Source organism: Stenella coeruleoalba, assembly GCF_951394435.1.
Source record: "Stenella coeruleoalba genome assembly, chromosome: 6".
NCBI classification, from domain to species: Eukaryota; Metazoa; Chordata; class Mammalia; order Artiodactyla; family Delphinidae; genus Stenella; species Stenella coeruleoalba.
The window spans coordinates 99,019,337-99,091,425 of record NC_137151.1 but is presented as its reverse complement, the minus strand read 5'-3'; the positions used below and the strand labels follow the sequence as shown (position 1 = coordinate 99,091,425).

The 72,089-nt window shown below is 39.9% G+C and overlaps 1 protein-coding gene across 1 annotated transcript; it reads right to left on the bottom strand.

Moving 5' to 3' along the window:
- Positions 1-22,404: 22,404 nt before the first annotated feature.
- Positions 22,405-45,626, bottom strand: CPO (carboxypeptidase O; the record flags this gene model as incomplete). The annotated part of the gene is given in 13 exon segments (XM_079924363.1): positions 22,405-22,590; positions 22,593-22,648; positions 22,651-22,657; positions 23,484-23,597; positions 29,228-29,430; positions 30,612-30,696; positions 31,641-31,751; positions 32,810-32,905; positions 35,652-35,699; positions 35,703-35,753; positions 37,283-37,360; positions 37,362-37,377; positions 45,559-45,626. Coding segments are annotated over 13 exon segments (1,119 nt in total).
- Between the last annotated feature and the right edge of the window lie 26,463 nt (positions 45,627-72,089).

Below are 72,089 nucleotides of genomic sequence, written 5' to 3'. Positions count from 1 at the left end.
GCAGGCCAGACTCAGTAGAGGCCGTTCGCATTATCGGCCTCAGCTGCCCCTCTCCTCCTCTCTCTCATCTCTTCATCTGCTTCATTGTTTCCTTCTCTACTTCCCAGGCCACATGGGGGGATATCACAGTCATGCCAGAGCTCTGAATAGTTCTCTTTTGCACCTAAGATTGGACAGGACTCCACGGTCCCAATGTTTTTCTTCAAGAGAAGGAACTTTAATTGGCTCACTTGTATCATGTAAGCCCTGGACCAATCGAGGACTGGGGCCAGTGGAGGGTTGACCTGTCCCGTGCTGGTGTGATCACAGTGGCAGTGGGCAGAAAGTGTGGCAAATTGCGCACTGGTTCTTGGAACTTCTGCCTAGAAATGACACAGGTTCCTTCCACTCACATTTCTTTGGCCAACACATGTTCATACCCTACTTCAAAGAAAGTGATGAAATGCAATCACATAACAAGACCAGAGGTGGAAAGCCATACAGATTTGGGATTACACTAATGAGTTCCACAATAGGATTTTGAGAAAAGTAAATATTAACGGTTGATATTAAGTTGACATGAAGTAACTAGGATAATGAAGAATTCGTCAAGGAAACTGTGAAAAGATAGTGTAGAATTTATTCCCCCCAAATTTGGGGGATAATAAATTAAGTCTAATCATCTGAGATTGCCAGAAGATGAACCAAGTTGGTTGTTTTCTTCGTGTGCCGTGGATGGAATGCCTCTGCCTCTGATGCCTCCATGAGAGGTTAGGGATGGGGTTTTGGGTACCCCTCCCTTTCTCTCCTTAACTAGTTTCATCTGTTTTGTTTGGTGCGTGAGTGTGTGTGTGTGAGGAGGGTGTTTGATGGATTTTGCTTCTTAGCCTCCGTTCCTCCTCAGCACTCCAATTTCCATTTGGGAAATTACTTCCTCCATGCTGTATGCAGCCTCAAAATGTCCTGCCCATCAGCCACAGAGGCTACTGGCTCCTACCGGAAGCTCTCACCGCTTGGTACAGCCAAGCATGTTACCCAAGCTTAGTCAGACTCTCTCCTGGATTTTGACCCTTAGACCAGTAACTACAAAGGCAAAAGTAATGGTGAGAGTTTATCCAGCACCACTCCTGTTCCTGCTATTTTGTATATTCTCAGCCTCATTCTTCCATCCTCCCTTCAATCACATGAAAGCACTAATACCTTTCCAGTACATTTCCTTATGCTTTATTTAGCTCATTAGTTTCTGTTGCCTACAACAAAATAACCCTAGGTGGATAAAGTTTCATTGAGATTTGTTTTGGTTTGTTTATTTTTTTACAGAGTTCCACCGCTAAAATATTAGAGTTTGGACCAGATAATTTTCAATGTTGTTCCTAGTCCTGTGCGTTCAAGCTTGAAAAACAACAACAGAAGAAAATGCTTATTGTAGATCTGGCAGCTGACTCAATGCAAATGTTACCACCAACAGGAGCCACAAAGAAACCTAGGTCAGTAATAGCTGGTGTAAAACATTTCTCAATAGCTTTCCCACCAGTCTTCCTGTGCTGGCCTCTGATATTTAACCCTTGCTAACATCTAAATATTCAAAAGCTGCAGACTCGCACATCTGGCACTGTGTCATCTCAGTGTTGATTGTGAACCTCACTCTAAACTTCTCTATGTGACGGAGGACCAAGAACATTGTCTCACGCACTTGCTGAATTTGAATGAGGTTTGCGCCATTTCTGTAAAATAGAGACACCATTTTTGGTGAATGATTTGTATAATCCTGGCACCAACTCCTCAGTCTTCCTGGCTGATATTTACGAGTTTAAATATGGCTAATGATACAACATTCCTGCCAGATGGTCAATAGGAACTACATGGATTCAGATATTTGAGCATCAGACAAATGCTTGATACGTTTGATTGAGACTCAAACACAAAGTCTTTTTTTGGAAAATAATTTAAGTCTGAGAGTTCATAATCATTAGGAGAAGTAGACAGAAGTAGCCAGCCCAGATAAATGTAACAGGAATGAGTCTAGCATGGACCATGCATTTCTTTTCACCAGGGTTGGTAATTGATGTCTCATCGGGGCTGGTCCACGTCTTAGGACTCTATTTGTGTGTTCTGTCTAGAACACCTGTTATTACATAGATTGCAGGGAGTTAACATGCATTGCCTCTGTGATCTGCTCAGGGTTCACTGATTTTGTTTATAGGACTTTGCTGCCTCCCACTATAAACATTTATGGGTTTTCCCAATCATTTTCATTGCCTGCATGGCCTCCACCGCCTTCCTCCCGTAAAGCATTCTCTGGCCATAGTCTGAGCACTCTGTCTCATGCTGGCCAGGGGAGTCTCCACCTCACTCCATCCCTCTGCTGAGTCTCCACCCTGCATGTTGGCCTGTTCTGTAGCACTCCCAGCCTCCTTCTCCCTACCTCCCTCGCTTGATTATTGCTAATGCTCCTTGAACAGCCACCACCCACGCTAAACAGCCTGGCTGTGCACTCTGTGAACTTTTTCTCACTCTCTGCAAAATGAGCACTTCTTCCTCCTTACCCAGAAACCAGCCTGATTTCCCCCAGGAAAGACCGGCTTCTTGGAAGGACATCGCCTCAGCACTCAAAATGAAATTTTATCTGGGGATTTTTGTTTGTTTGTTTGCTTTGTTCTCTAACTTTTAAAGCACCACTTGGCTGTGGCAAAGGCAGACACATTTCAAGTGCGAGCAGCAAAGAGTAGAAGCACTACTGTGTATTTAGCGTCTACTCTTCACAGGCTCTAAGTGAGGATGACTCTTAGAATTAGGTAAGAGGGTGGAGTTTCATGGAGGAGAGGATCTGCAGAAAATATAGAACAGCGCTCCAGTGGAAGAGGGTTAAGGAAAACAGAAAGCAACTAGTTTTGTACAAAAATTAAAAGGAAGCCCCACACAGACTCTGGAGGTCGAAGCCGTTAAAGACTGGCCTCTTTTTCTTTAAGCGTCAATTTCCTTCACACAGATTACCCAAGCAGTCCACCTGGCTGACCTCACTGCTCTATCCTCCACATGGAGGTCTCTGGCACAGTCCTAGGAGCGATAAACAAAAATACAAATAAAAGCCCTGGAAATAGAGATTCACCCCTTAAGCTATGAACACAGCTAGTAAATTATGTGACATTACTGAAGAGTCACTGCAGTCCTTGTGGCCCTGATCTTATGGGGCCCATTCATTCCTATAGACGTGCCTGCGTAAGCCAGCACCTCAGCCAACAGCCTTTTGCAGAGGAAAGCTCTTTGCCTGCTCTGTCTTTCATTCCTCTGTCCCTAGGTCTGTCCTGAGATGTCATTGCCAGGTCCTGGGAATTACAGGATCTGCCTTATCAGTAATGCAGTCGGCTGTGAGTGCATTTCTTATGTGTGCGTCACACAGGGCAATTCTGTCAATGGCCAGTATTCTCCATTCGTTCCCCTGCCCGCCATCACCCCCGCATTGCCATTCCCCTAACTGTCTGGAATCTGGGCCAGCCTCGGGAACAGCCCTGCCTCTCCGGGGAGAGACTGATTTGCTATGCTCTTCACCCTGAACAAGGAGATCTTTCACTTCCAAAGGGAAGATGTTTTATTTCCACCCCCCAGAATTAGAATAATGAAACATTTCTTGTAAACCTGGAAATTAAAATGCAGACAGTACATGTCCTTCAATTTCCTTTTATCGGTCTTCAGAGGTGAACCCAGGAAGAATTGTAAATATGTATCAGGGTAGCTCCTGGCCTGGAGGTATTGAAACTCCACTGACAGCAATGCCAAGTGTCGCTGTCTGGCGTCTCCAAGGGCTCCCCTCCCATTTCTCCCCACCCTCCATCTCCCTTCCAACTCTCTACCCTGTTTACAGTGACTTTGAGGCTGGTAAGAAGCATTTTGAGGTGACACTCGAGCAGCTGTGTGGCCCAGAATGCATTATCATGTTATGTCTCAATTACAATATTCTTCGGTTGATGCGGAAGACAGGCACAGCCAGGATCCAGCCTTAGAGAGCACTGCCATCTCCTGGAAAACCCTCTATACTCGGGGCCTGCTCTCAAGGCTCCTTCAATGCCACCAGTAGGAAAACAAAGCCTTAGTCGTGGGCTTCTATCTTTAGAACCCAAGATCTGGGTGCACGGAGCTATCTTCTCCTGCCCCTTCCAACTGGAACGCTCCAGTTCCCTGAAGGACACGAAAAGGTGTTGTATTGTCATCTTAATTAAAAACAAGTAACTAGGCTGGGGAGGCCACTGGTGCCGAGACTGTGATCATTACTCCCACCTTCTGCTCCTGAGGCTGGTAACAGACGCTGCTTCCTGTAAATGAGTGCCTGGCACCAGTACAATCCTGCCCTTGGGGTCTTCGGAAGAAGCGCTAGCCTTATTTACACTGTTAAGGACAGCGCTGAGGACTTGGGACAGAAGTCACCTGCTCGGGCAGAGCTTCGGAGAGGAGACAGCCCCAAGTTCCGTGGCAACTGCTTATTGAGATTCCACCTTATAGGCATGTTGGGATAACTAATGAGATACTTTCAGGAAGCACTGAGGACACAGAAAAGCCCCTATGAGTTTCCATTTAAACTCACAGCATATGAAAGCCAGCACACATGACTGTGTCTTACAGGATCTTCTGAAACACAGCTTTATTGATTACAGCTGGCTCGTTGTCAGTTTTGAGCTAGAAGATCAAAATACATTTGGAAAGATATCAGCCTCATCACCACGAACAAGAATGGGGTAACGGATTCCTCCACAAACAGCTTTGCTTTGAAATAACAAGGAAACGATGATCTGCATAAAGACAAATAAGAAAATAGTCTCATTAACTGAATTAATTGATTTCAGATAATTAACAGAATTCTTTAAATTCAACTAGTGTCCCTCGGAATCAGTAGTTCTTATCTTTGGGAAGACCCTTTGAAACATGTGAAAATATTGGTATCCTTTCCCCAGAAAAATGCATACACATTCTGCATATGATTTAATAAACGTCATCACCACCTGGACAAAGCCAGAGTGATCTTAACAGCACTCAATTGAAAAATGCCCTTTGTAGCCAGACTTCTTTGCAAGCCCAGGTTTAAGTTTTGGGCTTCCTGATTATTTGGGGGAGAAATGGGGGCCACAGGAATGTTTGCAAATGAGCTGACCCGCGGGTTGCCACCTACAAGGAACGGCAAAGGGTATTCCCTTCTCTTCCATTGTCTGGCCTCATATTGAAAGTGGGTTTAAATGTTCATCCTTTGAAAATCCTGGGCTTGCAGAGGCACACATCTGAAAAGCTCCGATAATGACTTGCTTCAGCCTGGCTCCAGGAAAACAAAGCTCAGTCAAGGGTTCTGCCATGGTACCTGTTTAGACATGTCCTGGGTCCCCACCCCTGGAGAGAAACCCTAATGAAAGTGATTTGGGAACACAGCCTTCCACGTGGCAAGAAGGTACGACACCACCTCCTCTGACAAAATCATGGCTGTAGACCCGTGACCTACCAGGGGACTGTCGTGTATGAAACAAAGGGCAAATTTCACAGCACAAAGGTGAAATGAATTGTAAGAACTCTGTTGAAATAGCAATAAAATACGGACATACAGGATTTATTCCAGGGATCCAGGCTTCTAACCCAAGGCTTGTGTCCTTGACTCCTTGTTTTCATCTTTATCATCAGTTTCTGGAAGGAAGCCTTTTCTCTTCTCTTTCTGATCTGTTGGCAGAAGCTGTGTGGTCACATGGGTAGTTTCTGGATTGAGCTTCCAAAGAAGTTTCACCCTCCAGCTTCTCTTGGGCCTGGGCCACTTCAGCAGGTCACTGGGAACTCACTGTTTTTTCTGTCCCTGAAATTGATGGCAATGGCAGAGTCTCATACTAGTAGAGCACTTTCAAGTTTTTTGGAATTTCACCAATTTAAACCTGATCTCTCTCTACTTAGCAGATGGGAAAACTGAAGCACGCATAGATGAGGATAATGAATATAAACTCCTGGCACATAGTAACGGTAATAACAGGCAAGTACTGATTGGTTCTTGTGTATCAGACAGTTTATTTAGCACCTCATATGCATTCTCTCGTTTACTGTCCCCAGCAACCCTATAAAAAGTACAATTATGATCCCTTCTTTTCAAATTATTTGAGAAAAAACTCAAGACAATGAGAGAAGATTCAGTTAGCTATTATTGCAATAATGCCGTGTAACAAACAACTACAAATTCTCCATGTCAGACAGCAGTGAAGCACGTAGTTAGGCCATGCATCTCTGGGTTTATAGGAGGTTAGCTGCGCTAAGCTGGATTCAGCTGGGGTGGTTCTGTTTCTTGTGATTTTCATCCTTTCTGGACCAGTGGGCTGGCTGGGGCATGTTCTTCTCATAGTGATGGTAGAGATAAAAACAGCAGTGGGAGGCCACTGAAGTCTTAGTCTCAGAACTAACGCAGGGACACCTCTACCTACATAAAAATTAGCCAAAGCAAGTCATGTGGGTGAGTCTAAAGTCTAGCAATGGGAACTACACCCTTCCTAAGGTGAAACCATGGCAAAGTAGATGTAGAAGAAGGTAAAGAACTGGAATCCAAACTAGCTAAGGGGCAGGGTTGGAATTTGAACCAAGGTAGCCTGGCTTTAAAACCTAAGTTCTGAAACTAACACAACATTGTTAATCAACTATCCTCCGATATAAAATAAAAAGTTAAAAATAAATAAAAGAGAAAAAACCCAAAGTCTAATTTCTTAACTACTGTGCTATATCATGGGGACTTAACAAAAGGCCACTATTGCTTTCTTAAAAACTCAGCTTGTCCCTCCACAGACTGGTGGGATTCATGTAGACAAACAAGTGAGAATAGCAGAGGAAAGCTATTCATAAGAAGAAATGATGGAAGAATAAGAAATAGGACAGAGAGAGAGGTTGTAACTATCGCGTTAAATCACCATTACCAATATTCACTATTTACTGAACACTTGCTCATATTTCACATCATCGTTTCAGAGCAAACAAACAAACAAAATGTCCCATTTTGTCTCCTGAGTGTCTATACTGGCATGTGTCAAATGTTTTGAGACCCAAAGCCACTTTTCAGTAGTAATTTGGGAGATGTATCCCTTTGTAGTGTAGTAAACCCTTCCTTTGGACAGGTTGGGAACACTGTGCTCTTATGAAAAGGGTCCCAGGGCCAGAAACATCAGGATCTAAACTCACAAGGAGCAGCAAGAGAGCCACACCAGCATCAGGGAACAAGGCGAAGACAAATTGAAGGGACAATGCCTTAGGATGACTTTTGAGAACCAACAGGATTGGAATAAAATAAAGGCAGTGGATAAAGAGTAGATAACTGAACACATGAGAAACATTTGCCTACCAGGGGCAGGTGATCTCGTTTCTCTAAATTTGAACCTCAACTCACAGCTAGATTGCTGGTGGCAACTACAAATAATCTGACAAGGGAGAGCAACCTTGTCAAGACCAGGCATCAAAATCCCACCCTCTAGCATGAAGCCAGTGAAGCCTGGAGAAGAGGTCATTGTGAAGAGAAGTGACCTGCTCCCCAGCCATCCAGCATCTTCCCACTGGGTTTATGACATTCTCCTCTTCCTCCCTTTGTGGGAAGCAATCTATGTGGATAACCTCAGACACTGATCCTATACCATCCATTTCCTTATTCTCCTAACCTGAAATATTTAAAAAATTGATATAGAGCTTCAAGGTGGCGGAAGAGTAAGACGCGGAGATCACCTTCATCTCCACAAATACATCAGAAATACATCTACACGTGCAACAGTTCCTACTGAACGCTGGCAGAAGACCTCAGACCTCCCAAAAGGCAAGAAAGAGATTAACAGCGCCACTTAAAGGAGCTCCAGAGATGGGTGCGAGCTGCGGCTAACAGCGCAGACCCCAGAGACAGGCGTGGGATGCTAAGGCCGCTGCTGCCGCCATCAAGAAGCTTGTGTGCGAGCACAGGTCACTATCCACACCTCCCCTCCCGGGAGCCTGTGCAGCCCGCCACTGCCAGGGTCCCGGGATCCAGGGACAACTTCCCCGGGAGAATGCACGGCGCGCCTAAGTTTGGTGCAACATCACGCTGGCCTCTGCCGCCGCAGGCTCGCCCCGCACTCCGTGCTCCTCCCTACCCCCTCCCCGCGCCCCCCGCCCCCGGTCTGAGCGAACAACAGATGCCCTCAGGCGACCTGCAGGCAGAGGCGGGGCCAAATCCAAAGCTGAGCCCCTGGGAGCTGTGAGAACAAAGAAGAGGAAGGGAAATCTCTCCCAGCAGCCTCAGGAGCAGCGGATTAAATCTCCACAATCAACTTGATGTACCCTGCATCTGTAGAATACATGAATAGATAACGAATCATCCCAAATTGAGGAGATGGACTTTGGGAGCAACGATATGTATATGTTTTCCCCTTTTTCTCTTTTTGTGAGTGTGTATGTGTATGCTTCTGTGTGTGATTTTGTCTGTACAGCTTTGCTTTTACCATTTGTCCTAAGGTTCTGTCTGTCCTTTTTTTTTCTTTTTTAATTACTTTAAATAATTTTTTTCTTAATAATTACTTTTATTTTAATAACTTTATTTTATCTTCTTTCTTTCTCTTTCTTTCTTTCTTTCTTTTTCTTTCTTCCTTCCTCCCTCCTTCCCTCCCTCTCTCTCTCTCTCTTTCTTTTTCCTTTCTTTCTTTCTTTCTAATTTTTCTCCCTTTTATTCTGAGCCGTGTGGAAGAAAGGCTCTTGGTGCTCCAGCCAGGTGTCAGGGCAGTGCCTCTGAGGTGGGAGAGCCAAGTTCAGGACACTGGTCCACAAGAGACCTCCCAGCTCCACATAATATCAAATGGCAAAAATCTCCCAGAGATCTCATCTGAATGCCAAGACCTAGCTTCACTCAACGACCAGCAAGCTACAGTGCTGGACACCCTATGCCAAACAACTAGCAAGATAGGAACAAAACCCCATCCATTAGCAGAGAGGCTGCCTAAAATCATAATAAGGCCACAGACACCACAAAACACACCACCAGACGTGGACGTGACCACCAGAAAGACAAGATCCAGCCTCATCCACCAGAGCACAGGCACTACTCCCCTCCACCAGGAAGCCTACACAACCCACTGAACCAACCTTAGGCACTGGGGACAGACACCAAAAACAATGGGAACTATGAACCTGCAGCCTGAGAAAAGGAGACCCCAAACACAGTAAGTTAAGCAAAATGAGAAGACAGAAAAACACACAGCAGATGAAGGAGCAAGGCAAAAACCCACCAGACCTAACAAATGAAGAGGAATTAGGCAGTCTACCTGAAAAAGAATTTAGAATAATGATTGTAAAGATGATCCAAAATCTTGGAAATAGAATAGAGAAAATACAAGAAACGTTCAAGAAAGACCTAGAAGAAGTAAAGAACAAACAAACAGTGATGAACAACACAATAAATGAAATTAAAAATTCTCTAGAAGGGATCAATAAAAGAATAACTGAGGCAGAAGAACAGATAAGTGACCTGGAAGATAAAATAGTGGAAATAACTACTGCAGAGCAGAATAAAGGAAAAAGAATGAAAAGAATTGAGGACAGTCTCAGAGACCTCTAGGACAACATTCAATGCACCAATATTTGGGGTCCCAGAAGAAGAAGAGAAAAAGAAAGGGACTGAGAAAATATTTAAAGAGCTTATAGTTGAAAACTTCCCTACTATGGGAAAAGAAATAGTTCATCAAGTCCAGGAAGCACAGAGAGTCTCATACAGGATAAATCAAAGGAGACACATGCCAAGACACATGTTAATCAAACTATCAAAAGTTAAATACAAAGAAAAAATATTAAAAGCAGCATGGGAAAAACAACAAATAACACAAAAGGGAATCCCCATAAGGTTAACAGCTGATCTTTCAGCAGAAGCTCTGCAAGACAGAAGGGAGTGGCAGGACATATTTAAAGTGATGAAGGAGAAAAACCTACAACCAAGATTACTCTACCTAGCAAGGATCTCATTCAGATTTGATGGAGAAATTAAAACCTTTACAGACAAGCAAAAGCTAAGAGAATTCAGCACCAGGAAACCAGCTTTACAACAAATACTAAAGGAAATTCTCTAGGCAGGAAACACAAGAGAAGGAAAAGACCTAAAATAACAAACCCAAAACAACTAAGAAAATGGTAATAGGAACATATATATCGATAATTACTTTAAGTGTAAATGGATTAAATGCTCCAACCAAAAGACATAGAATGGATACAAAAACAAGACCCATATATATGCAGTCTACAAGAGACCCATTTCAGACCTAGGGAAACATACAGACTGAAAGTGAAGGGATGGAAAAAGACAATCCATGCAAATGGAAATCAAAAGAAAGCTGGAGTAGCAATTCTCCTATCAGACAAAATAGACTTTAAAATAAAGACTATTACAAGAGACAAAGAAGGACACTACATAATGATCAAGGGATCGATCCAAGAAGAAGATATAACAATTGTAAATATTTATGCACCTCAATACATAAAGCAAATGCTAACAGCCATAAAAGGGGAAATCAACAGTAACACAATCAGAGTAGGGGACTTTAATACCTCACTTTCACCAATGGACAGATCATCCAAAATGAAAATAAATAAGGAAACACAAGCTTTAAATGATACATTAAACAACATGGATTTAACTGATATTTATAGGACATTCCATCCAAAAACAACAGAATACACATTCTTCTCAAGTGCTCATGGAACATTCTCCAGGATAGATCATATCTTGGGTCACAAATGAAGCCTTGGTAAATTTAAGAAAATTGAAATCGTATCAAGTATCTTTTCCGACCACAACACTATGAGACTAGGTATCAATTAAAGGAAAAAATCTGTGAAAAATATAAGCACATGGAGGCTAAACACTACACTACTTAATAACCAAGAGATCACTGAAGAGATCAAAGAGGAAATCAAAAATTACCTAGAAACAAATGACAATGAAAACACGAAGACCCAAAACCTATGGGATGCAGCAAAAGCAGTTCTAAGAGGGAAGTTTATAGCAATACAATCCTACCTCAAGAAACAAGAAACATCTCAAATAAACAAACTAACTTTACACCTAAAGCAATTAGAGAAAGAAGAACAAAAAAACCCCAAAGTTAGCAGAAGGAAAGAAATCATAAAAATCAGATCAGAAATAAATGAAAAAGAAATGAAGGAAATGATAGCACAGACCAATAAAACTAAAAGCAGGTTCTTTGAGAAGATAAACAAAATTGATAAACCATTAGGCAGACTCATCAAGAAAAAAGGGAGAAGACTCAAATCAATAGAATTAGAAATGAAAAAGGAGAAGTAACAACTGACAGTGCAGAAATACAAAGGATCATGAGAGATTACTACAAGCAACTCTATGCCAATAAAGTGGACAACCTGGAAGAAATGGACAAATTCTTAGAAATGCACAAACTTCCAAGACTGAACCAGGAAGAAAGAGAAAATATGAACAGACCAATCACAAGCACTGAAATTGAATCTGTGAGTAAAAATCTTCCAACAAACAAAAGCCCAGGACCAGATGGCTTCACAGTCAAATTCTATCAAACATTTAGAAAAGAACTAACACCTATCCTTCTCAAACTCTTCCAAAATATAGCAGAGGTAGGAACACTCCCAAACGCATTCTACAAGGACACCATCACCCTGATGCCAAAACCAGACAAAGATGTCACAAAGAAAGAAAACTATAGGCCAATATCACTGATGAACATAGATGCAAAAATCCTCAACAAAATATTAGCAAACAGAAACCAACAACACATTAAAAGGATCATACACCATGATCAAGTGGGGTTTATCCCAGGATGCAAGGATTCTTTTTTTTTTTTCTTTTTTTGCAGTACGTGGGCCTCTCACTGTTGTGGCCTCTCCCATTGTGGAGCACAGGCTCTGGACGCACAGGCTCAGTGGCCATGGCTCATGGGCCCAGCCTCTCCGCGACATGTGGGATCTTCCTGGACCGGGGCATGAACCGTGTCCCCTGCATCGGCAGGCGGACTCTTAACCACTGCGCCACCAGGGAAGCCCCAAGGAGTCTTTAGTATATGCAAATCGGTCAATGTGATACACCATATTAACAAATTGAAGGAGAAAAACCATACGATCATCTCAATAGATGCAGAAAAAGCTTTCGACAAAATTCAACACCCATTTATGATAAAAACTCTGCAGAAGGTAGACATAGAGAGAACTTTCCTCAATGTAATAAAGGCCATATATGACAAACCCACAGTCAATATCATCCTCAGTGGTGAAAAACTGAAACCATTTCCACTAAGATCAGGAAAAAGACAAGGTTGCCCACTCTCACCACTATTATTCAACATAGTTTTGGAAGTTTTAGCCACAGCAATCAGAGAAGAAAAAGAAGTAAAAGGAATCCAAATCGGAAAAGAAGTAAAGCTGTCACTCTTTGCAGATGACATGATACTATACATAGAGAATCCTAAAGATGCTACCAGAAAACTACTAGAGCTAATCAATGAATTTGGTAAGGTAGCAGGATACAAAATTAATGCACAAAAATCTCTAGCATTCCTATACACTAATGATGAAAAATCTGAAAGTGAAATAAAGAAAACATTCCCATTTACCAACAAAAAGTATAAAATGTCTAGGAATAAATGTACCTAAGGAGACAAAAGACCTGTATGCAGAATATTATAAGAAACTGATGAAAGAAATTAAAGATGATACAAACACATGGAGAGATATACCATGTTCTTGGATTGGAAGAATCAACATTGTGAAAATGACTCTACTACCCAAAGCAATCTACAGATTCAATGCAATCCCTATCAAACTTCCACTGGCATTTTTCAGAGACCTAGAACAAAAAATTTCACAATTTGTATGGAAACACAAAAGACCCCGAATAGCAAAGCAATCTTGAGAAAGAAAAACGAAGCTGGAGGAATCAGTCTCCCTGACTTCAGACTATACTACAAAGGTACAGTAATCAAGACAGTATGGTACTGGCACAGAAACAGAAATATAGATCAGTGGAACAGGATAGAAAGCCCAGAGATAAACCCATGCACATATGGTCACCTTATCTTTGATAAAGGAGGCAAGAATATACAATGGAGAAAAGACAGCCTCTTCAATAAGTGGTGCTGGGAAAACTGGACAGCTACATGTAAAAGAATGAAATTAGAACACTCCTTAACACCATACACAAAAAAACCTCAAATTGGATTAAAGACCTAAATGTAAGGCCAGACACTAAAAACTCTTAGAGGAAAACACAGGCAGAATTCTCTATGACATACATCACAGCAAGGTCCTTTTTGACCCACCTCCTAGAGAAATGGAAATAAAAACAAAAATAAACAAATGGGGCCTAAAGAAACTTAAAAGCTTTTGCACAGCAAAGGAAACCATAAACAAGACCAAAAGACAACACTCAGAATGGAAGAAAATATTTGCGAATGAAGCAACTGACAAAGGATTAATCTCCAAAATTTACAAGCAGCTCACGCAGCTTAATATCAAAGAAACAAACAACCCAATCCAAAAATGGGCAGAAGACCTAAATAGACATTTCTCCAAAGAAGATATGCAGATTGCCAACAAACACATGAAAGAATGCTCAACATCACTAATCATTAGAGAAATGCAAATCAAAACTACAAAGAGGTATCACCTCACACCGGTCAGAATGGCCATCACCAAAAAATCTACAAACAATATATGCTGGAGAGGGTGTGGAGAAAAGGGAACCCTGTTGCACTGTTGGTGGGAATGTACATTGATACAGCCACTATGGAGAACAGTATGGAGGTTCCTTAAAAAACTAAAAATAGAACTACCATATGACCCAGCAATCCCACTACTGGGCATATACCCTGAGAAAACCATAATTCAAAAAGAGTCATGTACCAAAATGTTCATTGCAGCTCTATTTACTATAACCAGGACATGGAAGCACTAAGTGTCCATCAACAGATGAATGGATAAAGAAGATGTGGCACATATATACAATGGAATATTACTCAGCCATAAAAAGAGACGAAATTGAGTTATTTGTAGTGAGGTGGCTGGACCTAGTGTCTGTCATACAGAGTGAAGTAAGTCAGAAAGAGAAAAACAAATACCGTATGCTAATACGTATATATGGAATCTAAGAAAAAAAAATGGTCATGAAGAACCTAGGGGCATGACAGGAATAAAGACACAGACCTAGTAGAGAATGGACTTGAGGATATGGGGAGGGGGAAGCGTAAGCTGGGACAAAGTGAGAGAGTGCATGGACATATATACACTACCAAACGTAAAATAGATAGCTAGTGGGAAGTAGCCGCATAGCACAGGGAGATCAGCTCGGTGCTTTGTGACCACCTAGAGGGGTGGGATAGGGAGGGTGGGAGGGAGGGAGACTCAATAGGGAAGAGATATGGGAACATATGTATATGTATAACTGATTCACTTTGTTATAAAGCAGAAAGTAACACACCATTATTAAGCAATTATACTACAATAAAGATGTCAAAAAAAACACAAAACAAAACTACTGATGCAGCCGCTCTTTGTTCCTCACTGGACATATGTGCGCCTCATCTCCATGATACAGAAATCCATCTTATAGAGGGAAGGGGAAGAGAACCCAGAGGGCCCACAGAGGACCAGAAGTGACTCAGATCAGCCCAAGAAAAAGGCAATAGGAGGGAGAGGTACACTTGAAGGTTCTTAGAAGAGAAAAGAGACCAACTCTTTCTTCTGGTGATATTAGTGCAGCTTGGATTTCCGAGTCAGTGTGGAGGCCCAGCAGGCATCCAAGAAGTGGGGAAAGCCTAGGGTGCATTTAGAGAGTCACTCATCTGTACTCTGCCCCCCTCCCTTTTCCACCTCAACCTTCCAGGCCAAGTGTCTTTCTTAAGGGGCAAATGTCTCTTCAGTAATGCCCCTGGGAGACATCTTACTGATCCCAGAATGGCAGTATGCTAAGAAACCAAGAGCTAAAAGAGAGAGTATTGGGAATCACATCGACATTGACAATCACATCGACATACCCTAAGCATATGTTAGCTGCTTAATATACTCACTAGTGCTTTACCTTTTATCATTACTCTATGGTAACCAGAGCTCCTTTACTGTGTTTTGGAATTTCCCATGAGAGCTGGGGCTGGGATAGTAAGAATAATTGTCTTAACTCCTAACATTCACTGAGCACTTACTCTGTGGTTGGAGGAGGTTGTCTAGGGTGGACAAATGACTTTGTCCTGGAAAACCAACATTGTCCAAAGCGCTTTACCAGTCGCTAATTTATTTAATGTTCCTAACAACTGTACAAGGTAGGTCCCCTTCTTATTCCCATTTTATCAATAAGGCAGTTGAAACAGAAACACATTCAGTAACTTGCCCCAGATATGCAGCCACGAAGTGATTGAGCTGAGCTTTGAACCTGGGCAACAAGCCTTCAGAATTTTGGCCATTAACACCATCCCATAGTGTCTGTCTCATACGTGAATCCTGGGAATGGTTCCAGGAAATTGTTACCTGAAGAATTTGTGTAAGGGCCCAGAGACACTGTTGCTATCATGAAATAGACACTGGGAGTAGAATGACTTTGGCTTTGCTTTGGGAGACCCTGAACCTAATTTTGGATGAATGCCCAGCACACAGTTCAAGAAATAAATTGTTGACTTGCTTCTTGAGACTATGATACTCTGAATCTGCTAGGATGCATTCTGAGACTTAGCTGAGGCCCTGCTCTCTTCCTGGTCGAGTGATAGCTGTTGCTTTTTGACTGATCAGTGTCCATTCATTCTGCTTCCAGTACAAGCAACCCGGTTTTATTTCCTGTCTCAATCTATGTGGTTTGGGGGACCTGGTCTATGAGAGGGCATGTGCCCCAGGCTTTCAGTGTATTACAACTTCTTGACTCAAGGAGGCCCATTCAGTCCCTATTTGGGAATTTTATTGGAACTATTGGAAAAGAGAAGCACTTTTCCTCCAGGGTTGCAGAGAGGCTAAGATGCAGGCCTGGAGCTGCTGGGGTCACTTGCCCCTACGTGGAAAGAACCTGCTTCAGTCAAAGCAATAGATAAAAAGCTGATGCAAAATTAAAATATGGAAAATTACTAACTCTGATAACATCTTGGAATTTCCAGAACCTTTCTTCCTGAACTCCCTCTATACATTTCTATTAGGCAAACCAATAAATTCCCTTTTTTTTTTTTTTTTTTTTTTTTGGTTTAAAGCCAGACTGTTTGGGGTTCTAGTCCCTTGTATCTGAAAAAAATCTGCCTAAGACACCTGTGGTTCCTTGGAAGAAGGCACACCCTTCAGCCCTAGGGCTTAAGAACTGCATTCCTTCAAAAGCAGGATCCTGGGGATTCCCTCCTGTGACCGGGGTAGCAGCCAACATCAGAGGCTTGGCTTTTTATTTTAAGAGGCAAAGATCCAGAGACAACCAGGTGTTGCTTGACTCTTCTCCCAGACTCAGAGAGGGTTTGTGCAGGCTCATCCCTGCTCCCACTGCCCTCCTCCAAAACCCTGACTCCTAACCGTGCTCACCGACCCCATCCCACCCTGCCTTATAAAAGACTGAGGGTATTGTTCATTACGAACGCATAACTGAATGGAAAATTCACGGCTATTCTCAAGATCTCAAATTAAAGAATGTGTCTTGCATAGAGCACAGATAATTTAAGCAATCAGACCCTTTTCACGTTCTGCTCCAGCTTTAAGCCAAGCAGATGAAACCTTCCCAGGCCCCCTCAGATACCGACGCGGAGCCTGAGGTCATGGCTCTTCTACTCTCAGCTCCGTGCACGTGACGTGTGCGAGGTGTTTGCTTACTTTTCTGTATTTGGAACTAGACTCTGAGATCCTTGAGGGAAGAGACTTCCATCTTTTTACCCTTTACCACTTTTTACTTAAGAAACGAAGTCAAGGTACCCCGTGATTACCCAGTGGCATCTTTATCCCAGTGATGAGACAGGTGCTCTAGTTTAGGGGTCCCCAAAGTGTGTTTCCTGGAACAGCAGCATCAACATCACCTGGGAACTTGTTAGAAATGCAAATTTTCAGGCCCCACTTGCTGAATCAGAACCTGAGCTGAAGCCCAGCAAAGCCATGTTTAACAAGACCTCCAGATGACTCTCACACATGCCAACATCGGAGAACCACTGCCCTAGCCTCTTGCTACTCAATGTGTCATAGTCCAAGTACCAATAGTATCAGTCTCACCCGGGAGCTTGTTAAACATGCAAAATGTCATGCTCCACCACAGACCTGTTGCTATGCCTGAGAATCTGTGTTTGAATCCGCTTCCCAGGCGATTTATATACTTGAAAGCAGTGCTTCCTAAATTTTCAAGAGCATCAAATTACCTAGGGATCTTGTTAAATGCAAGCTCTGATGCCTGAGAATTGGAATTTTTACCAAGCTGCTACTGATCCATGGACCACACTTTGAGTCGAAAGGGCCTAGAGAGAAAACGGAAAGTGCTTCAGGGCTGCAGGGAAACTGGCGGCTGGTAGGGCAGAGAAACACCTCCAGATCCACTCACTACCCGTCCTTCTCCCCAGATCAGGCAGAGCAATTCTGTTTTTATCTGATTTTTATATCATGCTTTAAGGAAAATTTTTATTTGAAATAAGAATTCTGCTGCAAAACAAATCTTCTAAGCAACCGCATTACAGAAAATAGTCAACCTTTAAAGTGATATACTTGCAAACCTAATTCTAAATTAAATGTCATAGGGTAAATTAGTGTATGTGCAGGAAGGAGCTGGTGGATATTATTTTTTAAACATTTTTAAAGCTTTACCATTTTCCGTATCGAATTAAATTTTCAAACATGAAACTGAAATGACGGTTGCTTGTTGCTGGAGACCTGGTTTGAAGTTGGAGAACAAACCTTAAGTTTCAACTGACACTTCAGTGCAAAAATTTTGCATTTCCTGCTTCTTGTCTGAAATGCGATGGCTTGTCCTTTTTCCATACTGCTTCCCTTTGGGCTCCCTGGATCTGTAAGTCCATATTAGGCATTGGTCTATGATACCTTTCTTGGTAGGGATGAGATAAAGATGACTTAAGACAAATTCTCATGATCTCCTAATACCAAAATTTTTCTGTTCAGCCACTCACAATAATTCCCACCCTCCTTTTTCCACATCTCCATAATCAAAGAGACCCTACACTGAATCTTTCTGAACAACACTTCTGATGTCTGTCCTTTTGTTTCCATTTTTATGGCCACCAACTCAACTGAAGTCTTATTCAATTATTTGTGCACAATATAATATTTTCTGAACTGTTTGACTCAGAGGTCTCCCCTTTAAATGTCCCATTCTAAGCCATCATTCCAGACTAATATTTACACAACAGGTGTTAATTTACCCTCCCGGTGCAAAAACATGAGTACTCCCTGCAGTCTATAGGAATAATGTCTAAACTCTTGTCCAGTGCTCAGGACCTTCAGCCAACTGATTCCCACTTGACTTTCCGCCTCACCTTCTCAGGATCCTCCACCTAGTCAACCGGATTTTTGGGGGGCAGCTGGGGGGATTCAACCCCATGAATGCACATTCCTCTTTGCCTCCTTTATGTTTCTGTGGTTGCTTTTGCACCATTCATGTAAAGAGAGAGACTTTCATTTTTCTATTTGCACCATTTTTAGAGCTGACTTGCACAAATGTATTTTTTTTAAAGAAAAAACATAATAAGAGCTCCAGGGGAAAGGAACACGCAGGTAAGAAAGGAGTTAATACACTCACCATTTAAGCTCTTTAGAGCTTTATTTTTTATTAGTATTATTTTAGATGAATGACTCCTTAGAAAGAAATAAAATTCATTTTTCAGGGTAGCTAAGAAAAGACGGTGCAGTCTTGACATCAGAGTGGGAAACTATTATAAGTGCCTATTATTTTCTCATAAAGTCTTATCACAATACCAGATACTTCAAATTTTACAAGTCCGTAAAGGCTAATCTTTTTTTTTACTGTGCCTTCAATAGAGACCAGACTGGAAATGCATATGTTTTCCTGAAGTGAAAGTCTTTTCTAGAACAAGATTCCTCCTGTTCCATAATGGCGACATCTTCAAAATAGAAATATTTCTGTCCATATGATGTTGTAATTCCCAGGCATTTTCTGAATATTAATAGCAATACTTAAGATTTTTAACTATGATTTTTAAAATTATAGTTGATTTACAATATCATGTTAGTTTCAGATGTACAGCACAGTGATTCAGTTATACATATATATTATATACGTATATTATATATATATATATATATATATTTATTAAATGTCATTTTAGGAAATTAAGAATGTATTATGTTTTGGTAATAGCACCCAAGGGGGTTTTCTTATGTTGGCTTCCCTAGAGGTAGACCCAGAAACGAGGATTTCATGCGCAAGTGGCTTATTCAGGAGGTGCTACCAAGAGAAAGTGACACAGGACAAGGAAAGGCGGAAGCCAAGCATGGCTGTAACCTCAGAGAAAGTTCTTTGCAGGGTAACATCAACCTTATCCCACATGATCTCTGGAACATGAGTGCAGTTTTCCCCAACCCACTGCAAGGGACTAGGTTTCATGCTCTTGGATCCACCAGTCTCCATCCAGGCAGGGGCTGGGAGTTTCTGGTGGTGGGCAGAACTCCCAAACGGGTCTGTGGCTGCAGGTAAATCACGTGCAATAGCCCAAGGGCAGTCATCGGAAAAAGAGTCACACTGGTGTGAGCTGTTGGGAGCCAAAAACACATTAAGGACAGAAAGAGATGCAGGAGAAGGGGCCGGAAGGAGTCTGGATGAAGCACCAGCAGTGGCCACTAGACAATACTTCCAATGTCTTGGAAACAGAAAGTTCCTATCCCAAGAAATTATTTGATCAATCAATAATGATTAAGAACAGTGTGACCATAGATGTGCTCTTACCTTCTCTTCATCTCAGCTTCTTCATCAAATAAATAAAAGTACCTAACTCAGGATTCTTATGAGTATTATGTAAAGTAATATACATAAAGGATTCTAATCACTGCATATAGTATCAAGTTAATAATTATTAATTTAAGTTTTAAAAAACCCTTTGTATTTAATATTGTAATTTTATATTCTTGGGCAGTGACCCTCTCTTAGTGCCATAATAACTTTATACCAGATTCAAATTCTTTGCAGAAGATAAGAATATTACCAGGCGATATGAAGAATATATTTTCAGTAACATATCAGGAGATTGCTAAAGTGCATAAGAAAAGGAAGGGAAACAGAGCTTGGTCATACATAATGGAAACAAAAATATAACTCATTTTGACACTGATGTAGAAAAAGGTTAGAGCTAGAAACTTGGATACCATCTGAATTTATCATTTTGCCTCATTTTAAACTCTAAATTCACCTATAGGTCAAGGAGATCTCCATCCTTTGTAGGAATAGTTATGGAAAAAAGGCATCATCCAAATTTGGTGGAAAGAAAGAAATAGTAACCGAAAATGCAATATATTCAAACTTGGGAGCAAGAGAGCCAATGTAAGTATGCTGATGTTCATGCTACTTCCTGTCTGCGGGTGATAACTTCCTGTCCCTGACTCAGAGGTTTCATGTCTTCTACCACCCATGAAACAGCAACAAGCTAACTTCCTAGCTTTAAAGTAAGGTAAAATCAAATCCCAGACCCAACAAAGTCTCAGTATAGGATACTTTAAAGATTGCATTAGTTGCATCAGTTGTGCAGTTTTCCCAAACTATTACCATTTAAGACCAGAAAGTTGAAAACATCCTTGAGAAAGATCAGTGTGGTCATTCATCACTATTCTAGCCTTGCTTTTAGTATCCTTTCACAAAGAGTAAAACACTATCAGAAGAAGTAAAAAACATGTCATGGCCCTCAGTCTCCCACACCCTCAGACCCATGTGAAGCCCCGCCCCCAGAAGGCTACAATTGTGTCTTTAACTTTTGGAAGGGTCCCTGTGGGAGGTTTCAGGCAAGCTGATAGCTTGCGTTTCCATCCATTCCCTTCCAGCTTTCTTTGGCCATGGACTCAATCTTTCGACATGAATTAAGCTTTGTAGATCAGAGCTCCTATAGTACTCAGACATCCAAATTGTTAACAGACAGACTTAGAAACTAAAATACAGGCTGAATGAAAGCTGATAACGTGAGTCTCAAGCCGCAGCTCCTCTGCTTTCTTCTTGAATATGGCATTGGTGGCCATCCTAGTTTTCTTCCCTCCCAGGCTGACCATTGATGAAACCCAACCATTTTCTCCTAACAATGCCACAATTGTGAACTGGCATTTTTATGTAAATAGCTGTTCTCTGATTCATTAAGCCCCACTGCCCCTGACATTTTCCTTTCTGACCCTTATCAGACACACACTGGCAAAACATGAAGAAATAAAGAGGACAAAGAAAGGCAATAAAAGGGTTACAACCAAGAAGTGTATTGTGACTGTGACCAACAAGGAAATTCAGAAACGGGTGACTGAACACCCAAGGATACCCTGTCAGCTGGTCACAGTGACAACATTTGTTCAAAGCCTGACAAGTGCTTTGCATCATTTCAAGGTGTCACATAGAGATACATAGGAAATGACAGTCATAGATGCTACCTGAAGAGCACGTAAAGTGTAATAGACAATAGCACAATTAAACACCTGTGTACCCAGAAACATACAATCTGGCCCTTGCTTACCTCTCTACTTACTCTTTATTTTTCTTATAGCCCCTGTCACAAGATGCAAAGTTTAGTTTATATATTTGTGTTCTTGATTATTATGGTTCCCCAGAGATGAGATTTGTCTGGTATGCAACAGTGTCCATTCCAATCAATCTCACCCACTGGAACAGAAATTCCAGGGGAACAGGAACCATGTCTACCTTATTCACCACTGTAATCCCAGAGCCTAGCAAAATGTACCTTGTAGATTCTCAAAAAAATTTTTTTAAATAAATAAATAAAACATTAAATAAATAAATAAATAAAACCAGCAACAGCTATATAGAGAGATTATATAACTTCATCTTCTGAATGCCACTACTAACGCGATTACACAAAATTGAGTGTGAACTTGGGTCCCAGGCATGAGCAAAATTTTCAAAGAGTTTAGATGGGAAAAAACTTTCTAGACCCTGGGGCAGCTGCCCTGAAACAAACCACAGATATATAAGTGAGCACAGCCAAGATCAGCAGAACTTCCTAGCTGACCTATAGATTTGTGAGTCACTGAATTGTAGAGTGGTTTGGTTTGTGGCATTATTGTACCAATAACTAACTAATATTAAAGTCTACTAAAGTAATAACAATTAATTACCAGCAGAACAAACATTAAAATGCAAAGATGATTCATCTTTTTTGAAACAGAAAGTATTTCTAGTTAAATTATTTGGTTCCTCCATAGCCTCAAACACCTTTCATGCAGTTATATCCACGTCTCTGGGGCTGAGCAGGCCTAGGTAGGATGCACCTACAGAAGAAACATGAAGGACATCAGCAAGCTCAGCACCACAGCAGTAGATGTCACCTTTCCAGCACTGTTTGAATACCAGTATTTCTCATACACATTATCCAGGACTGAAAGCACAGCCTCCACGGTTTCCTCGCAGGTGGCCTGAATCTGAGTTTCTGGCAGGACAAACCCATATGTACCCATATGTCCCTCAGCTCAAATGCATATGAGAAGGGGATCCCAATGTCCCAAGCCCAGTCTCATGAAAACCCTGAAATGGCATCTACAAATGAAAATATGGAGGAAGAGTTAGAAGTTATTCTGTGAAAGGACAGATTTCTACAGCCATTTCAGGGACTAAAGTTCAACCCAGCAAAATAAATCAACTCTTTCATATTAGGATCTATGAATAGCTGCCTTCTCTCTCTCCTTGACATTTTCCGCTTCTGTCTCCACTCACCATCCCCACTATACCTGGCATTATGCCTGGCACATCTATCCCCACAATGCCTGGCATCATGCCTGGCACATAGCAGAGGTTTGGTTAAAGTTTCTCAGCTGAATCAAAGACAAGACAATCTGATATTGGAAGATAAGATTCAACTGACCTGTAAAGGAACAGAAACAAAATGACCAATATCACTAAAATGATGATATTAAGAAAACATCATCTCGGTTGCCCTTCAGTGGGTGGAGGAGGGGGTGCTTGGGGATGGGGAAAGCAATGCACTCTCCTTTCAACTAAATCCTTTTTTTTTTTTTAAACTCCAGGCCCCACCTGTTTTGCCTGATGGTCCTCTGGGAACTGAATCAACCGACCAAGGGTCACTGGAAAATGTCTTTCCTGTTAACTCCTGTGCCTTCTCCCTGCCAGTTCTTTTTAACTGAAGCCAGAGGGAGTACTGGTCTGAGCCAGTGTATTAATTTTTGCTTTTAGCTCACACCTTATCCCTAGAGAGCACAATTCTGGATTTGTACAGACTCCCTTTTATCCCTGGTCATTTTGATTTGTACAACTTCCTGTTGATCCGAGGAACTCTTCTATCCTGTCCACTCCAGTCTCCAAAGTCCACTGAATTCTTTTGTGCTTTAGATACTATTGAAGAGGTGAAAAAAAGATACTTATATAAAATATCTGCACTAGATCCAATTCTATAATTGGTTCCATGCTTTGCTTTCAATGCATTTGCTGCCTTCTGTCCAACTTGGATCTGTAGGTGGGAAATGCAGAGACAGATATCTGGTGTTAAAAATAAATCCAACAATTCAGAGCATTTGCTATTTTGTCCAAATCCATCCTCAGAGTTCCAGACCATCTTTCTAACTTCCCATTGAACATCTATACCTGGGTAGTCTTCTGATACTTTAGACTCAACATACTCCTATCCAATTTTATCATCTCCTCCACTAATAAGGCTGTTTTGATTTTCATAGTTCTGACCTATCATGTGCCCCCAACATGTAAATTCCTACAATCATCTTTGACTCTTCTCTCAAACAGTTACCAAGTTGCATTTCTAATGCCATCACCCTATTTCAGTCTTATTAACTCTGAAATGGACTGCTGTCATCTTCTAATAGGTTTTCCTTCCTCTTGCCAATCCTTAATCCCGATTGATCTCCCTGACTTCCAGGTGAACCTTTGTAGAGCAGGACAATCATAATGATCCTGCTGAAAACCTTCAATAACTCTCAGTTACCCACTGCATTTGTATAAACTTCTCAGTCTACTAGTTGAGATCCTCTACGATAGGGATCTAACCCACATTTCCAACACTATATTCTCTAGATCCCACCCTAGATTACAGTCAAACTCAAGTTCTCCCACAGTTGCTCAGACATACCCCATGTTCCTCAGCCTCTCCGCCTTTTCTCAGGATATTTCCTCTACTTGGGATGCCTTACCTCTTCTCTGTTGAAATTCTACGCAAACTCAAAGAACCTTCTCAAATGCTAAGTTCTCCATAGGCATTTCTTGAGCACCCTAAGTGGATTCTCTCTCCCCACTTTTTTCTCCCATAGCCCTTTGCTCATGCTTCCCTTATTACTTCTCTCTTGTTTTTCCTTAAAGGTATTTGATACTTATCTCTCATAGGCTCATAGATTTTCAGAGCAGAAAATGACACACTTCCTTCTATCTACCCCCATGTCACCTTACTGAATTGGAAATCCTTCAGAACTAGATGATTTCTAAGGTCTCAGCCTTGCTCTCTTCAGACCTTTTCCTGAGATCAGAGTCACTAACTGAGGTCCAAGTATATTGGTTATATTTATTGACTGTCTGATAAATCTCCTTGCATACCTTTTGATAGTCTAAGTATTCCCTACCCTAGATTCCCTAATGCTATATTCTACCCACCCGATGGTGTATCCCACTACTTCCCCTTGGGGTCTATACAAACACCACCAAAATCCCCTTGGCCACTCCCTGCCTGGATCCACAATTGCTTTACGCTTGAGGGCAGCCTGACTACACTTACAGGTACGTCAGCTCCCTTGACTTCTTCTCCTGACCAGTGACAGATCTAGTTTTAGATTCTGTCTCTCTTTTCCTGGTCCTGTATTGTCTGACTGAATCCCAAGGTGTGACAAGGTGGTGTCTGGTTAGAGTGGGGATAGGCATAGTGAAATTCAAAAGGAAGACTAGGAGAGGTAATAAGTGGTTATGGGGTCCTGTGCAGCAGTAGGACTTTGCACTTTCTGTGTGTGTGCTAAGATTCAACATTAAACATATTTGCAAGCTTTTTGACTCCTCTCCACTCACTACTAAGAGTTTTACCTTCTCCTTCTCTTCCTGTAAAGAGATTCTGTGTCTGCCCTAGTTGCTGGGCTTGCGTTGTCCAGAACTGAGATGATGGGCAGGAAGGGCTAAAGAAGTACAAGTACACTGGGAAGAGGTACAAGAGCTGTTTGTAGAAAGAAGAGGAAATTATAAGAAGGAAAGGAGAGTCAGAAAGGGGATTTCTAGAGAGAGAAATTCCAGTAAGGAAATAAGAATGAAGAGTGGAGAGAAAGGATTCAGGGTAGCTGCTGTGTGTGAGTGAAATTAAGAGCATGCAGCCTAGAGAAAGAGTTGCTAACAAATAGCAACTACATCCTTTTTGAAGTTCTTTGAGAGTCTCTGGTAGAGATATGAATTGCTTTTAATTATTTTTAATTCCCATGTGTTCCTGTGTTTCTTTGAGTGAAACTCCATGTTAACTGGTCTTAACTGTAATTTGGGTTACATGGAGCAGCTCCAGGCTACATTTTCTATTCAAATGGTTTCTTGCATTCTTTTTTGTTTCCTGCAGCTCACCCCAGATCATGATTCTTCTTCCCACTGCCAACCTTCACTTATTTTATCCTATATTGCTCCCTTTCCTCAAATCTTGGCTGTGGGGAGGGAAAGAGTCTCCCAGTTTCCTCTTCTTTATTGACAAAAGTACTTTTGATTTTTTTTTTAATGATTCCACAAGCAATTACCATGGGCAAGTAGATAGGAGTAAGAAATATAACATATATGATAAGCACACAGTTGTGATCCTTAGCTTATGGGTTTGGTCCTTTCTGAGAAGATGAAATGAAGATTCCCCTAGACTCTGCCTTCTATCTCAAAGGGTCAAACTCTTGATTATTCTTCTCTTTCTTTTTGACACTATATTGCAAGGCCATAGAAAGCCAATTGCTCTGCTGTCCTTCTTAGTCAAAATAATAAAAACCCTTTGCTAGTAGTGCATAATTTACATTGTTAAAGACATCATGCCTGCTTAATAACTTCTTCACTGGGCCCAGAGAATTTCCTGTAGACATATATTCACAGGCAAGCACTCAAAAAGATTGATTAAGGCCCTGGCATGGGTGTGGGAGGATGGAGCTTGGAATGGGATACAGGGGCTGATATGGAAAGGGTTCCAATGCAAAGAATATCAGCATTTGAAACATTAGATTTCTTATAGCTATTCTAATCTCCAGAGCAGTTTAGAATGAGGGTATATATAGTTCTGTTTCCCCTACTTAGTGATTGCCAAGTTGTCTATCATACAGTATAATATTTATGAAGATTTCTACAAATTTTTGGTTTTGTAAATACATAGAGATTAATTACTAGTCTCTGGTGGTTGTAAATATACCAGAAATGGAAAACTCCTTGAACAGTTGGTGTGATTCTATCTTTGTGTACTCTATCAAAGCTTATCACTAAGAACCTAAAAACACTGCTAACTAGCTTTTATGAGTTTGATACATGGTGGCAACATTTTCAGTCTTTTTATGGAAAAGTCTTAGTGATGAATGTTATGCTAATTCTTCAACACCTAAGGCGGTAAGAGATACAGAATTGAAGCAATCTTTCTCAATTCAATTTTCCAGTCTCTACACAGAGTATTGAGGATGGCCAGTAATTCCCATCTTCGAATTCCACCTTCTGGTAACGGCAATGCCAGTGCCCCCTCTGTGGCCAGAGGGCTCTAATGAGACAGCCAATCAGCAGTCCAAGACCCTGTGACATTTGAATACAAACCTTGCAAAAACGGAGATGTAGTAACTGCTTTCCTGAACCTAAAAAGGAAATTAAATTCTCTAGAAAAATACCGGAGTATATAGACCTCTTTTTTTCTGCTGGTAGAAGGCCTGTCCCATCAAATATCTATAATGGCCTGACTTAGGTGGTTCATTTGTATTTGTCACAGAATCCTTTAAGCAGAAAGTAAACATTTATGGCAAATATCACAGGAATTGGGAAGTAAGGAGGGTTCTGGGCTTCTTGACTAAAATTTCTGTTTCTGTACATTTCTTTACTGAAGAAATAGAACTTCTGGCACAGAAATGAGGAGGATATAGGACACAGTGGACTGGGCATCTAAGTCGATGACAGCTTCCAGAAGTTGCAAACCCTTCCTGAGCGGAGAAAGGCAGTGTTCTGTGGTCAGATGAATGTGGCCTCTGGAGTCCAAAGACATGAGTTCCAAGCCCAGACTCCAACATTTACTGTCTACAGGGACTTTAGAAATATAATTAACTCAAGGTCTTAATTTCTACATCTCCAAAATGAGCTTATTATATTGTCATGAGGATCAGATGAAGTAATGGCCATAAAATCTCTTTGTAATTTTTAAAGTTATAGGTAAATGTTATCTCCACCTCTTGCAAAATGATCACGTAGTACAAATGTCCGAAAACAATTGCAGGAAAGACATTGGGGTACTGACAGATATTTTTGACTTCTGGGGGGAAGGGCTGCCTTCAGCAAAGATCTATAGTGGTTTTTCTTTTAGTGCCCAGACCTGTGTTTTATGGGTGATGTTCCAGTGGGAGAGGGACAAGAGGAATGACAGAGCCAATGGGCCACCAGCCTTCTGTGATCTTAAGAACAGAGCAAGATTAGCCCCTATCCAGCCCAGCATTTATTGATAATGAGGAGCTTGTTTTAAAAAACAATTTTTTAAAGATATGCAGAAAATAACAAGTGTTCGTGAGAATGTGGAGAAACTGGAACTCTAATTCACTATTGGAAAGAACAGAAAATGGTGTACTTGCTGTAGAATATAGTACGATGGTTCCTCAAAAAGTTGAAAATAGAATTACCATACGATTCAGCAATTCTACTGCTGAGTATATACCCCAAAGAGTTGGAAATGGGATCTCAAGGTGATATTTGTACACCTATGTTCATAGCTGTATTATTTGCAGTAGGCAAAAGGTGGAAACAATTCAAATGACCATTGATGGGTGAATGGATAAAGAAAATGTGGTATATACATAACAATGGAATATTATTCAGCCTTAAAAAAAAAGAGGAAATTCTGACACATGGTACAACAGGTGTGAAGCTTGAAGACTTTATGCTAAGTGAAATAAGCCCGTCACAAAAAGATAGATACTGTATGATTCCATTTACATGAGGTAACTAGAATAGTCAGACTCATAGAGACAGAAAGTAGAATGGTGGTTACCAGGGACAAGGGGGATGTGGATTTTTTGTTTAATGGGTAGAGACATTTCAATGATGCAAGATGAAAGTTTTGGAGATTGGTTGCACAATAATGTGAATATACTTAACACTACTGTACTGTCCACTTAAAAATGGTTAAGACAGTACATTTTATATTATGTATGTTTTACCACAACTAAAAACTGAAAAAATAACTTTTAAGAAAAGATAACAAATAACTACAACAATTATAAATTGACCCTTTCTTTGACTTAGTTCTATTGTTCTCAGGTTCACAAAAAGGCAAAGAGCCCAGTCCTTTTCAACAATTCTGCCCACCAGGACTTGGGTAAACACAGCTTCAGAGAAGGACCCTGGATAAGACAAAGCAGACTTTCCCTGCCCCAGCTTGAATTTCACTAGCACTTCCCCTTACAAATATTCCTAGGCAAATACTAGAGGCATAGTTTAGAAGAAAATAAAGCATTGTGTTTAGCAGAGAAGAGAGCAGATATTATTTAGCCGTGTTATTTTAGATATGCCATATTCCACTAACAGCTGGGAAGTTCTTTAAAGCACGGTTCAAAAGCTATAATTGCTGAACGGAGCTTCAAGAGAATTTACAGAAATGAAAGCGCATTCCTGCAGATTATTAACATAATCATCTCATTTATATTATACACGAATACCTAAGATGTCTCCCAACTTGACACTTTTTGAAATAGGTGGTTAATTAATGCAGGTAAGGCAGCATTTAACCTGAAGCCTTCCCAGCAGGCGTCTGGCAAGGTGTGAAAAGCAGGAGAAAGGAAATAAGGAAAAGCAAAGGGAACAAAAGCGAGGCTGGAGCCAAAACCCTAGAAATGGGAATCAGGGAAGGAAGGCAGGGTCGTGCTGAGGCTTCTCAAGGCTCTGGCTCAATGGTCTTACCAGTTCTTCATGGTTACTTGATTTATTTTTGGCGTAGCCATAAGGCATGAGGATGAGCTGCCCGTAAGAGTGCATGGTCAGGAAGCAGGCAATGTTCTCCTTCCTGCTCTCGATAAAGCTGGAAACAACTTTAGTCTCTGGTTCAGACATGGGTCTTGTCCCACAGAATGTTAAATCTTGGCAGTTGTGAGATGCACCGATACCTGAAACATACAGGAAACCCCAAGGAAGGCATCACGATCTCCGTTTAGCACTGACCAAGGTCAAGGAGCCAGCCTTGCTCAGGACATCTGTGGGTGGAATTAAGGCTTGCCTTTGCTTGTCTAATTTTGTCCTGCTAAAATAAGTCATTCAAGGAGGAACTCAGGAAGGCAGGAGGACGGACGTGCAGATTTAGAAACAGACCCCTGCTTATGTGGCCCGGGAAGGAAGATGCAAAATGGAATGGCATTTTCAATAATCTTTCACTTAAACCTTTGGTGGTCCCTGAAACAAATGCTTGGGAACCTGTTCTTGGGTTCCAGGGTCAGACTCTGTTATAGTCTTGTTGCCCTAAGTATATCTCTTGCTGTCTTACTGGCTTGAGTCTCATTAGAGCTATTTCGCAAGGACAAAAAAAAAACACAAAAAGCTATTTTGTAGTCTGTCCTTCTCACCAGTAATAATAAGGACCAACAACAGAGCACCTTTTACATGCAGGGCACTGTGCTAAGCCCCTCCTGTGTGGCATCTCATTGAATCTCCACAACAACCTACTGATAAGATGGTATTACTCTGAGCCACGTTTTAAAAATAAGAGAAAACTAAAGCCTAGAGATGAAGCAATTTTTTCAATACCACAGGGCCGCCGAGTCTGAATGTTAACCTTTCCCATCTGGTTTTTAACCAGACTGCTCTTAACCATCCGTACCTCTATTTGCTTCCAATCCATTGGACTTGTTGAGATTCAGAAACATGAAACTGCCTTAAGGAGAAGAAAATGTTTGCCTTGTTTACTTCTGCCCTCCTGCTGTAAAATAATTTGCAAGGATACTTCTCTGATTTTCCTTTATAACAATTCGTATATTTTAAAACAAAGTGATGGATTTCAAAAATATTCACACTGGTCTAGGTCTTCTTTGCCCTTTTTTAGCCAGTCTCACTTGAAAAGAGTCCTGCATTTGAGTGTTGCTGTTCTTACTGTATAGATAATATCACCTCTTTAGAGGGAGTAACACTGACCAGGAAGTCCAGAAAGCTGTACAGAATTAGATGTTTATTTCAAAAGGTATATATATAAATAGTACTAATTCTAGTAATTCACCTCTTTTCTGGCTTCTCTGCTCCATTTGTTTTGTGTGTCGTTATTCATCAGTTCATCTACGAAGCATGTACTTAACTACACCAGATGCATCGAAATTTCTATTGAGATCTGTCCCAAAACACATGCCATTATTATGGGATGAATGGGATTTCCTCCAAAGCCGATCCTGTAACAGGAACATAGGGAAGTTGCCATTCTAAGGTCTCATGAATCACAGTGTTAGTGATGATGGGTGGTCCTCGAATATGAAAAATGGTTCCTTAGGATTGTCTGGAAAAATTGCCTCAACATTATGAAACTTGTGCATATAATTTTTAGTCCCCCAGATGGGCTAGCAACCCCCAATAACAGGAACATCTGTACAACCCAAAGTGTATATACGTGTAAACCATCAAATTGGAGGGGTAGTTTGGCCTTTCCCTCACAAGCAGATTAACAGTGCCTGGTGGACGCAATCTGCTTAATCAGGAAAACTTCAGAGAGTCATTATTTTAGGTCCAAGTGATAAAGGGCGAAAGGGAAATAGCTTGGCAGATGGGAAAAGGCTGTTCCAGGTGCATCAGAGATGGTCTCTGCACATTTCTGGAAGCAGAAGACTGATGAGTAGAGATAGGGATAAAGACCTGTTTCGCCAGACAAGGTGGGAGGGAAGGGCTTGATTCACATACCGGGCCAGAAAGGCTGTTACAGAGAAAGGGGTCCCACGAAGGGCTGGGGGAGCCGGGGTTGGGGAGGGGGAGGAATTCATAGTCTCTGGAAACAGAGGCTCTTAATTATGGAGTGGTATGATTTAGAAACTTTTTTTTTTTCTTTTTTTTGCGATACGCGGACCTCTCACTGTTGTGGCCTCTCCCGTTGCGGAGCACAGGCTTTGGACACGCAGGCTCAGCGGCCATGGCTCACGGACCCAGCTGCTCTGCGGCATGTGGGATCCTCCCGGACCGGGGCACGAACCCGTGTCCCCTGCATCGGCAGGCGGACTCTCAACCACTGCGCCACCAGGGAAGCCCCAAAACATTTTTATAGCTGCAGTGACTGAGGCCAGGAAAATGAACCCGAGACAAGATCTAGTTCATGAACCCATCCCAGGACCAAACTCGATGTACTCACCGTTGTCCAAGTATAGATGTAACCATCTATGTTAAGAACCGGAAGCACATAGAAGTCCAGGTTTTTAAGGAGACTTCTTATCCTTGAGTTGTCTTTATAGTTCTGTAGAATCTGGATATTTAATAGAGAAACATTTGGAATGATCCTGGGAAGAGGTCTTTTCTCTCTTAATTTTCTAACAATTTCAACTTAATCATAAGTGGTGACTGAACATCCAACCTTTGCCATCCAATCCTGCCTCAACTGTCCCGTTCGTTATGGCGGTCTTTCTGAAACTTCACCATGCATCAGAATCACCTGGAGGACTTTTTTTTTTTTTTTTTTTTTTAATTTTTGGCTGCGTTGGGTCTTCGTTGCTGCACTGAGGTTTTCTCTAGTTGCGGCGAGCGGGGGCTACTCTTCCTTGTGGGGCGTGGGCTTCTTATTGCATTGGCTTTTCTTGCTGGAGGACTTTTTAAATTACAGCCTGCCTACCCTCCATCTCCACCCCCAGCCCCAATTCAGTAGGTATGAGGTGGTGATGTGGAAACCCAGAACTTGCATTTCTTCCAAGTTCCCAGTTATGCTGATGCTATGGGTCTAGGAACCACACTTTGAGAACTATAATTTTTGGGTTGAATTATGTTTGGGTTTCTGAAAAGACTGACACAAAAAGTATCTCATATTAATTTTAAAGTTTTCTTATTCCCTCAAAGGAGGGATATAGGTAATACGCAAGAATTCACGGTGCCAGGTAGTTTCCATGTGTTAATCTCTTAATCCACACAATTGTGTGCTCTTCATGATTACGTTGAAGTAGTCATTTCATACACCTTTTGCAGGTAAAAAACTAGGGGTCCTAGTGATAGAAATTTTGCACAAGACTATTAGAAAGAGCTCCAGGATTCAAACTCATCTCTGACTTCCAAGATGTATTTTCTTCTCCATTTAGATTTGTTTACCTTCCAATAAAGATAATTTTGGGTGCATTAGAAAGAGAACAGAACAACTAACTCAGTTTTCAGTGAAGCTACTTATGAATTCCATTTCCCTTGGGGTGAAGGAGCAGCTCAGTGGAGAGCTGCCTTGCCAAGATGTGAAAGAAACCTGCTTTCCAAAGCCGAGATATGACAGGTATTTTGTGGGGTGGTTAACCATTATGAGAAAGTGAAAGACACTTATTCTTTCACAGACCACTGGCAAAAAGCAGGGGCAATCCATTCCCTGGCATGAATTCCACAGTCCATCCAGATAATCTTCTTGGGGTTATTGGATGGTTGGCTGATCTGGGGGAGACATTCATATTTCATTATCAAACAATGGCTTATGATTGAGGCCACCGAGCAAAGTTATCAGGTTGTTTTATTCCCCTGGAGGTACCTGTCTCCTTCCACTCTGTGGTTTCAAGGATGAGGCAAGGATGCTGGCAGAGACACCCACCAATATGACCCTTCTGTTGGCCATGCTGCCAACCGCCTCCTGCGGTTACCTTGGCTATTGTTCTTAGGACCACAAGCTGACACCTCCGTGTACCCCATGCAAAGCCTGGTCTTCCCCATATCCTAAATTATTCCCTAACTTTAAATAAACGCATAAACCACAAACTGAGAGGCTAAATCTTCATAAACCTTATAAAACCTTACCACACAGGGCTGACTCAGAGCGGTAAAGTGCACAAGTGGTAACGTGCATGACTCAAAGGTAGTGAAACTGAACCCCAGTCTGCATTTAAGCTTCCTGAAACTGTGAAAGCATCCAAATGCATAATCTCCTGCGATACTTATTACATTCGTTACCTTCCTCTTTCCTTAGAGACTCCTGCAGTCCCAGCTGACCCAATCTTCTTTCTCCTCTCCCCATTTGTTGTTCTTGTACTCACTCAAGAAAGAAAGATTCCCTCCTCTTTCAGAGGTGGGATAGGTAGGAATGAACCTGGCAATTACAGATTCTCTTTGGTGGAGAAGAAGCTGTGAACATGCCCATGCTTGTCACAGTCACATCTTGCTTTGGTTTGTAAATGGCCTGGACTCATGCTATTCATTGGAAGCTCTTGGGAGCTGGGCTGATGAAGGCTCTCCCTCTATATCTGTGAGAAACTTACGAATTGAAATAACTATGGGCTGGATTCATCATATTCAAGGAAGTTTTCCCTTTTAGCCTCACCCATTTTCAAAGCTCCTGGCATAATTCCTAATCTACCCTTTACTTTAATTCTCTCTTGTAATCACCCCTTTTATTTATGAGTCTATGTATATGACCATATGTTTATCTTTATTGCCTCCTCGTTATGTGTCAATTCTATTCTTTAAAATACATCCTAGGCAAAGGATGTTTTGAGGTCTTTTTGGCTGACTCAGCTCAGAGTTTGACGGCCTATGGAAAAATCAGGCTGGTAGGTGGCCCACACTTAACATATCAACCAATTACTCACTCGGCTCCTGGGTAAATTCTACTTCAGAGCCACCGAGATTTCTTTGTAGTTGTTAGTAATTCTTGAATTTGGGGATGTGCTTTGTAAATTAATGTGTCTACAGTGAATAAAGTAATGCTAGTTCTTAATGCCAAACTACTTTGGCAGCGGTTCTTGAAGAGTAGTCCTGGACCAGCGCTATCAGCACCACCTGGGAACTTGTTAGAAATGCACTGTTTTTCTGTAACATGAGTGTGCATCAGAATGACCTGGAGGAGGGCTTGTTAAAACACAGGTTGCTGGGCCCACCCACAGAGTTGCTGATTCAGTAGATCTGTAGTTAGACCCCCCAAGAATGTGCATTTCTAACAAGTTCCCAGGAGATGTTGATGCTGCCGGTCGAGGGACCACCCTTTGAAAACCACTGGTTAGGTGCAGTTGTTGTCAACCCTGCCTACACAGTAGGATCACCTAGGGAGCTTTCAAAAGGTGTCTGGGCCCCATCCTGGAGCAATTAGCTCAGAATCTCTGTGGATGGGGCCCAGGCGTCAGTATTAAGCAGCCAGGATTGAAAAATCACTGTTCCAAAACTGAGAGCCAAGAAGGCCTGGCCCTGTGGAAAAGTGGTTATTCAGACACTTTTCATCGTATCACATGTTAAAAGGGCAGAGAGCCTGGAGATTGGGTTATCCCTCTGGCTATGCTACGGTCTGGCTGTGTGACCTCGTACAAGTCACTTCACTTCTCTGGGTCTTTGTTTCCTTATAAAATGAAGGAACCAAAAATAAAGGTTGTCCGTGATGTTCAAACATTCTTATGGGGAAAAAAAAATGTGTTAAAAAAGAAAATTTTGTAAAAACTCAAAATACATATGAGAAGTGAACTGGGGATTTCTCCCTTATGCAGCCCCCCACCCCGTCCCCCTTCCGCTGTGGGAGCACCGGAGGCACCCAGGCCTTCACAGAGCACAAGCTGGAAACCTCTCAGCCAGAAAGTCTAAGGTCCTTTCCAGCCACCCTCCACGATTCTAAGTTCCTCAGTCTTAGCGGGGACGAGGGAGGCCAAGCGTGAAGAAAACTAAGGGATAAGTTCTTACTTCTGGGACTTTATTTTTAAGTCCTACGCCTGTGGTCTCACCCAACCATTCCAAATTCTCTTTACTCCAGAACATGATTCCACCCTCATGATTAAGATGTAAGCATTTACAAGTATTTAATTTTTAAAAAATGTTTATTGGAGTATAATTGATTTACAATGTTTTGTTAGTTTCAGGTGCACAGCAAAGTGAATCTGTTATATAAATACATATGGATATATGTATTTGGACTCTTTTTTAGATTCTTTTCCCATATAGGTCATTACAGAGTACTGAGTGGAGTTCCCTGTGCTATACAGTAGGTCCTTATTAGTTATCAATTTTATACATAGTAGTGTGTATGTATCAATCTCAATCTTCCAATTTATCCCTCCCCACCAAGTTTTGAATTTTAAAATCAAGACTTTGGAAAAGCCAAGTCTCTCTGTCTTGCCTCTTTTAACCTTGTCTATACTTCTGACTAGAGCCTCTGGATAGTACATAAATATCCTTGAGTGGGACTCTAATTCTCAGCCTTCTCACTCACCTTCAAATAATACATGGGCCGGCTCTCATAGGTCATTCCTAGGAAATGCTACGTCACCACTTCCGTGTACTTCTCCCTTATCTCACTCATCCACTGATAGATCTGAAACAGCCAGGGAGGACTGAGGTTATCAATAAGAAGATCCTTTGCTTGCCTCTAAATTAAGATAATTGCTTCTTTCATCAAGATACTGAACTCTGAACTCTTCGCTCTTTATTAGCACACAAACTAGAAGACTAAACTAATGAATTATGACCTCCCCTCCTCCCATATTCTTTAAAGATCTACTCTGCCACCCAAGCTTAGGACACCCTGTTGAACTTTACACATAAATGATTGAGAATTATCAATTTCAACAATCCAGTATAACACTTCTGAAACATTGTACAATCACACAGCCTTCAAATGGCCATGAGACTTCCTGACTATCATTTATTGTTTAATCAGTAGAAGTGTAGTTTATTTCATTTACTCTCAAAGCTGCAGGATAGGTACTGCTATTCCTTTTTCATGTATGAGGAAACTGAGGAACAAAGAGGTTAACTGTCTTGGTCAAGGTCACAGAGCAAGTGGCCAAGCCAGGTGTGACTCATCTCTGATACCAGCACATATACTTCTCATGGGTCTTACTGGATCTTGTTTAAAAAAAAAAAAATCTAAGAAACTTCAGTACTTTGGGGTGATTGTTACAGAAGAAAATGTAAATTCTTTTTTTTTCTTAAGTATTGAATTTTGTTACAATATTGCTTCTGTTTTATGTTTTTTTCATTTTTTGGCCCAGAGGCATGTGGGATCTTAGCTCCCTGCCCAGGGATCAAACCCAGACACCCTGCATTGGAAGGAGAAGTCTTAACCACTAGACTGCCAGGGAAGCCCTGAAAATGTAAATTCTTGTACTTTTTGAAAAAAATTCTGGAAAATATTAATATATTCCCCAATACTGAGGAAATAAATTGTAAAGCCTGGTTGGAGGGCAACTTGTGCATTTATGTCAAAAATTTTAATGTGCATATCATTTAACCCAGTAATTCTATTTTTAGAAATTTATACTTCAAAAGAAGTTTTACATAACATCACAACACACACTACATATATACTTATATACTTTTTACTGTATCCAGTTTTAGAAACCACTAAACTTATCTTAGTAGCAATACAAATATTTCTTTGAAAAAAAAGTTTTCCCCATTTGAGAGCTGTTGCCTGTGCTCCCTGCATCCAACTGAAAATACCACACTTTTGGCTAAATAGGATTCAATCAGAAGGCTTCACCACCCATGTCCCACATCCATATACACATTGGCCCTGCCCAGCTTAAACCAGCTAAAGACTTGATTAACAAGAGCAACGTTTAATTTTGATCCATGTTTACACTAACAAAACTGGTTGGGGTGTTCTTTTCTTCTTTTTGTTGTTTTGCCTTTTTATTTCATATCACTAGGATTTGTATCTTTAATGGTGATGGCCAGGGGGTGATGTTTGGGAATCCCTTGACCTCAGTGCACAGGCAAACCTCAACCTCCCATTCTGAGGCTCTCTAGTCTATGGATATTAACAGTGAACTATCCCTCGCCCATCCTAAAGTAGGTTGTGACCACCACCAACGCTCCCACCAACGTGTCCATACTCACCTCCCCCGTGGGGTGGTATCTGTTATAGGAATATGTCTCCAGAATCCTCCATGGGCTCACTACATTATCCACAGCTTCTTTGTTGTGCTACAGATCTGCAAAGGGAAGAAATACAGACAAAAATTGATGAAGAAACCAGGATAACATGAGGGTTGGAAGGTTGATGAAAAAGGTAGTAGGAAGCAATGTGCACAGCATTTTGAGGACAAAAGTCAGTGTTGGAGTCTTGCCTCTGCAACTTACTAATTGTGAGACCTTGGGTACCATGGAGTCCCTCTGAACTGCAGTTTCATCATCTGCAGGTTGAGGACAGCCATTCCCACTTTGCAAGGAGCCTTGGATAATTCAGCAAGATGTTGTAGATAAACACACTTTTAAATTTGTATAAGAAAGAATAGCTAAGATTTATTGAACTGAAACTTACTGCGAGATACTCACTGGGTTAAGCAATTTAAATCTCATTTACTTCTCTCAAAAACTTTAAGAGAAGATATTCTTATTATCCCCATTTCAGAGATGAGGAAATTGAGTCACAGGGAAAGCATTATTAGAATTTAAGCCCTGACAGCCTGACTGAAAAGCCTGAAATATTAACCACAATACTGTAAATAATTGTAAGAATCTTTATGCAACAGTTTATTTTTTTTAAATAAACTTTACTTTTTTAGAGAAGTTTTAGGTTCACAGCAAAATTGGATGAAAAATACTGAGAGTTCCCATATACCTGCTGTCCACCCCCCACCCACCCCCATGCACACAACCTCCCCCAATATCAACATCCCACACCAGAGTGGTACATTTTTTATAATAAACGAACCTACATTGACACATCATTATTTCCCAAAGTCCATAGTTTACATGAGGCTTCACTGTTGGTGTTATACTTTCTATGGATTTGAACAAATATATAGTAACATGTATCCACCATTATAGTATCATACAGAAGAGTTTCACTGCCCTAAAAATCTTCTGTGGTCTGGCAATCACTGATCTTTTCATTAGTTTTGCCTTTTACAGAATGTTATATAGTTGGAATCATACAGTATACAGCCTTTTCAGATTGGCTTCCTTCTCTTAGTAATATGCATTTAACTTTCCTCCATGTCTTTTTAATGACTTGATAGTTCATTTCTTTTCAGTGCTGTATAATATTCCATTGCCTGGATTACCACAGTTTATTTATCCATTCACCTACTGAAGGATATTTTGGTTGCTTCCAAGTTTTGGCAATTATGAATAAAGCTGCTATAAACACCTGTGTGCAGCGTTTTGTGGACATAAGTTTTCAATTCATTTGGGTCATACCAAGGAGCATGACTGCTAGATCATATGGCAAGAGTATGTTAATTTTGTAAGAAACTACTAAACTGTCTTCCAAAGCGACTGTGCCATTTTGCATTTCCTCCAGCAATGTTTCCTATGCTTACTTTCCATTTGCATATCTTCTTTGGTGAGGTGTCTGTTCATGTCCTTTGTCCATTTTTTAAATCAGGTTGCCTCTTTTCTTATTGCTGAGTTTTAAGAGTTCTTTGTATGTTTTGGATAACTGTCCTTTATCAGATGTATCTTTAGCAAATATTTTCTTTCACTTTGTAGCTCAACTTCTCCTTCTCTCGACATTGGCTTTTGAAGGAAGAAAGTTTTTAATTTTAATAAAGTATAGGGTATCTGTTATTTACTTCATCGATCATGCCTTTGGTGATGTATTTAAAAAGTCATCACTATTCCCAAGGTTATCTAGGTTTTCTCCTAAGTTATCCTCATTTTACATTTAGTTCTAAAATCCATTTTGACTTAATTTTTTGTGAAGAATGTAGGTCTGTGTCTAGATTCACTTTGTGTGTGTGTGGATGTCCAGTTGTTCCATGATCATTGATTGGGTTTTGTCAAATGTTTTTGTCTGCATTTATTGATATGATCATGTGATTTTTTAATTTTTAGCCTATTGATGTAATGGATTACATTAATTGATTACCAAATGTTAAAATAGTCTTGCATATATATCTGGGATAAATCTCCGTCAGTGGACATGGTGTATAATTTTTTTATACTTTTTTTGATTCAATTTGCTAATATTTTGTTGTGGATTTTTACATCTATGTTCATGAGAGATATTCGTCTATAATCTTTTATTCCTCATAATGTCTTTGCCTGGTTTTGGTATTTGGGTAATGTTGGCCTCAACGAATGAATTAAAAAGTATTCCTTCTGCTTCTATCTTTTGGAAGAAATTGTAGAGAATCAGTATAACTTTTTCCTTAAATGTTTCATAGAATTCACCAGTGAAACCCTCTGGGCTTGGTGCTTTCTGTTTTGTAGGGTTATTAATTATTGATTCAATTTCTATAATACATATAGGCCTATTTAGATTACTATTTATGGTCTATATTTTGACAAACCGTTTAATAAAGCTATTCAATGCCTCGCCTTTATGCCAGATATTGTGCCAGCACAATCATGCCCATTATATGATTTATTCCCATTACAGCCCTGTGAAATGTTATCGTCCATGTTTTACAAATAAGGAAACTGAAGCCAAGGGAAATTAAGTAACTTGCAAACAATCACAGAGCTAGTAAGTCATACAACTAGTCCTCTCTCTAAGCCACACAAATGTTGGATAAATGTTCTAATTCCCTTGCTAAAAGACTTTACCTAAGCAAAAAGTAGGGTTATATTTTCATTATGAGAGCATACCAACTGATCATTCATTTACCCAATAAATATATTTGAAGTGATTTCTGTGTTAATAGCACTAGGATGTGAGATTTTGGAGAAGCTGAGGTGTAAACGTTTGGATAGTGACAAGGAAACATGTTAGAGATCTAATTAGCTAATGTTTCAATGACTTTCATCTATTTTCCCACATTTTTCTCTCTGAACATTCTGGTATTATATTTACTCTTTCCCTAAGCCTTCATTTTTTAATCTGTAAAATGGGAATAATAACACCTTACCAAAGAATTCTTATGAAGACTAAATAAGTTAATCTACATTTAAAAATAAGCAAATTTCTGGAACCTAGTTAACCCTTCATAAATGTTAAAACACAGTAGTAATTCGAAACAAAGCTAAGTAAAAGCCCTATTTTGCTTCAATAACATTGAAAATAAAAATTACATTGAGAATAATTTAGCCATCTAACTAGTGTTATCTTCAAACAATACCAAACTACAAAATATTTTGATAGAATTAATTAAAACTCAAGTTCTATTCACATCTACATAACTCCAGTAACTGGATTGACTACATTTTAATTTTTTAATCTGTTCAATTAACACCATGTACCATAATCACCCACTCTAATGGAAATCAATTTCTCTACAAAATTCCATGACTTTAATTGTTACTACTACTACTAATAATAATCTGACTTTAGCAGAAGTTTTTATCTTCAAAACTGTAAATGTTTTATTGTTAAATGAATTTTACTTTGTTTAGCTTGTCCACGAAAAGCTCATGATATAGGATTGTCTAGATAGTTAGTTAAAACAATGAAATGAATTTTAGAAGGAGATTACAAGAAACAAATGTCATTAAAATTGTAATAGTTGAGGAGCAATATGCTTTTCCATGTTTTTCAGGGATTCGTTTCTAATATTTATCATTTATTTGATTTTTTAAAGGTAAGCTAGAGTGCTTCAGAATGAGGAATTTCAATATAAAAATATATACAGGTGTAATATGTTGAGGCTGATTATTTACAAAACATCATTTTATAAGGAAAATACATACATCCCTTGGTGTGTTTAAAATTCAAAAAAATTCAATTTACACATAAATTTTCAGGAGTACATTTCGTGTGCTTATCAAATAATCAGCAAACATATACCTATTATAATAACACTAGTTAACCATTATTGGGCACTATATTCTAAGCACCAGTCAAAGCATTTGCATTGTTATCGTAATTCATTCAACAACACAACGGCACTTGGTACTCTTTGCAAAAGTGATAATAGATAATAGTAGTAGTAATAGAACATAGATTTCTTTCTTACAGAGCTTAAAATCCACTTAAGGAAGTGAGACGTAAACACATGAAAAGCAAAATAACTTCACCATCAAATAATAAAATGTGAGGTATGATAAGCTAGAGCCTGATTACCAATTACACGGTGCACTAAATGTACTGAGGACAGGAGAGGGAGAATTCCAAACTGAAGTATAGCCAGTAATAATAACAACCAACATTTTATAAGCAATTATGCATGCCAGAACTGTTCTAAGGTATATATATCATATCATATATATATATATATATATATATATCTTCCTACATATAATTCTAACAACAATCCTTAAGGTAGAAGCTATTATCCCAGTGTGTTGGGGTGAAGATTTTGTTACAGAGGCTAAATTATACTTTTACTATACTCTAGAAAATAAGCATAAAATATTTATTAGCCTATTTTTATAAATTGTCTATCTCTGATTTGGACTGCATAGAAAACAAAATAAGTATCAGCATTATAAATTCATCGGGAAATAGTTTCAGTGCTTTTTCAAAATGGAGAGAGGAGAGGAAATGAAGCAAATGAGAAGAGTCTTCTCAGCCCTTCCTTCTTTCTCATTCCTCACACTGGCTGTCCTGCCAGGAAATGAGATCACTGGGGATGCTTTCACGCGACATTGGGACCAGGGATGGTGGCTGCTCAGAGCGACGTGGTTCATTTCTTCACATAGTTCAGCAAATGTTCAAGTCTTTCTTTATCACCGTCATCTACTCAGTGCCGTAGGAAAGTGACTACACTAAAAAGCAGTCCTGGCAGCTGGTGGATTCTTGTTTCAATTGGGCTGGTATTCCCAGGCAATTTCACAATATGGAGGGGAATAAATTAAAGGTAACTGGGCACCATCAAGCACCAACATTTGGCTTTCCCCCAGCTAATGTCTGCAAAATGTGTGAGTATGATGCCTCCTAAGTCCAGCACTGAATGACTGGGTCCATATAATATGCAAAAAAAAAGTGATGCGTACGGGATTTGAGTGAAAACCCTGATATCATTTTAACATGAAATTAAACACAATACTTAAACCTCAAAACCCCAGATACTTAGTTCAAACAATGTTTAAACCGTAAACCTAGAAAAGGCTGTTCCCTGTTTCTAGGCAATTACTTGGGTGATGCATAATACATGTAGAGAAAGAAGGAAAAAACTGGCTAATCCCCCAAATTACCACCAGTCTCATCTCACCGACCAAATGAAGAGATTATTGTACTTTGTGTATTCTTTTTTAACAGGAATTCATAAAATGTTTAACAGAGAAAAAGATGCTTTGGTGGTACATTATTAATAAATACTGTACATCAAAGATTGCCTGATGAAATTTTGACTGGAATGTAAAAAGAGGCAAAAAGACCTAATGAATATTGAGGAAAATTTTGTATTTTAAATACTTAGGAAACAGTTACATGAATATTTCATGATAGTAATGTATTTTCAAAGTTTTTTTTTTCCTTCTTACAAAATTAACATATGCTTATAAGTGGAAATTTTAGGAAGTATGGAGAGGAGAAAAATAAAAAAGAGAAGGAAGGAATAATCCTCTACAATCCCACCTCCCTGAGTTAACCATTGTTGATATTTTGGCATATTTCCTTTCAGTCTGTTATCTGTGCATATTTTTTTCATAAATACAGTGCAGATTATACCTATATATAATTTTGTATTCCCTCCTTTTTTATTATGTATTCTACCAGAGACATTTTCTCAAACCAATAAAAACTCTTTATAAACATTATTTTTAATGACTGCATAATGTTTGACAGTAAGTATATATTTCATAGCATCATGCACATAAATATTGTCATCTATGCTGGATATTAAAGCCATTTCCCTTTCTGGTTTTATCTTATAGTAAATAATTCTGGAGTTAATGATTTTTTGCTCATTTCTGATTATTTCCTTGAGTTACATTCCAGGAATGGGACTAGTAGGTCAGAGAGGATGAACAATTTCAAAGCATTTGATTCATAGTGCTAGATCCTAAATGATTCTACAGATTTACCCTTTTATTGGGAGTATGCAATATATATAACAGGCCACCTCCCTAAATGATCAAAGGAGAGATTACAAAGCTTGTCATCCTTGTTAGATTTTCTAGACTAGTATTACGTCACACATAGTAAATAAAGAGTATCAAAACTTGCAGCTAATCTATGTTTTGAGTTGGTAAGAGCCATATAAAAGTGGACATTATTTTATATCAGTAAATAATAATGAAAATGAAAATAGTCAATAAGGAGCAGAATTAGCAGATTTGAAATGTTTCCCTCAAGTGCAGTCATGAGCAGCTGTCCACTGGAAGCCATCTTGTCTGAGTCCCACTGAGCCAAATCACTTCCATAATTTAACCTGGGCTTGGCAATCATTTTTTTAAACAAAAGTTTTATGCATCTTCTTTGTAGAATATTTGTAAAATGAAGAATAGTTGAGGGAAAGAAAAAAAATTATCAATCAAAGAGAACAATGTCCATTTTGGTACATATTTTTTCTTTTATTTTTTTAAGTATTTTGATACATTTTGTGTTCTGCATCTTTCAGCATAAAACATGTCTTTCCCCATGCTATTAAAATTTTCATAATTATTATTCTAATGGATAAATAATATCCCATTGTCATATGTCACATATTGACATTTGCATAACTTAGTATGGGGCATTTAGGTTGTTTCCAAATATTACAATATTTAATATCTTGTTTATCTTGTACATAAAGCTATATCCCAGTGCATACAATTCCTTCCATAGTTTGCTTTCTCAGTGTAAATTTCCAGAAGCAGGGATACTAGGCCAAAGGATGTGTACGTTTTAAGGCTTGTGATATTTTTAAATAAGTTAATTATTTTTTCAATCAAAGCCCTATGACCTACATAAGTCTTTGCCATTGATCTATGAAGAATCTCAGAAGAGAAAATAAATGCAGTATCTATATGAAACCAAGTAAACTAATAGAAAACGCAAGATGGCGATGTCCAAACAGCTTTAGGCATCACATAGATCCTGGACTCCCTTTATATATCTGAAATCAGACCGTCTATGAAGCTAAGGGACAGGCTGAGGTCGCACAGTTAGTCTGGGGCAAAAATTGGAGTGGATTTCTCTGTTCCGTGAGACCAAGCTTGTTGCAAGATTCGTTTAACTATGAAACAAAAGAGGAAATACTGTTTATAAACACACATGCCAGATGAGATACACCAAATGTGCAGAGTAACAAACTATGTATGAATAAAGGAAAATACACTTTATATGGAAACCACACACACACACACACACAATGTTTAATATATATTCAAAGAAGTTATTCATTATGAATAGGGAAAGAACACAAAAAAGAGCAAATGACAGGAGCAACTTATAAACCAGTAAAATGAGTAACAAATAAGACAAAACACTTAGCCTTATAAGAAATCAACAAAATGAAAAATAAGTCAACTGTAGGTATTTTTCACCTGTCAAATGGGCAAATGCTTAAAAAGTGCTTTCATACACTATTGTTGGAAGTGTAAACGTATGCAACTTTTTTAGAGGGCAATTTGGCAACGTGTAGCAAGATTCTTGAATTTTTCTAAGCTTCTAACCCAGTGCTTCCACTTCTTATAACTTATATTAGGGAAATAATCAAAGATTTTCAATAACAGCAAAAAAATTGTCATGTAGCTGGATCCTTATCATGGTATCATGTGTAAAAATGACAGTAGAAATCAACTCTGCCTTATAGGGTAGCAATGATGGAATATTATTAGTGATTGCATTATGTTTTCAATAAATTATGAATGTCATAGGAAAATTTTTATAATACAACTTAACTGAAAAATTCTTGTAATAGTACTATATACATAATTAGCTAAGTAGTTATCTATTCAAAAACATTAACAGTAATTATGTCTTAGTGAAATTGTTTGGTAGTTTTAAACATTTTAAACATTTTCTCAATAATTAGAATAGTGTGATTTACCAATTGAGAAACTATGTAAATGAGGGATATGGAATTTTCATTACAATTTTCTTTTTTCAATTACAAAACATGACATATTTATTGGTATTTATCATACATTGTGCTAGGAAATCTTTTTTAGATATCTACTCATTTATTTAAAGATTATTAGAGTAATGTTCAATGATAAAACTTCAGTGATTATTATTCTTATCTCGTCGTGGTGTGTATGGGTAGGAAGAGGGGAGAATCGAGCTGCATTGATCTTGAAAAGAAGTTTTCCACCTAGACAATCTAAATCATACCAGTCAGCCCCTCCTCCAGCTTCACACTCACCTATCATATTCCAGCTCCGCAGGAACCAGCAACCTCGGGAGGTACAAGTTTCCAAGCAGAGGCTTCATTCTTCTGCAAAGAGAGCTAGAAAATCCTGTGCTTCTCCTGCAGGTCATGTGTCTCTGAGAATGCATAAGGGCATAGGCTTCCACAATCAAGATGAGATAAATCAGTTAGTGGATGTCTCAGCAGAAATAATGTGAGCAGTTGCTTCATTAACTCCATCATGTCTTCAAACAACTTTTTTTAATAGTGGAAAACTATTTGATTTTTTTTATCCGCTAAAACCAAATTAACTGAAGCTCTTGGCTCCCCCAAATCCAGAAAAATGTTTCTTCCCTATGTAAAATCTTCAGTTCTAGGAATCCCCATCACCTATATTCAAGAGCGGACCACTCCTGCTCTGTCCTCCACACAGGTCGCTGGGTATAATAGGGGATGTGTCTTCTGCTCTGGTCATGGTGGGCATGGTTATTATGAAGGATCTTTACTCCCTTCTGCAATCTAAGGCTTTATTTAGGGTCAAATGCCTTCTCTTGTTCTGATGGACAACATCACCAGATTCTTAAACAAACCCAGGTCTCTCCATATCTGAGCAGTGAAAATATTTTAAATCCTTTCCCAAGTGGATTTCCTCACACATTCCTCTCACATAAAGGACTCTGTCAGACACTGCTCCACAAACCCCTGTTTTTAGACAAACCCAGGATATGCCTTGAATCTCAAACAGTGACCAGTAAAATAAAGGCTCAAGTGAAGATCACTGTTAAAAGTCTAATTGAGCAAGGCAAACTTTAGTGCAGAGAAGTAGAGGATTTAAATAGAGTTCGTAGCATTTGGGGATCTATCTAAATCCTTTGCCCTCTATGATCATTCATCTATTCATTCATTCTACAAAAATGTAATGAGTACTCACTATATACCAGGCAGGCACTATGACAAAATATCAATACAAAATGAATGAGTTCCTTTATGGAATTCACAGGAGAGTTGAGAGAAGAATAAACAAGTTCACAAACAAATAATACAATTTTAAGTAAAGGGAATCAAATTAAGGAGAGATATGGGCCAAGAATATATTGAGATAGAGAGGCCATTCCTGACTGATGTAAGAAAATTGTTTTTTCATAAATTTATTTATTTAGGCTGCATTGGGTTTTCATTGCTGGGCCTGGGCTTTCTCTAGTTGTGGCAAGTGGGGACTACTCTTCATTGCAGTGCGCAGGCTTCTCATTGCGGTGGCTTCTCTTTGTTGAGGAGCACGGGGGCTCTAGGCATGCCAGCTTCAGTAGTGGTGGCACGCGGGCTCAGTAGTTGTGGCTCGCAGGCTCTAGAACACAGACTCGGTAGTTGTGGCACACGGGCTTATTTGTTCCCCAGCATGTGGGATCTTCCCAGACCAGGGCTTGAACCCGTGTTCCCTGCGTTGGCAGGCGGATTCTCAACCACTGCGCCACCAGGGAAGTCCCAACGTAAGACAGTTTTTGAGTTAAGTTCTAAATGATGTGGTTCATGCATAGGTCTGTAGAAAATGTGTTTTAGGTAAAGAGGGCCACATGTGTAGGGAAGAAATGAGCTTGGTGTGACTGAGGAACTGGAAGAAAACCAGTGTTTAAGTGAAGTGGGAGCAAGGGAAAGTGATGGAAGATGAGGTCAAAGAAATAGGCAAGGGCCAGATCTTGTAGAAACCATGGGTCAGAGTATGGACTTTGCATTTTATTCTAAGAAATCATTGAACGGGTTTTGTTTTGATATTTTAAAAGATTCCTCTGGCTGCTGCTTAGAGTGTAGGCAAGAGAGGGACAAGAATGAAGACAGAAAGACCAACAGGGAGGGTACCAGAGCATTCCGGGGGAGAGATGATGGGGCCTCGGGCTAGATGTCACGGGTTACATGGAAAGCCATGGTCACACTGGGAATTTATTTTAGAAGCAGACCTGAAAAATATGCTTATGGAATGAATATGAAATGTGAGGGAATTAGGGAAGTCAAGAACAACTCCTAGATTGGGGAGCCAAGAAATGGACTGAATAGTGATGACTTTTTATGAGATGGGGGAAATCAAAGGAGGAGTGGTAGAAGGAGGAGGGAATGGAAAGTCAAGACTTCGATTCAGAGCTGATAATTTTGAGATGCTTCTTAGACATCCAAGAGATTGCTAAGTGGGCAGCAGCTACTGCAGGCTGGACTTCAAAGGGAAGATGGAGCGAAGTGCATACATTTGTGACTCTTCAGGTTGTAAGAGGTGGTGTTTGAAGCCACACGGAGGAGCCCTTCTACAGTCCAAGTATAGACTGAGAAGAGAAGAACAAAGACTGAGGCGTCAGTCAGTCTAACATTTAGAGATCTTGGTAGAAGAGAAGAATCCAGCAACGGAAGTTAAGAAAGAACAGCCAGTGAGGTAGGTCAAAAACTGAGAGACTGTTGTGTCCCAGAAGCCAAGTGAGAAAAGCATTTTAAGAAAATGAGAGTTACCCACTGGGCCAAATGCTGCTAAGGGGTCGAGTCAGATGACAACCGAGAACTAGCAATCTTATCCAGCAGGATAGAGGCTCATGGAGACCTTCAAAAGAGCAAGTTCAGTCAGCACGTGGCATGTGATAGGGACAAAAGTCAACTGGAGTTGGTTAAAGAAGGAAAGGGCAGAGAGTGAAGGTAGGAAGTATAGAAAATTCCAACAGCATGCCTCCATTGCCTAGTGGAAACTTCATTGTTAATGATCTTCCTTCATCCCCTGGGGATATCATCAATTTGGAAATCTTGGATAATTTTGATGGTGTTCAGAATGAGGGGTAAAATGCAACACCCATGGTATTTTTTCCCTCACCCAAATGCAGGGACAGGGCAGCCACCTGGGTAGTCCTAACTCTGAAGCAAGGGTTTTCATGGAGCTGTGAGTTCCACAGAGGGAGAGAGAAACATAGTAAACAAGAGTGTTTTCTTTCCATGCTTCTGCTAATTAGAATGGGACCCAGATGGACTCGGGGATGCATGGGTAGTTTAAATAAAGAGTAAGATTAAATAAGCTTTTCTCCTCAACAGATATGTAATCCCATGAAGTTATGCTGAAGAAAAATAAATAAATAAAAATAAGAAGTGCATGAAATGCACAGTCAAATAATACATACAAATTGTTAGTGGAAACCTGCAAATAATTTTTAAGAATATGTTGTGAGGACATTTGGCAGTACTATACAGGATTTTCCTAACAGTCACTGTTAATTCCAGTTTCCATGTCCAGTTTCACTGTAATATGTGGTCTCCTGCCAAAGATTATCTTTCTGCAACCTTATGGAATGCAGGCAGTAACCTAGAGCGCTCAGGGCCAATGAACTGCAGCCATGGTCTCCTCACTAACAAGGGTCAATTATTATCACATCTTTTCTGGTGATTAGATTATCTCTTATTGTTGTGTTTTATAGCTTTCTAGTTAGTCATCTCAACACAATTTATTCACAATAATAGTGTTTTTTTATTATTGCTGTTTTATAGTTCTTATAGCAGTAAAATTTATTCTCAACTCTATTATTATAATATTCAACTACTAATGGAATTCTAGTTTTTATTTGATTGTGTTTTAAAGCCATAACAATAAAATTTACTTCCCAAAAATATTACTGTAAGTTTTATGTTCTCTAAACTGCTTGATAGAAAGCCTGCAAACACATGTGGTTCTTTAAACCACGTGAGAGAAGGCCTGCCAAAATGTAAACATTGTTCTAGGAAGAAAAAGGGGCGAATTGGTTCCTATTATTGTGAGATCCATGTTCTTTGATAGAATAAGTAATAGAGTGAAAGAAATGGAAAGGACCTTAGAGACTGCTGATTTAGAGGAAGATTAAATTCTAACTGGCAGGAACATTTGTTTAAAAAATCAACCTGTTTTTATTACTGGCCAAGCCCTAGAAAATCCTACCATCTTTATCCTCCAAAATAATGTGTTCTCAAAATGATGCCCATGATTTCTCATGGCTGGTTGCCATATGAGTTGGAGAGAGGCTGCTATGAAATATTATAATCAAAGGCCAGGGTCATTTTGAAGGTAAACAGCTTCAGGGACTTGAGAACTGGAAGGCATACAGCCAAGCCGTCTTACCACCTCTGCTGCTCCTTAGTTGTTCTCGTTGACCCTGAACCCAAGGCCATGGCAGTGAACCTCATCACTTGCCATGCACCTTTTATGCCTGCAACACTGAGTCAAAGGGCTGTAACTTAAATTACAGTCTGTACAGTGGAGCAAAGTACCATTAGGACTCAGGAAAGAGGTGTGTCAGACTGGCAGAAATTAGGGTTTAGTAAAGGACTTGGTCTCAGATGTATGGTAAGTTAACTTACAGTCACAAGCAGGGATGGAAGCAGACTAGGTGGAGATACAGGCTAGTTGTCACTCAGAGGTCGTGGCTGTGGTAGCAGAAGTGGCAAACTCTAGATTTGGTTTCTGAGGCAACACTAAGCATAGGTTCTCGTTCAGACAGGAGTTTCAGAGATTGCTGCTGTCATCTAAGGCAATAGGTGGGTGGATGGGTGCGTGGGTGGGTCTATGGATACATAAATCTGTATCCACATCCTTGTCGCATGGCATAAATCCATTGGCTAGATCTACCCTCTCATGTCTACTGCTAGGCACTTAGCTTTCTTTGATAAGCTGCTTCCCTTTGCCCAGCTATAGCAGTTGCGGGAGTGCCCACATTGAGATCTACTTTCAAGAAATAAACTGCTGCTAATCTGTGGCTGTGGGTGCCTTCAGAATCAGACTGAGTATTCAAGCTGAAACTAAGTGCTACCTGGACATCCCCCAACCAATGACTGAACACAGGAGTGGCACAAGAGCTGTCCCTTGTACCTACGCAGGATTCTTCTGTGAGCACTCTTCTTGGAGCTGCACCACAGTCTGAAGCTCATTCTATCCACTTCTCCTTTCTTCCCCTTCTCTTTAACAGGTATCTGACCTGAACTGAGGTCTGAAGATTCTTCTTGCCTTCTCCTTCTTCCTCTGCCTTTTATCTTTCACAAGGACTACCTCCTATAAATCTTTTCCAGTTCCAACTCGATCTTGGCATCTGCTTCTCAGATGATCCAGCCAACACACCAACTGGACTCCAGGACAAACGAAAGTAAATAAATACAATTGGCCTTGAGTCATAAGGATCTTTCTGGACTTTGTGAATAATTAGATGCAGAAACAAAACTGAGGTATGGAAGAACAAGAGCAATCCTACATGGCCAGGTCTTATCAGGCTTCAAAAACACAACCAGCAAACTACAGAAAACCATACACTAGCTAAATAGCACACCATACTAGTTGGCTTTAAAAAAAAGAGAAGTGTTTTCTATGTCATTGCTTGTTTGCCCTGTCTACTATGTTCACAGTACTGTATGGTAGGTCCTCAGGCTTTTTGTGGAGATGATAAACTTTGCTCTTTCTTTTTTGTGCTAAAGTGTCTCCTGTTTAGATCATAGGGGGAAGAAAGAGGAACAGGAAAGAAATACATGATCTCAAGTGCCAGGAGTGTAGGTGGGAGGGTAAGGATACTGAAGACGAACCAGCGAGGAGCTTGGGTTTACCCCAGAAGCCCCAGCAACCTGCCTGGGGGTGGGATGGGCGTAGAACCAAGGTGCTAAGGGCAATTAGCTTAGGAATTAGCCCTCTGGCTACTTTTCCATCTCTTTCACAGTTCGATAATATCTCATTCGGCATCAGCCACCAACTGGTTTTCAAAAACTGTTTTTGCTTTTTTTTTTTTTGAGTTTAACCAAATTGACTCAAAAAGAAAAAAGAACACTTCTGATTTATCACCATTGGAGCTTTGCTTCCACCCATCTCTCAGGTATTTAAAGAGAAGCAAAAAGATATGGAAACAACCTAAGTGTCAACAGATGAATCGATAAAGAAGATTTTATATATATATATAAACAAATGTATATGTATATAAACATATAATGGAATATTATTCAGCCATGAAAAAGAAAGAAATCCTGCCACTGACTACAACATGGATAGAACTTGAGGGCACTAGACTAAGGGAAATAAGTCAGAGAGAGAATGACAAATAATGTATGATCTCACTTATAGGTGGAACCTAAAAAAGCCAAACTCATAGAAACAGGGAGTAGAATGGTGGTCACCAGGGGATGGGGGTTGGGGAAAATGGGGAGATTTTAGTCCAAGGATAAAAAATTTCAGTTAGAAGTGAATAATTTCTGGGGATCTATGTGCAGCATGGTGATTATAGCTAATAATACCATGTTATATACTTGAAAGTTGCTAAGAGAGTGGATCTTAAATGTTCTCACCAAACAAAACAAATGGTAAATACGTGACAGGATGGAAGTGGTAGCTAATGTTGTTCGCCTTAAATTTACTCAATGTTATATGTCAACTATATCTCAATAAAGCTGGAAAAAATTGTGTATATATATGTATATATATACACACACACATATGTATATATATATATATATATATATATATATATATATATATATATATATACACATACATATATATATATAAAGGGAACCCAATTAGAACAGTCTTCCTCCCCTTCTCTGGATTTTGCCTCAGGGTCATTGCCCTACATCTTTTCGTTTCTGATTACTATATTTAGCAAGATCATTACAGATTATTACGTTCATTGTCAGAATGTCGGTGCAATATTAAGTGGGCCAAATGCAGAGCATTGGGTTAGAAATCAGAAGCCTTGGATTCTAATTTTGATTCCAGTATTTATCAGCTGTGTGATTTGGGGCAAACCTCACCTGTTTTCTTTCATAAACAATTATACCTGTCTGTCCTCTCACTCAGAGTTGTGGAATATATTAAATGAAATAATGTATGTGAAGGCTTTCTGAAGATTGTAAAAACCATCAAAAATGTATGGTGTAATTATTACTGCTGCTAATAACAAGGATCTGTAACTAGATTATAGTTCTACACAGGATTATTCCAATATGATAACCACACTAGATAGAAGAGAAAAACCAAATTTCCCCAAAAGAAAAATGTGGAACTATTTTCTCTTTTACCATGAAATTTCTAAATGTAAAGTTCACTAGAGGATTTTCATGGGTTGGGGGATAGAGGGGCTTCTCAGCTTTATATATATTAGAAGAACAGCTTTTTGAAATGCATTTCTGAAGTGCAGCGTCTGCTGAAAATGAACTATATCTTAGCTGCTAAAATCAACTCTATATAATCGATATAATCCTAGCTTTCTGTTTATAAAATAAGAAATTTTTTTCAGCATAATTAACTGCTTATATAAAAATATCTCTAATGTCATTTCTATGTTCCTATTCCTGTGAATTTCTCTATTTCTCTAAAATAATTTCTATAAAAAGATAGAAGTGAGACATACTTTATTTCGTAAATTGTTGTTAACTTTATACACAGAAAAAGAGCTGTTAGTAAAATTCTGATGAGGTTTAATAAACTCAAATACATTCAGAAAGTTCAATTTCACACTTGTACGCTAAGACTACCGAATTCCACAAGATTTCGACTAGTTACTTCCATACATGGAGATAATATTGTCAGTGAGGGTGGATGTCCCTTATTATAAATTTCCTATGTCCTGTTTGCTTCTATTAGCATTTCCTTAGCTCCCGAGACAGATGTCATGTTGCTCTGTTGAGAAACCTTTAAAAAATTTTTTATAATTAAGAGAGTTACAAGGAAAGTTTATAGAGTAATTACTAAGTCCTAAGACACTGTGCTTTAATGCACAAACTTTACGTATTAGGATCAGTTATTGACTCTAATTACAGAAAAGGAAACTGAGTCCCAGAGGTCTTCGTTGACCATGCTATCTGAAACCTAAAATCAAAAATCAAAATGTGGGCTGAGGACCAACGACATCAGCACTGTCTGACCCAGGCACCGTCAGAAAGGCAGAATCTCAGGCCCCTGTCCCAGACTCTCCATTTTAACAAGACCCCCCAGGTGAGTGACATTTTGTTGTCTCTGTTTACTGTGGGTCCTATTGGCATCTATGAGCATCTCCTTAATACCCTAGAGGAATGCCATATTCCTCCTGCCCTAGAGCACTCTTCTTTAAGAGGGCCAGATAGCCAGCTCTCTCTCCATTCATCAGGGACTTCGACCATCACATTAGTTCCCAGTCCCTAAAACAGAGCCTGGCACATAGTAAGTATTTGATAAATATATGGTGAATGAGTGAATTCTATTTTCATAATTACACAGTGGGGGACTTCCCTGGTGGCGCAGTGGTTAAGAATCTGCCTGCCAATGCAGGGGACACGGGTTAGAGCCCTGGTCCAGGAAGATCCCACATGCCGGGGAGCAACTAAGCCCGTGTGCCACAACTTCTGAGCCCGTGCGCCTAGAGCCCACGCTCCGCAACAAGAGAGGACACTGCAATGAGAAGCCTGCGCATGGCAACAAAGAGTAGCCCCCGCTCGCCGCAACTAGAGAAAGCCTACGCACAGCAACGAAGACCCAAAGCAGCCAAAAATAAATTTATTTTTAAAAAATAAAATAAAAGTTATCCACACACCACCCACCCCTAATCAAGCTCTCCCTCATTCTGTTAGCAGCTAGTCTCGAAGCAAATCACTTAGTCTCTCTGGGCCTTTTGTTTCCTCATCTCTAAAACAAGGATGAAAATACCTCTCTTATGGGATCTCTCTGAGGGCTATATTAAACCAGAGAGCGCAAGTAAATTGAGTAGCACAGGACTTCCCTAACTTGGTTTCATTTCAGAATCATCTGGGGAGTTTTTCTTGGCACCTCCCTCTCCAGACCAATTTTATTTGAATTTCTGATAATGGGGCCCAGGTATCAGCATTTTCACATGTCCACGGGTGATTCTAAGGGGTGGTCAGGTTTGAGAACCTCTGGCACCCATTACCTTCAATGTTATGAATGCCAAATAAAATTTATCTTTGGTTATTATTTTTCCAATCCAGACCTTGTCAAAGACCTTGTCTCTGAACAGGTCATGCTGATTTCTACCATATACTATCTCAATCATGTCTTCCCCTCTCAAAGCTGGTTCTATCTCCATCTCCTCTGGGCTTTCTGAGGTCCTAGCTCAGAAACCATACACCTTTTATCTGAAAACTTTTCTGGTTACTCCAACCCTGATCTCTTTTTTTCTCTCAAACCCAATGGCAATCTGAAGTCCTTATTATAAAATCTACTACTTGCCCCATTCTTTCATGTGTAGTTTGCAACTGTCTATGTATATCCAGTTGGCATATCTCCCATGCCTCCAGCCCAGTGCTGGGGACACCCTAAACTAGACACTGAAAAAGGAAAAATTTTTTTTCCAAATGTAAAAATCAAGACTTTAATATACAGTGAACGTGGGTCAAAGATTTTACTTAATAAAATTTATTTTATTTATGAGGGACCCAATAATATGTTACACCCAGTCTAAAGAAGAATTTAAAGAACCACAGATACGTGGGCAATAAGGAATGTTGAAATGAAGTTACAGATAGATGCAAAATTAGTCACTTGCTTTCCACCGAATGCTGTTCATTTCTTTTTTATGGACAAGAATCATTTGGATTATTATTCATTTTCTACAACATACAGCGTTATAAAGCAGGACAAAGACAGTGAAAGCCAGAGACAACAACAACAGTGCTCTAGACAGTGTCTCATTTTTCCACTGCAGATGTCTCATAACTTTTGTGGTTCATTTCATAGCTTTTCACAATTTTTCCTGATAGCACTCAGTGTTTTTACGGTCTGCTGAATGTTGGGACAGATAGAAGGATTAGACGAAAACCAACGAAAAAGCCTCACTTCATTAGGAATTTGAGTGAGATTAATTTAGCTAATGGTATCTTCAAGTAACTGCGTCCAAGGTGAAGCCTAAATCCAAGTTTTAACTGGAGTAGCCCAGACTTTTGTGATGTCTGTTCAGATTTTACTGGTAAGAGATGAAACTTCCGATGTTGCTTGGAAAGGAGTTATCAAGCTGGCCATCCTGGGAAAGAAGGAATAGGCACTAAGAAGCTCATTCAAGTAAGGAGCTCATTCAAGTCTGTGAAAGAGAAGAAGAATCATTAAGGAATGAACTGTAATGTCCTAATAGACTGTTCTTTAGGTACTTGCTTATATAATACCTCATTTCAATTTCCCACCAACCCTAAAAAGTAATTACTTTTATCCCTGTTTTCCCATGAAGAAATTGAAGGTCAGAAGAGCAATGGGATTTGCCCAACTAAGGGCAGGGATTTGAACCAAACCCATCTTTGCCAAGATCCACACTCTTTCCCATAGTTTAAGGTTGCAGATTAGTTTAGTTCTTTCATTGTCACCTCCAGGAACCTCCAAAACTTTCTTTCTTCTGAAGCTGTAGTTTTACCCTGAAAGGGAAAAACTGATTATTACTCAATGTGTTCTAGATTTATTCTAGGAGATCCAGCAGCTACTTGAAATTTCATTTTCGGTCACCAAATTTCACTAATATTTTACAAATTGCTTTCCAAGTATCTGAATTGTTTCCCAGATCTACCTCTGACTTCTTCCATTTCTTTTTAAGCTGATATATTTGAAGTACAATCACTTTCCACAGGCATTTTGCAATTGTAGGAAAAAGGTACTATCAAGTACCAAAAACTTGGAACTTGCAGTTATTACCATGATGATGCTAAAGTTGGGCATTTGGACTGAAGATTTATGTATTATAACCTTATTTCTGAGAATCTGTGACTAGCAGATCAAGTACAATGATATGGTACAGGAGTATAGTCTCTCAGCCTACTTTGGAGAGCATATGTGATTGAACCCCTTCCCTGATGAATAAGTAGACTCCATTCCCAACACTACTGTTAAACTCAGGTGTTACTCTCAAATCTTTCAAGCCAAGTACCCAGGCCAGAAGAACAATTTCAATTTCTCTTCTGAACTTTGTTCATGAGGTTTCTGTAGTAATAAGTGTGCTGCAATAATTTGGATTCAGGTTGTCTTATACTTTATATCTTCACATCACTCACAATTTCTTTCTGTACTTAGTATCTGTGCAGTGTCTCTTCATGCTGAAATGACACAGCCCACTTAGTCAGTCTCCCTACAATGTAACATCAGGTCAGTGGCAACCTGGCTGTGGTACATGGAGTATTTGTGGGTTGGACCTAGAGATTACCATGCTAAACTGTCAGTCAGAAAGAGAAAGACAAATACCATGTGATATCACTTATATGTAGAATCTAAAATATGACACAAATGAACATATCTATGAAACAAAAACAGACTTACAGACAGACATAGAGAACAGACTTGTGGTTGCCAAGGGGGAAGTAGGGCGGGGGAGGGAAGGACTGGGAGTTTGGGATTCGCAGATGCAAACTATCAATATTAAATATAGGATGGATAAACAACAAGGTCCTACTGCAGAGCACAGGAACTATATTCAATATCCTGTGATAAACCATAATTGAAAAGAATATGAAAAGAATATATATATGTATAACTGAGTCACTTTGCTGTACAGCAGAAATTAAATACAACATTGTAAATCAACTACACTTCAATAAAATTTGAAAAAAGAAAAAATATATAGATTTTAACACTGACTCAGCTATCTAAAACCCATTTAGTCAACTTTATTCATTCTAAAATGTTATCAGTCTAATGTTAGTCACTGCTCATTTTTGATCAATGTACTCGCATTTGGGGTGTATTTCCTTAGGGCTCCCAGGGCCTGCAAAGATGACTTGGGTATGGCCTCTGCTTTCGAAACCAGAATAGAGACTAAAAGCTGTGACAGTTCCAACCATATGATTGTGCACACCTCATTTTAACTGCTTTAAAGAAAAAAGTATCTGTAAGAACTTAATGTTAATATTGTCATTTAAAAACCAAGTTCTAATGTCTGTTCTCTTCTCCCACTCACAAATCTATTTTCCAAGTAGAATCTATTTGTTATTTAAACTTTTCTCCCCTCCTTATCCTTGGTGATGGGAGGTCCCCACTGGATTGTGAGGAATGCTTTGAGAAGTAGAATTTAAAGGCAGGAGCACTTTTGGGACTGCCAAGGTCACATCCCAGCCCTGCCTGAACCCTAATGCTTCCCATAAACCCTCCACTCCCATGGCCTCACCTCAGACATTTCCCATCTTGGCATGTACCACTTCTCAAATCCTATCTAACCCAGCCCTCATGGAGCATTGTGTCAACAAGGCTCTTGTCAGCACCCTTAACATCTTTACTCCAGGCTACACCCACCCTGCAAACCTCTTAATCACTCTGGATTGTTTATTTCATCTACCTCCTTTGCTTCTCTACCTTGGTTTCTGAGAACTATAGGAAAAATCTCACAACTGCCAACTTGCTGATGCCTATTCAGCCAGTATTTATTGAGCGCCCACTATACACTAAAAACAGTAGAAGAACCTATACTAGACTCAGAAGAATACAACAGTAAATGAAGGCAGGTCTACTCCTTCTCAGAGCATAATGGCTGATGGGGTGGGGAAGCTCAGCAACCACACCATCATGTGATAAGCATTATCAGGATGGAATTACGGTGTGCCATGGAGCCCACAGGAGGGTACATAACTCAGGGACAGAGGGGGTCAGGGAAAGTTATGCCACTTCAAATTCGTGGTCTTCAACTCCGGTGGGGCCCCCGGCACCACTCAGCAATTTATAGTTATCTAGTCAAGCACAGTTCCCCTAAATGAATGGTGAAGCCTTCATGGCTCTCCTCAAGAAGCCCAGTCCACTCTTGCGCTTCTCATCTCTCAGCAGATGAGACAGCCTCTGACTGCACAGAAGAAGCCCAGTCCACACGGACAAATCCATTTCCATCTCAAAGCCTCCCCTCCTGACTCAGGAGAATCAGAAACAGTGCCCTTCTCATATCCTATTTCTCCACCATTAACCTCCAGTTTATTGGGGACCAGAACCTGAACAAATTGGATTATTTCCTCCCCACTTACATCTTCTTATGTTCAAGTTCTTCCTCTTAGTTACTCAATAATAAACATATACATCTCTCTTACACACACACACACACACACACACACACACACACACACACACATTATAAATACACTCTAAAATAAGCAACCTAAATACCCTTAGGCTTCATCAGAGTCCAGATTAAATCTAAATTGTACCAGGTAAAAAAGCCACTAGTTACAAATGTCTTCCTGCACCTTAACGAGTATCCTACCCCAGCCTCCACCCACCCCTGCCTCTAGGTATATCAGATTCCCATAGGGGAGGGAGAGGGTCTTATACATGTTCATGAAAAAGGTTTTGTTTGTTCCTTGCTGCCACCTTGCTAGAGACCTGCTTCTCTCAAACCACCGCCAGCCGCTACGTTGAGGTTCTATCACCCACCACTGGAGAGCTCTGGGCACGGCTGCCTTGAGCTCAGCAGCCTATGAAGATTCCTGCTGAATCTGCAGTATGCCCAAATGTTGGCCTCCCCTCATCTGAGCTAGGGCTCCTTGTTGGGGTGTTGGGTCCTGCTGAGGGCTCTGCCCACCAAGGTTCTCAATATGGATGCTAGCCCCATCACATTTCATGGTGCCTGGACAACTGCAGTGTACAGAGGGGAAGGTAATGGCTCCCACCCCTCTGCCCTAATTCCTGTTAAGAAGCCCAAAAGCAAGCATGCCCTCAACACACCTGATGCCTTGTACAACTCCAGGGGACTCCATGCACATTATTTCCTATGTGAAGAACATACTCAGAGCAAAGCTCCCTAGAGTTCTCCCTCAGGGCAGTGCTGTCTAATATTCCAGGCTCTGCTTGCCCACCTCCAATCAAAGCCCATCTGGTAGGTATGTCTATATATGTCTGAATCCCCATTGTGGTTACAACTCATTTTCCCAGGAGGATCCTCAGCCTCCTGTAAATCAGTGGATGTCAACAGACGCCTGGATGGGAGAATGTCACAACTCAGTATGATAGTTGTAGGGGAGGAAAAGTTTCCCTCCACCCTCTTAGGGTCCTTGACTGGGTCTGAAAAGTATACCAGCAAAGACAGATTAACAGGAGAAAAGTATACAAATTTATTTAATGTAAGTTTTTGGTGACACTTGAACCTTCATAAGGAAATGAAGACCTGAAGAAATGGTTAGATCTGAGTATTTTTATGCTAGGTTTGATGAAGTGTAGGCGGTCATGTAGAAAGGTGATAGGTCAGAGAGTATGATAGGTACGTGGGAAATAAACTGGGGGAAATTTAGCAAATCCTGTTTGTTAGGATTCTTCTCAGCACCCATTTGTCTTCACAGATAAAGATGCTCCTTTCCTCTGGGTCTAGAGAGGGTACCTCTCTAGGGGTGCATGAGGGTTTTATGATGTGTTTAGGGGAGAAGGTCAAACAGCTTCTGCTATTTTCTCAAACTCCTTTAGCTTAAAATATTGAATATGCCAAGGTGTCATATTTTGAAGTAGCATGTCCTGATCCACACCATAGTCTTATACAAATCATGGACTAGTCATGACTCTGCTACAGAAAACTAAAACATCAGTCCTCAGTCTTGCATCCAGTTCTGGCTCCTGCCTTTTTCTCTTCTTCCCTTCACAGCCAAGCTCTTTGAAAGAATCAGCTATAATTTTTACTTCCTTGTTGCACGAGCATTTTTTTTTTCAATTTAATAGTGTCTTCTTTTTAAATACAGTTATATATTCACTTGGTTTAAAATTCAAAAAGTATGAAAATCTATCCCTGGCTCCCAAATATCCCTCCTTAGAAGCAACCAGTTTCCCTATTAGAGAGTCTTTATTAAACACAAACAAAAACATATCATTTCCACCTTTTTTAAAAATGGTAATTGTGAGGGGGGAGACCTTCAAGGTGGTGGAGGAGTAAGATGTGGAGATCATCTTCCTCCCAACAAATATGTGAGAAATACATCTACATGTGAAACAACTCCTACAGAACACCTACTGAACGCTGGCAGAAGACCTCAGACTTCCCAAAAGGCAAGAAACTCCCCATGTACCTGGGTAGGGCAAAAGAAAAAAGAAAAAAACAGAGACAAAAGAATAGTAATGGGACCTGCACCTTGGGGAGGGAGCTGTGAAGGAGGGAAAGTTTCCACACACTAGGAAGCCCCTTCACTGGCGGAGACTGCAGAGGGTGGTGGGTGGAGGCTTTCGGAGCCACGGAGGAGAGCGCAGCAACAGGGGTGCAGAGGGCAAAGTGGAGAGATTCCCGCACAGAGGATCGGTGCCGACCAGCACTCACCAGCCCGAGAGGCTTGTCTGCTCACCCACCAGGGCGGGCAGGGGCTGGGAGCTGAGGCTCGGGCTTTGGAGGTCGGGTCCCAGTGAGAGGACAGGGGTTGGCGGCGTGAAAACAGCCTGAAGGGGCTAGTGCGCCACAGCTAGCCGGGAGGGAGTCCGGGAAAAGGTCTGAACTGCCTAAGAGGCAAGAGACCATTGTTTCGTGGTGCGCAAGGAGAGGGGATTCAGAGCACTGCCTAAACGAGTTCCAGAAACGGGCGCGAGCTGCAGCTATCAGCGCGGACCCCAGAGTTGGGCGTGAAACACTAACCCTGCTGCTGCAGCCACCAAGAATCCTGTGTGCAAGCGCAGGTCACTATCCATACCTCCCCTCCCGGGAGCCTGTGCAGCCCGCCACTGCCAGGGTCCCGTGATCCAGGGACAACTTCCCCGGGAGAACGCATGGCGCGCCTCAGGCTGGTGCAACATCACGCCAGCCTCTGCCACCAAAGGCTCGCCTCACATCCGTACCCCTCCCTCCCCCTGGCCTGAGTGAGCCAGAGCCCCCGAAACAGCTGCTCCTTTAACCCTGTCCTGGCTGAGCGAAGAACAGATGGCATCAGGCAACCTACACGTACAGGCAGGGCCAAATCCAAAGCTGAACCCCAGTACCTGTGCGAACAAAGAAGAGAAAGGGAAATCTCTCCCAGCAGCCTCAGGAGCAGTGGATTAAATCTCCACAATCAACTTGATGTACCCTGCATCTGTGGAATACCTGAACAGACAACGAATCATCCCAAATTGACGGGGTGGACTTTGGGAACAACTGTACGCATGGGGTTTGCTTTCTGCAAATAATTTGTTTCTGCTTTTAGGTTTATCTTAGTTTACTATTTAGAGTTTATTATCATTGGTAGATTTGTTTATTTATTTGGTTGCTCTCTTCCTTTTTTTATATATATTTTTTCCTTTTTCTCTTTTTGTGAGTGTGTATGTGTATGCTTCTTTGTGTGACTAGGTATAGCTTTGCTTTTTTTACCTTTTGTCCTAGGGTTCTGTCTGTCTTTTTTTTTTTTTTTTTTTTTTTTGGTATACTTTTTAGTGCTTGTTATGATTGGTGGATTTGTTTTCTGGTTTCGTTGTTCTCCTCTTTTTGCTTTCTTTTTTTAAAATTACTTTTTAATTTTTTTTTTTTTTTTTTTTTTTTTTTTTTTTTTTGCGGTATGCAGGCCTGTCACTGTCGCGGCCTCTTCCATATGGAAACAGGCTCCAGACACGCAGGCTCAGTGGCCATGGCTCATGGGTGCAGCCGCTCCGTGACATGCAGGATCTCCCAGACCAGGGCACGAACCCGTGTCCCCTGCATGGGCAGGTGGACTCTCAACCACTACGCCACCAGGGAAGCCCACTTTTTAATTTTTAATAATTTTTTTATTTTTAATTTTAATATCGTTTTATTTTATTTTTTTATTTTTTCTTTTTTTCTCCCTTTTCTTCTGAGCCATGTGCCTGACAGGGTTTTGGTACTCTGGCCGGGTGTCAGGCTGTGCCTCTGAGGTGGGAGAGACAAGATCAGGACATTAGTTCACCAGAGACCTCCCAACTCCACATAATATCAAACAGCAAAAGCTCTCCCAGAGATGTCCATCTCAATGCTAAGACCCAGCTCCACTCAATGAACAGCAAGCTACAGTGCTACACCCCTATGCCAAACAACTAGCAAGACAGGAACACAGACCCACCCATCTGCACACAGCCTGCTTAAAATCATAATAAGGTCAAAGACACCCCAAAACACACCACTGGACGCAATCCTGCCCACCAGAAAGACAAGATACAGCCTGATCCACCAGAACACAGGCACCAGTCCCCTCCACCAGGAAGCCTACACAACCCACTGAACCAATCTTAGCCACTGGGGGCGGACATCAAAAACAACGGGAACTATGAACCTGTAACCTGTGAAAAGGAGACCCCTAACACAGTAAGTTAAGCAAAATGAGAAGACAGAGAAACACACAGCAGATGAAGGAGCAAGGCAAAAACCCATCACACCAAACAAATGAAGAGGAAATAGGCAGTCTACCTGAAAAAGAATTTAGAGTAATGATAGTAAAGATGATCCAAAATCTTGGAAATAGAATGGAGAAAGTACAAGAAACGTTTAACAAGGACCTAGAAGAACTAAAGAGCAAACAAACAATGATGAACAACACAATAAATGAGATTAAAACTTCTCTAGAAGGAATCAGTAGCAGAATAACTCAGGCAGAAGAACGGATAAGTGACCTGGAAGATAAAATAGTGGAAATAACTACCACAGAGAAGAATGAAAAGAATTGAGGACAGTCTCAGAGACCTCTGGGACAACATTCAATGCACCAACATTCAAAGTATAGGGGTCTCAGAAGAAGAAGAGAAAAAGAAAGGGACTGAGAAAATATTTGAAGAGATTATAGTTGAAAACTTCCCTACTATGGGAAAGGAAATAGTTAATCAAGTCCAGGAAGCACAGAGAGTCCCATACAGGATAAATCCAAGGGGAAACATGCCAAGACACATATTAATCAAACTATCAAAAATTAAATACAAAGAAAAAATATTAAAAGCAGCAAGGGAAAAGCAACAATTAACGTACAAGGGAATCCCCATAAGGTTAACAGCTGATCTTTCAGCAGAAACTCTGCAAGCCAGATGGGAGTGGCAGGACATATTTAGAGTGATGAAAGGGAAAAACCTACAACCAAGATTACTCTACCCAGCAAAGATCTCATTCAGATTCAATGGAGAAATTAAAACGTTTACAGAGAAGCAAATATTAAGAGAATTCAGCACCACCAAACCAGCTTTACAACAAATGCTAAAGGAACTTCTCCAGGCAGGAAACACAAGAGAAGGAAAAGACCTACAATAACAAAACCAAAACAATTAAGAAAATGGTAATAGGAACATACGTATCAATAACTACCTTAAATGTAAATGGGTTAAATGCTCCAACCAAAAACACAGACTGGCTGAATAGATACAAATCAAGACCCATATATATGCTGTCAACAGGAGACCCACTTCAGACCTAGGGACACATACAGACTGAAAGTGAGGGGATGGAAAATGATATTCCATGTAAATGGAAATCAAAAGAAAGCTGGAGTAGCAATTTTCATATCACACAAAATACACTTTAAAACTACTACAAGAGAATAAGAAGGACACTACATAATGATAAAGGGATCAATCCAAGAAGAAGATATAACAATTGTAAATATTTATGCACCCAACAGAGGAGCACAATACATAAGGCAAACACAAACAGCCATAAAAGGGGAAATCGACAATAACACAATCAGAGTAGGGATTTTAACACCCCACTTTCACCGATGGACAGATCATCCAAAATGAAAATAAATAAGGAAAAGCAAGCTTTAAATAATACATTAAACAACATGGACTTAATTGATATTTATAGGACATTCCATCCAAAAACAACAGAATACACTTTCTTCTCAAGTGCTCATAGAACATTCTCCAGAATTGATCATATCTTGGGTCATAAATCAAGCCTTGGTAAATTTAAGAAAATTGTAATCGTATCAAGCATCTTTTCTGACTACAACATTCTAAGACAAGATATCAATTACAGGAAAAATTCTGTAAAAAATACAAACACATGGAGGCTAAACCATACACTACTAAATAACGAAGTGATCACTGAAGAAATCAAAGAGGAAATCAAAAAATACCTAGAAACAAATGACAATGAAAACACGACAACCCAAAACGTATGGGATGCAGCAAAAGTATTTCTAAGAGGGAAGTTTATAGCAATACAATCCTACCTCAAGAAAGAAGAAACATCTCAAATAAACAACCTAACCTTACACCTAAAGCAATTAGAGAAAGAAGAACAAAAAAGCCCCAAAGTTAGCAGAAGGAAAGAAATCATAAAGATCAGATCAGAAATAAATGAAAAAGAAATGAAGGAAACGATAGCAAAGATCAATAAAACTAAAAGGTGGTTCTTTGAGAAGATAAACAAAATTGATAAACCATTAGGCAGACTCATCAAGAAAAAAAGGGAGAAGACTCAAATCAATAGAATTAGAGATGAAAAAGAAGTAATAACTGACACTGCAGAAATACAAAGGATCATGAGAGATTACTACAAGCAACTCTATGCCAATAAAGTGGACAACCTGGAAGAAATGGACAAATTCTTAGAAATGCACAAACTTCCAAGACTGAACCAGGAAGAAATAGAAAATATAAACAGAACAATTAGAAGCACTGAAATTGAGACTCTGATTAAAACTCTTCCAACAAACAAAAGCCCAGGACCAGATGGCTTCACAGTCAAATTCTATCAAACATTTAGAGAAGAGCTAATACTTATCCTTCTCAACCTCTTCCAAAATATAGCAGAGGGAGGAACACTCCCAAATGCATTCTACGAGGACACCATCACCCTGATACCAAAACCAGAAAAAGGTGTAACAAAGAAAGAAAACTACAGGCCAATATCACTGATGAACACAGATGAAAAATTCTTAACCAAATACTAGCAAACAGAATCCAACAGCACATTAAAAGGATCATACACCATAGTCAAGTGGGGTTTATCCCAGGAATGCAAGAATTCTTCAATATACGTAAATCAATCAATGTGATAAACCATATTAACAAACTGAAGGAGAAAAACCACATGACCATCTCAATAGATGCAGAAAAAGCTTTTGACAAAATTCAACACCCATTTATTATAAAAACCCTCAAGAAAGTAGGCATAGAGGGAACTTTCCTCAACATAATAAAGGCCATATATGACAAACCCAGAGCCAACATCATTCTCAATGGTAAAAAACTGAAAGCATTTCCACTAAGATCAGAAACAAGACAAGGTTGTTCACTCCCACCACTATTATTCAACATAGATTTGGAAGTTTTAGCCACAGTCATCAGAGAAGAAAAAGAAATAAAAGGAATCCAAATCAGAAAAGAAGAAGTAAAGCTGTCACTGTTTGCAGATGACATGATACCATACATAGAGAATCCTAAAGATGCTACCAGAAAACTACTAGAGCTAATCAATAAATTTGGTAAAGTAGCAGGATACAAAGTTAATTCACAGAAATCTCTTGCATTCCTATACACTAATGATGAAAAATCTGAAAGGGAAATTAAGGAAACACTCCCATTTACCATTGCAACAAAAAGAATAAAATACCTAGGAATAAACCTACTTAAGGAGACAAAAGACCTGTATGAAGAAAACTATACCATGTTCTTGGATTGCAAGAATCAACATTGTGAAAATGACTCTACTACCCAAAGCAATCTACAGATTCAATGCAATCTCTATCGAACTACCAATAGCATTTTTCACAGACCCAGAACAAAAAATTTCACAATTTGTAGGGAACCACAAAAGAGCCCAAATAGCCACAGAAATCTTGAGAAAGAAAAACGGAGATGGAGGAATCAGGCTCCCTGACTTCAGACTATATTACAAAGCTACAGTAATCAAGACAGTATGGTACTGGCACGTAAACAGAAATTAGATCAATGGAACAGGATAGAAAGCCCAGAGATAAACCCACACACATATGGTCACCTTATTTTTGATGAAGGAGGTGAGAATATATAATGGAGAAAAGACAGCCTCTTCAGTAAGTGGTGCTGGGCAAACTGGACAGCCACATGTAAAAGAATGAAATTAGAACACTTCCTAACACCATACACAAAAATAAACTCAAAATGGATTAAGGATCTAAATGTAAGGTCAGACACTATAAAACTCTTAGAGGAAAACATAGGCAGAATGCTCTATGACATAAATCACAGCAAGATCCTTTTTGACCGACCTCCTAAGAAATGGAAATAAAAACAAAAATAAACAAATGAGACCTAATGAAACTTAAAAACTTTTGCACAGCAAGGGAAACCTTAAACAAGATGAAAGACAACCCTCAGAATGGGAGAAAATATTTGCAAACCTAGCAAATGACACAGGATTAATCTCCAAAATTTACAAGCAGCTCATGCAGCTCAATATGAACAACAAAAAAAGAATCCAATCCAAAAATGGGCAGAAGACCTAAACAGACATTTGTCCAAAGAAGATATACAGATAGCCAACAAACATATGAAAGGATGCTGAACATCACTAATCTTTAGAGAAATGCAAATCAAAACTGCAGTGAGATATCACCTTACACCCATCAGAACGGCCATCATCAAAAAATCTGCAAACAATAAATGCTGGAGAGGGTATGGTGAAAAGTGAACCCTCTTGCACTGTTTGTGGGAATGTAAATTGATACAGCCACTGTGGAGAACAGTATGGAGGGTCCTTAAAAAACTAAAAATAGAACTACTATACGACCCAGCAATCTCACTACTGGGCATATACCCTGCTAAAACCATAGTTCAAAAAGTGTCATGTACCACAATGTACATTGTAGCACTATTTACAATAGCCAGGACATGGAAGCAACCTAAGTGTCCATCAACAGATGAATGGATAAAGAAGATGTGGCATTCATATACAATGGAATATTACTCAGCCATAAAAAGCAATGAAATTGAGTTATTTGTAGTGAGGAGGATGGACCTAGTGTCTGTCATACAGAGTGAAGTAAGTCAGAAAGAGAAAAACAAATACCATATGCTAACACATATATATGGAAACAGCAACAACAAAAATTGGTCTAAAGAACCTAGGGGCAGGAGAGGAATAAAGATGCAGACATAAAGAATGGACTTGAGGACACAAGGTGGGGGAAGGGTAAACTGGGAGGAAGTGAGAGAGTGGCATGGACATATATACACTACCAAATATAAAATCGATAGCTAGTGGGAAGCAGCCACATAGCACAGGGAGATCAGCTTGGTTCTTTGTGACCCCTTAGAGGGATGGGATAGGTAGGGTGGGAGGGAGACGCAACAGGGAGAGATATGGGGATATATGTATCCTGATGTATGGCTGATTCACTTTGTTATAAAGCAGAAATTAACGTACCATTGTAGAGCAATTATACACCAATAAAGGTGTCAAAAAAATAAAAAGAAAATAAATAAATAAAAATAGTAATTGCATGCAGTATCTACACACTGTTGCTTTTTTCCATTAATACTGTATTTTAGGGATCATTTCAAATAAATAAAGAGCATGTTCATTCTTTTTTTGTGAGGGGGCTGTAGAATATTCCATTGCATCACTGTACCCCAAATTATTTAACTAATCCCACATTGCTGGATTTGGGGTAATTTTCAATTTTTTATGATTGTAAGTGGAACCAGATTTTCTTTAATGCAAGTTTCCACTGAAGCATCAAGATGTTACATTCTAAAGTGCATATAACTGAGCATATAATAAAAGAGCATATAATTTCTAAAGCAGATGAAAAGCCAGTTTTGTGACCTTAAGCTTCTCACCAATAGAGAGGATATAAAGGGTTTGGGATTTTGAGATTAGGAATCATTTTGGAGACTGTAGTCGTGGATTATGAATCCTATGGGGGTCTCCTGGGAACCCTTACTCTTCATTTCATGTCAAAGGAAGAGATGATTCAAGATGATTGCCCAGGGCTTCCCTGGTGGCGCAGTGGTTGAGAGTCCGCCTGCCGATGCAGGGGACACAGGTTCGTGGCCCCATCTGGGAAGATCCCACATGCCGCGGAGCGGCTGGGCCCGTGAGCAATGGCCGCTGAGCCTGCGCGTCCGGAGCCTGTGCTCCGCAACGGGAGAGGCCACAACAGTGAGAGGCCCGCGTACCGAAAAAAAAAAAAAAAAGATGATTGCCCAGAGAGTTTCATATGTGGCCATGTAGTCCACCTAGAAAACCTAAAGAATAAGAAATGTGCATCTAGCTGCTTAGACGGTAAACAAAGAGATGGCTGCAGGGGAGCCTGTACTCCTTGAGTTGGGAAAAGGATGTGTGGTTCCTCCAGACTGGATGAGGATCCCAAGCAAGGACAATGTGAAACGTCTTAGGTTTTGCTCAAGAGGAATGCGTGGAAGAAAAAATCCCAGCAGAACTGAAGCCAACGTTCATAAGGGCTGAGGAGAGCATAAAAGACCAGTTGGAATAGAGATGGATTACCTTCATGGAAGCGTTGGTCAGGTGAGAGATTCCCTGGTCATGAGAGAGATGGACACAGGTCTCCAAGAATCCACAAAAGATATCAGAGAAGAGTGAGTTTAAAAAGCCTACCACAGTCAGAAGTAATATTGGTCCAGTGAGGCATTTCTGCTACCTCGCTCTTCTCTCTCCCCACTCTTCCCACTTTGAAGGGGTCTGAAAGAAGATTAGTAAGAAAGGAGGAAGGTCAGAGAATGCCAGTGATGCCCTTCTGCCCCAACACCCACCTCTCCAGCCTGCAGTGATCCGGAACTGAGAAATGGGAGAAACCTAAATAAAATTTTAAGTATTTCTTATTCTATTGGAATGAACATTTGAATTGCTCACTATAAGACCATTTTATTAACCAAAAGTGATCAGAAAAGTCACAGGGCTCATACTAACTTTCATGGAGGGACTGAGTTCCACAAATAAATTTTAAAAGACAGTGGATGACTTCCATTTCTTATAAGAAATCTGTAAGAAGTCAGGAGAAACTGTTGCTTTCATCCTAGCAACAAGAACACTCCAGAGAAGTTACTAAATCATATTTGTGGGTGTTTTCTTCTTAATCTGTCAGAGCTAAGGACACACAGAAATCTAAATGAATTAAGTTCCAGAAAGTGACAGCCCTTCCTAGGAGAAAAGAGAGCCATGGCTGTGTTTATCCCTGGCAGAGTGGTGAAAGAGGGAAAATCTGATATAGGCAGGGGTAAGGAAAAACCAGGTAAGATCTAAACAAGCTGTTAATGGCCATGTGTAGACTGACATAGTGGATTTGAAACTCAAGGGTCCCACAGAACAAGTCTGAACTAATTTAGCAACTCTTTCCCTCAGTCCTTCACTAAGTTCCTGGGGTTAGTATTCAGAAGGCTGGAAATAGGGCAGGAGAATTGAAAGAAATCACCTCTGAGGAACCATAGGGAAGAATGAGGAGCAGCTGAAATGGTAAACATGTTGAGATTGTTCTATCAATTAATATATATATATATATATATATATATATATACACACACACACACAAACACACACACACACACACACACACACATATCCATACATTACTATTGACTGTCTAAAACAAAAATAATAACAATGTATTTTGGGACTTAGAGCATTTGTAAAAGTAAAATTTATAGCCATAAGAACACAAAGAATTGGGGGGGGATAAGCTTCTTTATACCATCATAGGGTTCTTTACCCTGTGTATGATATAATTTAAATATTGCTTGAAGATAGACTATGTTAAGTTAAAGATGCATACTGTAATATCTAGAGCAGTCAAAAAGGCACAGCTAAAAAGTCAATAGAGGGGATAAATTTAAGTAAAAAATCATATTCAATTCAGCCAATGGGAGTCATCAAAGAATGAACAGAGAAACAAAGAGTAGATGGGACAATCAGAAACAAATAGCAATATGGTAGATTCAAATCCAACCATATCAATAATTACATTAATTTTAAATTAAACAATCCCATTAAAAGACAAAATTGTCAGACTGGATTAAAAGTACAAGATACAACTCTATGCTGTTTGCAAGAAATCTACTTTAAATATAAAGACAAAGGTAGGTGAAAAGTAAAAGTCTGCTATCAGATAAAAATGCAAACATTAAGCATAAGAAGAGTTGTGTGGCTAATAATCATATCAGACAAAATAGATTTCAAGATTAAGGATGATATCAGAATTCAAGAGAGACATTACTTAATGATAAAAGTGTCAAGTCATCAAGAAGACTTAATAATCCTCTAAATGTGCATGCACCTAATAAAATAGTTTCAAAATACATGGACCAAAAACCAAGAGAATCAGAGGAAAATAGAAAAATCTACCTATATTTAAAAAGGAAGGCGGAAATAGGAAAATTTAACACCTTTATCTCAGTAACTGATAAAACTGATAAAGAAAAATCTGTGGTAATATAGAAAATGTGAAAACTGCTGTCAGTCCCATAACTAATTGATATTTTAGAACAAGATACATAATAACTGTAATACCCCAAAGACACATTCTTTTCAAATGCACACGGAGCATTCACCAAAGTAGATGTACAGAGTATGTCCTCTGACCATAATAATATTAAATTAGAAATTGGGGCTTCCCTGGTGGCGCAGTAGTTGGGAGTCCGCCTGCCGATACAGGGGACGTGGGTTCGTGCCCCGTTCCGGGAGGGTCCCGCGTGCCGCGGAGCGGCTGGGCCCGTGGGTCATGGCCGCTGAGCCTGCGCGTCTGGAGCCTGTGCTCCGCAATGGGAGAGGCCACAACAGTAAGAGGCCGCGCGTACTGCAAAAAAAAAAAAAAAGAAAAGAAAAAAGAAATTGATCATAATAAGACATGTAGGAAATTTTCAAATATTTGGAAAGTTAGATATACACATCTAAATAACCCATGGGTCAAAGAAGAAATCACAAAGGAAATTAGAAAATATTTTTAACTGAATGGTAATGAAAATACCACATATTAAAATGTGTGAGTTACATAAATCAATCTAGAATGCAATTTATTACTTTAAAAACTTTTATTAGAAAATTAAAATGATGCAAAAAAATTGATCATCTAAGTTTCCTCTTAAGGAACTAGAACAAGAAGAAAACATTAAAGTCAAAATAAGTACAAGAAAGGACATAATATATATAAGAGTAGAAATTAATTAAATAAATAAGACCAAAAAATAGAGAAAATCAATGAAGTCAAAATTGTCATTTAAAAAGTTAATAAAATTGATAAACTCCAGGGAGATTGATCAAAAGACACACACACACAGAAGGAGAGAGAGAGAGAGAACCATGGTAACATGAATGAAAGGTGCAATATCTTGAATTGTCAATAACTGTGAAGATTTTACTATATTTGCAAGCTAATGAGTTGGCCTGCCAGTTTCATGTAGCTGGCAGAAGACACGAAACTCTTAGGTCAGAGACAAAGGACGTTATTCTTCATAACACAGCAAGACATGTGAGCTTCAGGTTTGAGTAGGTTCTCCCTTGATCCCCAAGTTCCACTGGGTGACACGAGCAATTCAGGTAGATGCTGCACACATGGTTGGTTTGTGTCACAACGGAGGAATCCCAAGGTTAGGAAACACCAATCATTGATAAGGAGCAAACCTGCCTGACTTTTGCCCAGAAAAAGACATTATCTTTATTATACTCTGTGGCAAACAAACCTGCCCTCTATTCCAGACAGAGAAAAAACCTCTTACTGTTCAAGGCTATTTGCTATATAAATATGTTGAAAAGATAGCCTGGAAC